We start from the raw sequence: 72,089 nt of genomic DNA, 5'->3' as shown, positions 1-72,089 counted from the left end.
ATATGTGAGTCTGATACTCAGCTGCAGCTTATTTTAACTTGGGAGTTCTGACAGAGCAACACCATCTGCCAGCCATTTTATCTGCACACAAATTAAATTTCTTTAATGCCTTGGGTGCTCTGACTTTATACACTTTAGGGAAAGATACCAGGTTCTTAGTCCACCACCTGGCTTAGCGTAGGTCCTCTAAAGTTTAGTTTTGAGATAAGGCATGGGTTCAGTTATGTTATTAGTGAGTCCACAGAAAGAACTGCTTCAAGGGAGTGGGAAAGTGAGGCAATCACAAGACATGTGATTGTAAAAATAGTTCTATTTACTTTTGGGGTGTTGGGTATTGAATTCAAGAGCACACACATGTTTGAACATCTGCTCTACCACAAATCCACACCCTTAGCAAAGACACTCAATAAAATGAGCAAACAAGCCGGTTGCTGCCGTTACAAGGTTTCTCTGAGTGTGTCCCGTGGAGTCACAGAGAAGCTGGGGTGTGTGTTCACTGCAGTCAGTCACTGGTTGCAGGCTGGTAGTGGCACTATTAAAGACTTTCACATTTGCAGGTGGCCATGCTGGTGGCAGAATGAGCTCACTGTGGAAAAAGCCTCCAGGTGGAGTCACAGCAGAAAAGAGATGAGCAGGCCTGGGAGTACCTTCAGCTGCAGTGGATCCGGAAACTGGCTAAGATGACCATCAGGGCATCAAGAGCATTTCCGGTCTACTCTGAGATAGTCTTTCAAATGATGAACCTCTTCAAGCATACAGATGGCAACAACTTTCTCCTGGCATCTAACTGAGATTTTTTTTGATGTTGTTGTTGCTGTTGTTGTTAAACTTTATAGACAGAAACTTCATGCTGACATTCCATCTTCTTGATGAAAATTCCCTTACTGCTGTTAGAGAACAAACCTGGAAGGACACCAACAGGCTCATTGCTCTGGCAACTGAAGGATGTAAAGTAACAACTGTTTGGCTTGGTTCCCGTAATGAACACATGGAAATAGTTGGATTTTTTTTATTATTTTTTGCACTAATCATTGTTCTGGCCCATTACCAATTTGGAAACCGTCAAAGATGAATTTGTTCTGATGAAAAAGCCAGATGCCAAGGTCTGAAAATGTAAATTTGGCCAAGGACAAAGCCTGGGAAGGCCACAGAAAGACAGAACTTCTTCCACAGTATGGCAAATACAACATGGCCACACCTGAACATTTTCCTTTATCAGAATTATGGGAGCATATCTCCTGACATGGACTGGGTGCACGGGCCCATTCCTTCACCTAGGGAACTTGTCTTAAATAGGCTATGCCATATTTGCATGTGAGACTCTTGGCAACAGGTCATCATTGGGATGGATGCTGACATTCCTCTGAGTCCTTGAATGAACCGGGACAGCCTTTAATGAAGAAGTAAGGAAATAACTTTCTGCTGTACATTTCTGAAGGTTACTATATCATTTTTTTTCCAATAGAAAAGGAACTTTAAGTGTGTCACTGTGTATAGAAATATGAGTATGCAAAACTACGTAAATATTATTGCAATTATCTTAAAGCGCGCAATCCTAACGACGGCCATGAATAGAATGAAAGAGTATGCTCTTCTAAAATAAAACAGATATGGACATGGAAAAATTGGAATGTGAAGGTGTTAATCTTTTAACAAACAACATGGAGAAAATTTACATATGATGTTTGTTGTTGTGTGTATTTTATGTATCGGTGTACACACGTTTGTAAATCCACTTCTAAACGCACTAAGTTCTCAATTATGCTACTCTTCTTTTCATTTGTATATACAATGTATATAGTATTTCTAAGTATTTATTATCCTGAGGAGAATGATTTAAAAGGGTTATGAATAATCCGAAGACATTTTACTTTACTTCATGTATTCTTGCAACTATTGAAATTTATAGCTATATATCACTTGCATAACATAGTAAAAGAGTAACTTTAATAAAAATCATTTGTAAAAATAAAAAGTCATGAATCATATCCACTGTATTCGGTCATCACTCACTTACTAAGGGAACATTTTCTCATAGTTACTATAATTAAAGTCCCATAACTTAAAATGTCAAAAGGCATCAGCCAGCAACTGCTGCATTGCGGACCACAAGCCCCCACCTGAGACCAGCAGAACTGTACAGTCAGCAACATGATCTTCAAGTGACTCTTGGGCTTGATAAAGATACATTCCTCTACAGCAGAAAGAATGCTTTGTGTTTTATGCTTCAATTACTGAAAAATAAACTGTTGAAAAGTAAAATGTTTGACTTAAAAGTTTCTTAATGCTTGAAAAACAAACACTTAAATGTTTTTCAAATATGAAAGGTAATTGTAGAGAGAGAAAAACTTCCCACAATACTAATTTTTAAAATGTGAAACACAAAACCAAAATATTTCAGTATCTAAAGAAATAAAGGCAGGGCAGTGGTAGCACACGCCTTTAATCCCAGCACTCAGGAGGCAGAGGGAGGCAGATCTCTGTGAGTTTGAGGCCAGCCTGGTCTACAACCAGGGCTGTTATACAGAGAAATCCTGTCTCAGTTAAAAAAACCAACCAACCAACAAAAAAAAAAAAGCAACAGGAAGAAAGAAAGAAAGAAAGAAAGAAAGAAAGAAAGAAAGAAAGAAAGAAAGAAAGAAAGAAAGAAAGAAAGGTCATTTATCTACTTTACGGTTGAAGCCATCTTGTAAATTTTGGTGTTTTTCTTCTGTTACACTTCCCATGTAGAGAAGTCTGAGACCTCATTTCCAGGGAGCTTACTCAGTCAAGAACAATGTGGAGAAGAGGCCACATAAGACATGAGCTGACACTCCACAAAAGGCAGAACTCCCTGCTTCCACACCAGTCGAGTCCTTCCCCATCGCCGCTTCACAGTGCTCAGATACACCTCACTGAGCCCTGGCGGCATTCCTCAGAGGACACTCCTGGCCCAGGTGTGATTCTAGCTCTCATAATTCCTCCCTGCCTGTGGTTCTCTTCCTCACACAGTTATTAGCATAAGGAAGTACTCCTGTTGTCCTGGCAACCAGAAGTAGCACACTGCTGGGCCTGTTGCCAGTGATCCTGTTTTAGTTTGTGTTATTGCTTTTAGATCTGCAAATTTTGTGGTCACAGGAATGCCATACTGTCACTCCTAGTCTCTTCCTGTCTCTCTCTTTCGAATTCATTTTTGAGTTTACTATATACACTTATTGCATATCACACTGTATTGCACAAGGACATTTTCATACAGGTATGTGTTGCACGTTGACCATATTCCCCCTCCCCCATTAGTCCTCTCTGTTTCCCTGATTTTACCTCCATTTTCATGATATATCTATATCTATATCTATATCTATATCTATATCTATATCTATATCTATATCTATATCTATATCTATATCTATATCTATATCTATATCTATATGGTTTTATATGTATGTATAAAATATAGGCACCAAACTTGAAAGAAAACTTACTTCCTGAAATTGGCTTAATTTTTGCGTCTGTCCCTACATGTCTAGACGATTCGTCTAAAAATGCTCTTGACTTCATTACCTAAACTTCCCATGTTTCTATGAACTCCACTGATGTTGTTCCTTCCTCTAGCAAACTCTCTAAGTTATCTCTTTGCTCAAGACAGCTGCTTGGCATCTTTGCTTGCTCTTTGATGTGCCTTCCCACGATATTCTGTTCACAAGACAGTCTCATTTTTCAAGTTTCCTCATCTGCCTTTCCTTCTTTTGTTCCCAGCTAATATAACAACAATGCCCTCTATTATTATTGCTACCAGTCGTAAGATAGATAGGCCGCAAATGTTTTCATGGATGGAGACAGGGCCAGAGCCCATTTTTGAGATATGTTTACCAGTAATTCACTCAAGCTCTGCTGTTTGGAGTGACCTCTTTTACACTGAAGCTAGAAGTGGGGTCGTCCTTCAAGCAGTACGTAACTGCAGATGGGTGATGCATTCTGAAATGGACCTTGAGGTGAGTTTTCCAGATATTTGCTCTCCTAAGTGTAGGTTGTGGAACAAAGCCTCAACATCACCTGGGAGCTTTGAGAAAACCAAAGCTCTGGGATTCTCTCCAGTTTATATTTCAAAATCTTGAGATGTCATTGTAGGAGGTTTCCTGGGACTGCCAGCCCCCACGTGACACAGAGACTTAATATTATGGATACTTGGTCTTATCTTATACTTGTTGTGCTAGTTTTTCTAACTTATTTTAAACCTGTTTCTCTTCATCTATGTTTTCCCTTGGGGCTTTTTTACCTTACTTTCATTCTGTATGTCCTACTTTTTCTGCTTCTTCTGTGTCTGTCTGACTGTTCTCAGACATCTCTCTTTCTTTCTCCCTCATTCTCTCTCCCTTACTTTTGAGCCTACTTATTCTCTTTGTCTGACAGCCCAGCCTATCCCTCTACTTTCTAGCTACTGGATGCTCAGCTTTTTTTTTTATTATTATATCAGTCAGGTACCTTAGGCAGGCTAAGCAATGCATCTTTACACCATAAAACATATGCAGCATAAACAAATGTAACATACCTCTACATAGTTAAAAATGGAGCATACACAAATGCAATACACCTTTATATAGTTAAAGTAATATTATACAACATGTGTCATTCCATAAAATTTATCCTTTCCAGGGATGTGCTTCATTGGCGTTTTCAACATGGTAGAATATCACCACCATTTAATTCCAGAACATTGTCAGTGTTCCAAAAAAGAAATCCTGGATCCATAGAGTCACTTCACACTTCCCTGTTTCCTAGGCAACCGCTAATCTATTGTTTATTCTAGATATGTCATATAAATTTATATAAATTTCATATGAGAGAAATCTTAAACATTATTTCTAATACTTATTCATGTAATGCAACATTATTGGTACTTTATTTTTAACAACTGGATAATATTCTCTTACGAATCCACCACATTCGCTTTGTCCACTTCTTAGTTGATGGTCATTTCAGTTGTATTAACATATTTGCCCATTATTAATGATGATATTATGAATGTAGGAGATTTTGTGCACACAATTAAAAATGATTGGGCACATTCCTAGTACTGAAACTGCTTAGTAATATTTTGAACCTATGTTTAAGTTCTGTGACAGTATTCTGAGTGGCTGTACCACTGTCAATTGTTTCAAAAGTGAATGTGGCTCTGTTTTCCCCTTTGTCTCCATGATTTTTAGCCTCAGCATTCTAGTTTCTTTTCTATTGCTGTGATAAAACACCATGACCAAGGCAACTAATAAAATGAAACATCAAACAAGCCTTACAACTTCAGATAGTTACACTCCATAACAGCAAAGCAAGGCATGGTGGCAGGAACAACTGAAAGCTTATGTCTTGGTCCCTAAACAGGAGACAGGAAACACACAGAGAACACATCGGGAATGCCCTGGAGCCTTTTGAATCCTCAAAGCTGGTCCCCATTGACACACCTCCTCCAACAAGGGCACACCTTTTAATCTTTCCCCAACAGTTCCATTAACTGGGGACCAAGTATTCAAATATATGAGCCTATGGAGTATATTTTCATTCAAAACACCAGACAAGTTGATTGGAAATGTGACCTCATTATAATGCAGACTGTCATTTCCAGGTAACAAATGATTTAATTTTTTTTTCATGTTTATTGTTCATTTTATATGTTCTTTTCAAAAATTTTTATATAAATCATTTTTCATTTAGTTGTTTTATATTGTTGTGTTATATATCACTATATGTTCTAAATACTATAATATTACCAGACATATGATTTGCAAATATTTTTCAGTCTATAGGTTGACTTTTGACTTTCCTGCTAGCACCACTAGCAGTTTCATGATATCTGGTATGTTTATTTTTTTCTCTTGGTTACTTACATGCCAGGTGTCACAACTGAGAAACTATATCTAAAAGAAAGGTTATGAAGTTTTACTTCTATTCTCTTTGCTAAACATACATTTTAAAATTTTCATACACCCTATGAAATGATTATGTTTTTTCCTTCTCACAGCTCCTCTCAGATCACCTTTGCCTTCCTACCCACCCTTCTCTCTCTTCCTCTTTCTCTCTCTCTCTAAAAAATAAAAAAATGAAAATCAGAACAGACGAAAACCGAAGTTTAATAATTATATTCCAATACATAATTTTAATACAATGAGTTCCATTTAAAATAAGGTGTGTAAAAAAATAAAATAAAATAAGGTGTGTAGATTCCAACTTTGCCTTTTCATCCTTTTGCGAGAGCATCAGTTTTTGGACAGGGTGATTTACCTAATTAAAATGTCGGTCATCAATCTAAGTATGTAAACTTATTTTTGAATTGTCAGTTTTATTTCATTGATTGATTTGTCCATTTTTTTCCAGTGCCACACTGCTTTCTTTGCTATAACTTTACAGGAAAGTTCGAAATCAGAGGCATCAGATCTCTAGTTTTGTTCTTTTGCAAAATTGGTTTGATTTTAACTGGTAGATAGAAGCAAATATTTGCATATTAATGAAGTGGTATGTGAATTTTCTGTACATGCATGCATTATATAATGGTAACATAATCAAATTAAGCATCTCTCCTCCAGCATTTATCACATTTTGTAGTGAAAACATATAGTATGAAGGAGCAAGCCGTGTCCTGCCACCTGGCTAGCTTAACCCCTGAAATAACCACACAGAAATTGTTTTAATTAAATTACTGCTTGGCCCATAAGCTCTAGCCTCTTATTGGCTAACTCTCACATCTTGATTCAACCCATTTCTAATAATCTGTATGTCACCGTGTTGTGGCTTACCGGGAAAGATTCAACATGTCTGACCTTGCAGCTTCATGGTGGCTCGGCTCTATCTGCTGCTTTCTTCCTCCCAGAACAGTTCTGTCTTCTCCACCTAAGTTCTGCCCTATCAGGTCAAGCAGTTTCTTTATTGATTAACCAATGAAAGCAACACAAATACTGAAAGACCTCCTACACCAAAAACATTCAAAATACAATACTTCTGTATTGTATGGTACAGCCCTCATGACACCCTGGATGGGCTGCTCTTGATAGCTGAATTGCACAGTACATTGGTTGTTATGTATAATCAGCACACAGCCGCACCATCTAAGGCTCTTCACTCACATCCAACACTGCTGTCCAAGATGACAGGAAGTCTTTGTTTCCATGGTTCCATGGCTGAATTTTGTTCTGTTTTATATATGTACTACAGTTCTCTCTCTTTTGAAAAAATGATTTTACATGTTAGTGTTTGTATGTGCGTGAGCGCAAGGAGCAGGAGAAGGAGCAGGAAGAAGGAACAAGAGGGGGATGAAGAGGAAAGGAGAGAGGGAGAGGGAGAAAGGGAGAAATGGGGGTTGGCCATGTGTCACAGTGCATGTGTAGAGGTCAGAGGACAACTTACAGGAGTTGATTCTCTCCTTGTACCATGAGTTTTTGAATCAAACTCAGGCCACAAGGCTTGCAGGGAATGTGTTTTTATTGCTGGGCCATTTCAGTGGCCCTTATGTAATTTTTTTTTGTCCATTCACATGATGGATACTAGATCGTTCCTATTTCTCAACTATTATAAATAATGCTCTAGTGACGAAGGCAGTGCCACATTCTCTTATGCTCAGCTGCCTCCTTTGGATGGGTAACCAGAAAGGGGACTATTGGGGGATATGGCATCTCTATTACATACTACTTTGTACTTTAGTACTTTAAGTCCCATGGATAGTGGGGAAATATTCTTTTCTCCATAGTCCTACCAGTCTTGCTCTGCTTGGTCATTTTTAATAACAACCAATTTTATTTCTTCCAAGTCCCCTATATATCCATAAATATTTTATTGGCTTGTTAATTTCTCTAAAAACACATCCAGGATTTTGGTGAGCACTCTGTTGAATACAGAGCTCAGTGTGTCAACAAAACTGAGCCTATAAACATGGACTTTCTTACTATTGATCTAATCTTTGATTTATTCCAGCAATGATTTAGAGTGTCTATTTATAAGTCTGTGATCATTTTATTTTTATTACTGCTCAAACACAGCTTAAATGTGGAAACCATTTAATGACTCCCAGGAGTCTGCAATCTCAACACTAGGGAGACAGACGCAGGAGGATCAAGAGTTCAAAACTAGCCTAGGCTACAAAACAAAACCCTGACTCAAAAACACATTCGAAGTTTACCACAATACAAATTACTTGATGATCTTCCTAAATTATCTGAGAAACATTTTAAAATAATAAAAGTGAGAAATTGGCAAGGATTTTTTTAAAGTAGTAATTTCTTCTCAAGTACTTCTGTCTATAAAATGTGGTCACTGTTTTGAAAATGAGTTACTTTAAATTTGCAAAAACTTAGCACAAGAAAATAAATTTTCTGCACAACGATCATTTTGCTGCTTGGCCTTATGTAATAGAAACGATGTCATGAATGTTACTGGTAAAACTGGAAAGTGACTGAGAATATTTTCTATCTCAAGCTTAGTCTTTTACTAACTTAGCAGCATTGGGTAAAATGTCACTTGTGAGAAAAGAAACAAAAAAAATCAATAAGTTCCTAGTCCATGGCTCTATCTACATGCAGCCTCAGACCCCAAAACACTGTTTTAAATAATAGAAAATTAAAGAAAAATCAAATATTGTTACAGGATAAGAAGGAACAGTCATTACTCTAAAAGGGGCAAAGAGTTATGAAGTATGAAAATATAGTGCTTGAATTTTATTTACTTAAATATCTTCACTGAATTGAGAATGTTCTTCAGAAGCTTCTAATTACTGATTGGAAGATTTAATATACTTTAATTATTTGAAACCAGAGAGAAGCACTAGCTATAAATACATTGAGAGTAAATATCTAATCATCTTGAGATTGGGCAAATATTTAATTTGTTTTGTTTTGAGAGGATATAATTATCTAAACAACATTAATTTTATACTTTTTGTAGATATATTCTTAAATTCTAGGATGTGTAGTATATAAATGATTTTGAAATTATAGCAATTTATTTTGCTTTTTTTCCAGGGAATTCAAATAAGAGAAATTACTTTCTATAATTGCAATAAGTTAACAACTAATATTAATTCCACCACTGAGCTTAAACCTAATCAAAACATTGTATATTTACTCTACAGACATATAGAATAGTAAAAAAAAAGTTGGGAGAGCATAGCTATCAGTTAATATAGACCCTTCATATTTCAGGTAAACTATAATCTCTGGGTGGCTATTCAAACCATATTTCCATTATACATAGTAGATATATAAGTCAAAGGGCCAAATGAAGATGACTATTGGATATGATAAAAGACAGATTTTTTTTCATAGGTAAGAGACTTATCTTAAAATCCTTAAAATATGGGAAGTTCAGTTAACTCAAGTTCACTGAAGTTCAAGTTCTTTGGATTTGCTCTTCTTAGGTTGGGCTGGCAGGCTCTTGTGCTAAGATGTTTCATCTCAGGGTCAGAAGACGCTTGCAGGCTTCCTAATGGGGTGTGAACTCCATTATTCCAGTTAAATCATGGATGAACCACGGTCATCTTTTCAATAACTAATCCCCGTTTTTGTACAGCTCTATTCCCCTTGGTTTTTTTTTTAAAGAATTCAAAGTTTTCATATTCAATATCTATGCTAACATTTTTCTCTGTGTGTTATTAAAATAGTAGTTATATTAGTTAGTCAATTATGTTAGTTGGTTTTAATGTCAATTTAGCACCTGAGTCGGGAATACACCAGAAAAATTATTCCAAGTGAAGATGTATGCCACTGTGAGCAGCAACTTCTGATGGCAGTTTAAGGAAAGGGAGCATGGTAGAAGGAAGATCATCACAACTTTGTCTTGCCTTGCCTTTCTTCTTACAACTCTTAATTTGTTCTGCTGCTGCTGCTTCTCCTGCTACTGATAATGAAGACATTTCCTTCGAAGATACCAGTAAAAACATTTCCAAGATTTCATCCTGGACTTAGGACCAGTAGTTCTCCAGGAACCTTCTGAATTTTTGTCACCAGTTTGAGGCTGGTGGACTGAGCAACTACCAGCTATTGATAGCCTGCCCTCAGAAAGAATTACTGTGGGACTACTCCCCTTGCTGAAGCACTGAGTTTCAAGGACTCAGTTCTCAGCTCTCAGTGTGATTTTGTTGTTACAGTTAAATTCTTATTACCAGACATTGTATTTTGTATTACATTTTGACTCATGAAATTCTTTGTATGTTAATCCCTTTGATTCTGCTCCCCTAAAGTATCCTAACTAATAGATCAATAAAATCCAAGCACTATCAGTACTAGCATGCAACCCATCCACGGGTCTGATGGATGCTCACTGAGCACATCTTGTGGAATACTTGGACCATAGCGACCTCTCTATGAAGTCAACAGTTGGTTCTACTATGGAGCTGAGCAGGCAGGGAGAGTCAGAAATTTAAATAATTACTTACACGCAAGTTTCAACATAGCTAATGCACATGCTTTTCTGGATTTTAGCCTGAGCTCTGAAGCACCAAAGCCTACAAACTATAGATTTGGTGTTTGTTGTTGTGTAAGTTGTTTTGCTTTTGTCTTTGCTCTATGGGCTCCTGTTGTTCCACTGCTCCTTTTCCAGACTGGCTCTCTATTTCAACTCACTAGTCTCAGAGATTCCCTTTGGACTTCAGGAAATTCTTAGGATCCTATTTGCTTCCCTCTGAAAGGTTAAAAGAATAAACTGGAAGTGGATTACTGCTGGCTTAAATCTACATGGAGCCTCTTCTTTGGGGAAGTCTCTAGATGAGATGTGGTAACCATCTCTGTGTTCTGGAACAAGTGACCTATAGATAGATAGCTATTGTCTCTCATCTGGAGGTGCATGCGCAGACTTCTGTTCTCCTTGTGTGATTGTATTTCGGAAGAGTGCAAGAGCCAAAGTGTAACTTCCCCAAACTCAGTCTTCTCCACTCCCCCCCCCTCCAACCACATTCCTTGTTTATATTTCCTGCAGCATAGGAAGTGGGGGGGAGACAAAGCAAGTATTTCAAATTCCCGTCTTCATGGAGTCTCCCTATGATCGACTGGGCTGGGGGATGATCTTAGAAAGGCCTGACAGCTCTAGCATCACTTGTACCTATACACACCGGTATCTCATTGGCCTTCCAGGTCCTCAGAAACAGAATCTACATTTTAACTCTGATCCCCAAGCAATTCCTCAGTACGTCAAAGCGCCATCTTGCCACCTTTTTGAGCTACCAGTGTTCACAGAAACCAATGAAAATTAAAAATAAAACAAATGATTAAAAGCAAATGAAAACCCAAGTCTGTACATGAAAAGAGGCCCCTGGTCTCTAGGCAAAATTAATAAAGTGCCAACCTAAATACATCCTGGTTATTTTCCAAAATAAAAATAACGAAGGGAAAATGTTTCAAATTTTAAGGAAGAAGCAAAGTTTACAAAGTAGAAAGGAAATTTCACCGGATGTTCAAGAAGAGTAAAATACCTATTACAAATAATACTGCTCTGAACATAGTTGAACAAATCCCCTTGTCATATGATAGGGCATCTCTTGGGTATATTCCCAAGAGTGGTATTGCTGGGTCCAGGGGTAGGTTGATCCCGAATTTCCTGAGAAACTGAAACACTGATTTCCAAAGTGGTTGCACAAGATTGCATTCCCACCAGCAATGGATGAGTGTACCCCTTCCTCCACAGCCTCTCCAGCAAAGGCTATCATCGGTGCTTTTGAGATTTTAGCCATTCTGACAGGTGTAAGATGATATCTCAAAGTTGTTTTGATTTGCATTTCCCTGATTGCTAATGAGGTTGAGCATGACCTTAGGTGTCTTTTGGCCATTTGAACTTCTTCTTTTGAGAATTCTTTGTTCAGTTCAGTGGATGTTCACCTTCCTAGACATGGACGGAGGGGGGAGGACCTTGGACTTTCCACAGAACAGGGAACCATGACTGCTCTTCGGTTTGGAGAGGGAGNATGGGAGGCTGGGAGGAGGCGGAAACTTTTTTTTCTTATTCTCAATAAAAAAATATATAATAAAAAAAATAAATAAAAGAGTAAAATACCTACTCACTGGAGGGAAGTAGGAGTTGTTGGTGGGCAGTAGGAAACATTCAGGGTGCTCAGGCAAAGGACCTGACCACAGAAATTCAACACATGATAAAATACTCATCAGAGTACTGTAAGCGTATCTACAGATTACAAGAATTCAGAGAAGTTTAGCCAATTCTAGCTGAGGCAAATCCTGGAGATACAGTTCAAGTCACAAACAAATGATCCAGAAAGAAATGTTCAGGGCTTAAGAAAAGTATGGCAGAACATGATGATACATACTTGCAATCTCACTTACTCTGGGGGCCAAGTCATGAGGCTCATTGAACTTTGGGTTTAAGGGAACCTGGACAAGACGGGGTTTTTTTGTTGTTGTTGTTGTTGTTTTAAAGCAGAGAAGTTCTCAGTATGAGTTGTTGAATCACAATGCAAGAACAACAGCACGGTTTCACACATGATCTATAAACAATTCATCATCCTCAGGAAAAGTGAATATATTATCATTTGTTCTCTAAAAAATCATCACCAAAACTTCCTGGCTTAAAACAGAAGAAACCTGGTCTCTGTGGACTCCACTTGTCTACAGGTGGGGCTAGTTCTGAACTTCTGCTGGGATTAAAGATGGTGATTCCAGACGGAGACAAGGAACATTGAGACCTTCTAGGTGTCTAGGCCATAGCTGTTGGCTGGAGGCTTCGGTTCCTCTCTGCTCTCAGATCAAAATTCTAAGAGTCAGAAGCTATCGTGTTTTTTGTGACCTCATCTCTGATGTCCGACTGTCCTTCCCACTACATTGCACTTATAGGAAACAAGATGCATTGAGTGTGAAATGGAAGGAACTCAAGCTGTGTGGTTCTCAGTGGATAATATAAATAATCCGCATTACCTCGAGATGACCAGTATTTTCACAGGAGCACAGATTCTTACCTTTCCTCACATTCACAAAGAATAGCCAGACTTGAGCACTGAAGTCCATCACCATGACTCTACCTGAGAACAAAGAGATGATAGACCAAAGTCCAAATTGAGATGGATCAAGAAACAGCAGCAGATAAAGTACAAACTGCTAACAATGTAAGAACAGTATGATAAAACATTCTTATTACTGAAGATTTAATATATTATGAATTGAACAGATTTTAAAAATAGTCAAACACAGAGGAAATGGAATAATACAATAAAGTTGATTAAATATATTCATTTCATTTCCCAGATAATACACTTTTTATGTCCTTTTATGAATTATTTCTTAAAGTCAGTTAATAGTCCCACTATCTGATCATAACATAGCAAATTAATTATTTCCAAATGATCAACAGTTTAATTAATTGAAAGTAAAGCAACATACTCCATCCTGGCATCAAAGAGTGCACAAGTAATATTTCTGCTCTTTATGAAGCAATTAAAAGACTACTTATTATTAAGACCAGGAGACACGAATGAAAATGTGTTCAAGGAAAAATATATATCCTTTAGGGCCTACATTAATAAAGTCTATTAGAGATAAAACAGTTTTAACCTAAATTTAGTGAATAAAAACATGTAAAATGAATAGTGCTATTAAGGGATATTAAAGGAAAACAGCTGAATTCAATAAAATTAAAAATATATTAGAAAGGATATATCATAAAAGTGCCTTCTTTGTAACGATCTAGAAAACAGAAAATCCTTCGTGGTTCTGATTAAAGAGAAAAGCTGCACCTAAAATAAGAGAGTAAAGGATACAACCACATTATGTGAGAAGTTACAAGAATTATACCAGTCACACATGAGGCCATTTGAAAACTTGCATAAACTATTTTGAATTACTAGCACTGATCTTTTTCATAAGTGAAAATCCCAAAAGCTTAGTGCAAGAAGTGGACATGATAATAAACAGTGCACTATTACAAAAGCAGACCATAATATTCCCTAGTTAGAAATTCTGTCTTTGAGTGATAAGTAATCCACTTGATGTAAGCATTTCAAAATTCAGTAAAAGAAAAAAAAATCTTAGAAATAGATGAGACTATTCAGAAGAATCAAGACTCAAGCTAAGAAAATGTACGCAGCAAGAGCTTCCAAGATATTTATTCCCACCGTGAGATCAGAAAATAGCTTCTTTAAGCTGGAGAAAGTGTAGATTCTGACCTGAATATAATTATCCACAAATTGCTCATATTCAACCCTCACTCAAGGCGTGGCCAGAAGCGCTGCAGTGCAGCAGCGAGGGAAGCTGCAGCTGCAACTGCATGGGCTGAGTGGTGTGTCAGGTCGGTGGCCAACGTAAGTCTCAGTTCAAGATCCTGGGACGTGTTTTATTTATCATTTGAAAGGACACAAAGTATCTGTTGTTGATATGTGATTTACTTGTACAACACACAGCTTTACATCCCTGTGCAGGATGGCCCGACAGCAGCCTTTCCCAGTACACAATGGCACACCCAGAAACAGGGGAAGAGTTAAAGCAAGGATGGGCTTTAGAAGAGAGAGAGTTTTATAAAGAATTGTGCGAAGAAGACAGTAACAGTAAAACAACTTTGACAGCTTTATCTCAACCCTATGTTGACACGTATTTAGGACTCAGCTCATTTTATTTCTAATTAAATACACCTCACCCACTGGCAGTCTTTATGAGTTACCAACAATATAATTTGGATTAATCAACAGACTATAGATAACTACCAGTTAGCAAACAAAAATTTCAAAGTTCCCGATAACAAAAGTAACTTATCTATGGAGATTTAGTGACAATTTTTATAAACACGAGTGACGTAATTAATTTTATTTACCAAGTGTTTGGGAAAATGTCTAGGACTACATCCTAAATGTTTATTTTAATTTAAATTAAAGATAGCTTTAATTTAAAGATGAAATACTAGGCTCATGAACAGAGTAAATTAGAACATGTTAGGCAAATGCACAGTTTAGCCAGTGTCCTGTTTTACATTCACACTTTATGTTGGTGTAAGCTAAGTGCTACATTCTGTCAGCTTCCCGTCAATAGTTCTGAAGGACTTACTTGTCGGTTCCCTTCCATTTTCTAAATGTGGATCCTCCAAAATGTGCCATATTTATGATTTCACAGATCTCAGAATTAAACCACTGACATCAACTGCATCACCAAAATAAGGCAAACACGTTATCATTATCTTGATAGTATATGTAATCTATGTCCCGGGAGTTTCACTGCTAGCTTACAACCTAGAGAAATTCTTGTACTTACTTTTCTAAAGAATATGAGCAAACATGGTCCTAGAAGCTATGCTTTAATAACAAATATTGGAAATCCACCAACAGTACTGCTGGCTTAAAAGGTGCAGGGAATAAGAATGCAATGGAATAGCGTGCAACTGTTAAATAAAGTGTGTGTGTATGTATGTATGTATGTGTATAGTGTATGCAGTGGTTATTGTTGGGACAGGGCCTCACAAATTTCAGACTGGCCTCAAACTTACTATAGACTTAGCCTCCCTCCCACCTCAGCCTCTCAAAGTACAGGAATCACAAAAATGAGCTACCACGACCAGCTATTTTCTCCATTTTAATAAAATTTATAAACATGTGATTTTATACCAAACACCTATTACAGGAAGCAATGTATTTCTGTAAACTAGGGGACATTAAATACAAAGTACAGACAAAGGTCAGGAAGGGGAGAGTTCAGTATTGGGAAGAAATACAGTGTCCACTGATAAAACCTGGCATTAGCTTCCTGCCTTTGTCTCTCTACTTCTTTCTCTCTTCCTTTCTTTTTCATTTTTTCCCAGTTTTCTTTTTCTTCAGTCACGTTGCTTTTTATGTCCTTCATACTATCTATATATCATCTAGTATTTTTCTGTGTAATAGTCCTTAAAATATTTTAAAGCATTATCTCTGTGGTAGATAAGATGGCTTGGGTGACACAGACCATTAAACTTTTATTTAGAAACTTTTTCAAATTATTTATTTTTAACCATGAAAGTGTAGGTTAAAGTTATGAGTCAGTGGTTAAGAGCATTGTTGTTCTTGCAGAGGGCCGGTGGGTTTGTTTCCGGCACCCACGTGGCGACTCACAGCCTTCAGTAACTCCAATTTCAGTGGAAAGCTTCACCCTCTTCTGACCTCTGTGAGCACTGTGTGCAAATAGTGACTCAGAGGCCTGCAGGAAAACACTTGTGTTCATAAAATAAACATTTAAATAATACAGGTTATTCGTTCACATAAACAGTTTCAAAATTTGCCTCCAAAATGGTGTGTGTGTGTATGGAGGGAAGGCGTTGCCATGAAATGAAATTTTTCCATATTTATTCCTATTTTTGTTTAAATAATTTTAGGAATGTATACACAAAAAATCATTTTTGTTTGCACAATTTGTTGCATCTTTCACTTTTACTTACTATTACACAGTAAACTATTGTGTATTTAATTATTACTATTTACCCCAAGCAGCTTTACTTTTCTGCGGTTTTTTTTTTTGTTGTTGTTGTTGTTGTTGTTGTTGTTGTTTTTGGTTTTGATTGAGGGCAGGCGAAGGTGGGTGAACAGAAACAAAGGGTGGCTTCCTGGTGGCTCACTCCTAACTTTCCCTTCTAGAAGCATTCCGACTGGAGCGACAAGCGGTGGGCGGGGCCTAGGGCAAGCTCCGCCCAGCCGCGCACCTGCGTGGTTGCCCTGGCAGCAGGCCGTGCGTGGGTGAAGCTCACAGTGGGCCCAGCCTGGCGGCGGCATCTAACCTCCTATGATCACCTGGCCGCACCCTGGCAGACACACACACACACACACACACACACACCCTTCGCTGCTCGCGCAGACTGGCCTGCTCTGCCGGAAGGGACACCATTCAATACTGGGGCCGAAGGCTTTGGCTGGGGCCAGTCCCAGCCCACAGAGAACAGGGGCCCTCACAAGACCAGGGACTCAGTTACTCTGAGATATCCGGCTCCTGATCGCCTCTAGGACTAAAAGGTGAGATTGGTACCCTACCCGTTGCTGTGAAAAGACATCTCCCTTCTCATCTCTGAAGTTTTTCTGGGACTCAAAACTGAAGATACCATAGAAAAGCCCACAAATGTACGTTCGCCGTTGGGTAGACTGAAATGAAATCCATAGAGGTAGTGATTATTCACAGCCAGCGTGTCCTGAAGGACTTGTCTAAATATTTTTGCAACAATTCTCGTTTCCTTTTCATCCCGCCCCACAAAGTGACAACCGTTGTGTAATCCCCAGTTCACAGATTAAATCACCAAAAACAGGCTATTGTAGTTTATGTGGATGCAACCCGTGGGTGAAATGGATGCAGAGGAGGGGTGATCACAGTAGACTTCCCTCTACTATACCCCTCTGTCAAGTGCAGCTCCATCCAGTTTCCTAATGGGTCACCCCTCTTATGGGCCATGTGGAGAATTGAAAGGTCTCTGTATCTCCCCGTGAATTGAAAACGCCCCTGGAAAATCATCAGAAAGCATACAGAAGGGAAGAGCAGAAAGGGGTGGGTATTTAAAATATAATTTAAGAATATTCAGACTTCAAATAAAAGACTCAAGACAAAACACTGTAATTACATGCCACTGTCTTCCAACCCAAAGACTGACTCAGGACCTGCTGAACCCATGATCAAAGCTTGATTGGACCATGATGTCAGTTTTTGTTGTTTGTGTTTGGGGGAAGTATTTTTGTTTTAGTAAATGGACTCAGGCAACATCAAAGTGTCTGATTGCGAAGCTCCTGCCCTCACAAATAAGGCAGGCTTGCTTCAGTAGAGTCATTTAACAGTACCTTGTTCTATATTCCATATCTATGTGTATATATGTGGAGTATGAAACCATACCGCAAGTGAGTTATGGATGTATCTGAAATGAGAGTCAGTAAGCCATGCTGCAAAGGCAGATGGGTGATAGACCCAGGGTTTACTTGGAGACTGTTTATTCAAAGGTTTGAGCAAACTCCATTCTCTGGTTTCCTCGTCCACCGTATCGGGGCCTACTGGAAGGAAAGAGGACACCAGTTTCTCAGCTATACGGGTCCTGAAATCTCAGCAGCAAAAGGGGAAAGGGAAGAAGGAGGAGGACAGGGAATGGCTTGGTGTTATAGCTTTGATATTGATGGCTGCTCTCCTTGACCCCATTTCAGATGCCCTGTTACTGCTGAAGACCTCATCACCCACCACGGACCTGGATCAGACATCTCTCCTGACGTCTCAAAACTGGCTATCAGCTTGTGTATCCTTTCAGCATGTCAAAGGGCTGTCTACTTTTCCTGACCAATGTGGAGCCCACTGTGAGCAGCCCATTTCAGAGACAGGTATCTAGTGGTTCAACCCAGAAACCCTGGAACATTCTTTCATGCTTCTTCTTCAATTCTTTTAGCTTGAATCTATTAAGTATTGAGAAAGTACTCATTAAATGCATCCTTATAATTCAGGTTCTAGGGCATAGAGAAATAACAGTATTATAAATCTTATGTTCCATGATGACCATATTCTAATGGGAAAGACAAAAAAAGCACAGTTTAAATATATTTTTTTTTTTCAAGATAGACTTTCTCTATGTAGAACTGACTCTCTTGGAATTCACTCTGTAGATCAGGCTGGAATTTTCATATTATAGTCAAAATGTGAAAAGGACTCCAAATACCTAATAGATTCGAGTTCATGCTCAGCCTAGATACGGGGTGGGGGAGGGTCTTGGTCCTGCCTCAAAGTGATGTGCCAGACTTTGTTGACTCCCCATGGGAGGCCTCATCCTCTCTGAGGAGTGGATGGGGGGAGGTGGGTAGGGTGGAGGAGGAGAGGGAGTAGGAACTGGGATTGGTATGGAAAATGAAAAAGATTGTTTAAAAAAATTTAAAAATATGAAAAAATAGATTCAAGTTCAGGGTATGTATATTAAAATGTGTCGGTACTTGGAATTGCATGAAGAATTGAGCTTAATCAGAGGATAAAGGGATGGATAGATATGAAATCATGCAAGTGTTGGTAGCCTTATTGGTAACCCCTAAGTGGTGAATGTATGGACATTGAACACACACTTTGCAATTTAAAAGAAAATCGTCCAAAAAATTTGGAGTCAAAAGTGTGAATGCCTCTATCTGATCTACATTTTTAAGACTTTTTTCCTTGAAGTTGTCTGAAGAATGGAATAAGTAGAGAGACAAACAGGAAGTCTGGCAAAGATTTGGCCTAGGGCAATAGTACAAGGTTGATATCGAGATATATACCAGCAGCAGAGCTCATGAGATTTGCTGATGATTTTTGAGTGGAGGTGTCTGTGAAGAAGAAAAAAGAATGAAACGTAACTCTAGTGATGTGATCGGAGTAAGTGGATGGCTTTTGATACCATTATTAGAAACGGGAAGAAATGGGGGTCAAGGTAATTTTATATATTCTGCAATGATGATGTTACTTTTTAAAAGTAAACTATTCTTTGTGAATTTCGTACATATATGGAATATATTATGACTGTATCCACCCTCCATTCCCCCCCCCCTTCAGCTATCCCTGGATATTTCCCAACATGTCACCCTTCCTGTCATCATTTTTATTTTATTGTTTTGTATTCCACTTTGTCCAAATAAGGTTGCCTGTATAGGCACGATCTATGTTCCATCTGCTGGAACATAGACAACTTACCAGTGGTCACAACCTGAAAAAGAAATGCTCATTCTCCCCCAGCATGTGTCAACTGGCCCTTGGCTATGACACGTTAGTGAAGCCCATCAGCTACAGATGACAAATAGTCCTTTTCCGTCTGGGGAGAGCTCATGAGGAGGCTACACAAACCTGAGAGTAAAAGACTCAGATGCTGAAAATTAGGATAAACGTAAGGAGATGGCACTAGTCACAGAGCTCCCAAGGATAAAATAGAGGCCTGTGCTCTATCTACCAAGACACTCCAAAAAGGAGATGTCAGTCATAAGAAAAGAAGTGTCAGCTAAGATTACAGTAGAGGAATAGGCAGTGATAAAGGAAGAAATAGGCAATGGAGCCTAGCCTGGTTGCCTATGGAGACAGGAAGAAGGAACAAAGAACAATGGTGTACTTCACTGCCCTATAACATGTTGGTGAAGGAGCCAGATTGAGGTGGGGGAAAAGAATGTGTCTACTTGATAATTTTGTAATAAAATAGAATCTCTCCATTGCACATGTTAGCTCGAGAATAGAATTCACAGATTGTTGTGGAAGTAATAGGACATAAGGCTAGCTACTTGGTGCCAACATAAGGCATACCAAAGAAGGAAGTTAGATTTGATAAAAGGTGGGGGCAAATAAAACCTGGGTCACCATGACTTAGCCAATGCTGAGTCAAAACTTCTGGAGTTTGACACCAGATTAGTTTGTTTTAGACATATATGAATCCAGTACAATTTGGTGGGGGGGGGGGGAATTTTCCTGGTTATAACAATTATCCCGATCACCTGTACACAATAAAATTAAGGCAATATTACATTGAGACTCTTTTGCAAAGAACATATGATCTCCACCATGAAGATGAGTTCTATAGCTTAAGGGCCTAGGATCTGTTGTAGTCTCTGAAGGATACAGCATTGAAGTCAGCAGGCTATAAAGTCCCTGTGACATCTCCCCTAAGGGTGGGTTCTGTTGACTCAGAAAAAAATGCTACAGATAATGTCTATGGAAAGATGAGTCTGTGATAAGCATTCCGGAGGATTTGGGTGATGCCTGGCTCTATAGATAGCAAAGGTCACCGGTAATTAGCAATATCCACTCCCAGCCTTCTGGGTGGAAAACAGGTATTAATGTCCTTTGAGAAGACAACCCTGTATGATTAACATTCCTGGTTTCTCCAACGCTGTCTGCGACCACTCATTCCTTATATATGCTCCTACCTTGTGGGCCTCACACAGCCCAATGGACTCATGTTCTTAGTGAACCTCACTAAATGAGATTTACACTTCAATGAAGGGAAAATAACTGGTGCTGGCCACAGATGGGAACTCATATCCTCATGCTTACGATATAGTTAACTTCACTTCCTTCACAGCACATGTAAACACCATGGCAATGAGGAGAGGTTAAGTGTAAGCTAGAATTAGTCTGGGAAAATTGAAATAGTTTAATGTTATACCAGTTGCATATTTTTAAGTTACGTATAATTTTTTCTAGAAGTGATTAAACTAAATCCTATCTGTTTCAAAACCTCTTTTCTGAGCTTTAACGTACTGTAACTTAATAACAATGACAGTTAACCTTTCTTTGTTTTCCCTTTTGCTCTGCAGTTTTCGTCTTAGTTCAGAAAGAATTATTAAGAAGTGACTAACATGGCTTTAGCAGACAAGAGACTTGAGAACTTACAGATCTACAGAGTTCTTCAGTGTGTTCGCAACAAAGACAAGAAGCAGATAGAGAAGTTGACCAAACTTGGATACCCCGAGCTAATCAACTTCACTGAACCTGTTGATGGTCTGAGTGCTCTCCACTTAGCCTCAGTTTCCAATGACATTGACATGGTTAGCTTTCTCCTTGGACTCGGCGCTCACCCTGATGTGCAAGACCGCATGGGCTGTACCCCTACCATGAGGGCTGCGGAGCTGGGCCATGAGTTGTCCATGGAAATTTTAGCCAAAGCCAAAGCTGATATGACGATCGTTGATAATGAAGGCAAAGGTAAAACTTCAGCATTCTAATCAGCAGGTGCACTCACTTTGTAGCCAGAAAGCAAGAAAGAGGCTTTTCCCATTTCTTGGCTTTAGAAGGGAAATAAGATCTAAAGGAAAAGGCTCAGTACCCATTGCTGTGCTGAAAGATATCGCTTCCTCAGAACCTGCAGCACTTTGGGAATATCATAGGGAAACAAGTTCTGAAGGTCACTCATTTAAGAGCGACTAGCTAGAACTATATTTGATGGTTTCTTTTGTTATTCTTTTTTGTTTAACTTTTGAGACTGGATCTCAGCTCAGGCTAACCTTGAATTTTTTCATCTTGTATGAAGCTCTCAGAATAATGAGATTAAAAGTAGGGACCTCACGACTGGCTCAGTAGATTCTTTCAGCATTACGTGTGCAGCTAGTATTTTAATCACCTTTAGTGAAGGGTAAAATCTTGTTTAGATGGACACATTCCTTACATTTTAGACCATGATTTGTTAGAATTAGGACTTAGGTAGACTTTTGTCTGGTTCCCAGGTTAGTATAAAAAGGACTGCATTTGATATCCTAAAAAACTATAGTAGATTTTGCTTACCTGCCAAAGGTAAGGTCAGTTTTTAACAACTTGGAAATATAACTTGAAATACTATACATGGCAGAATTATTGCATGTGTAATTCCACAGTATCTTTCTCGAAGACATGATCTGGGGATTTTTAGCTAATTGAGATTCAGTTCATAGTTGAACCAGCCTCATGAAAATTAACAAGATAATTACAAACAGACTCAATATAAAATGGTAGATTGAATCAATTGTCCCAGAGGATTGTCACAACTACAAATTCATCGACACTGATCTACACTCAAGAAATGAATCCCATTTTACATTGTTAATATTTTCTGACAGGAGGAAAGCTTATTTCATAACTCACCGCCAACTTGATATTTGATATATGACTTGCACTAGAACCACATAGCAAAATAAACTTCAGATACATTGAGAGGTCAAATACAGTTTAAATTTTTAAAGACTGAAAACACAGCTGTTCAGGCTTCATAGAATAGTTGAACATGGTGGCCCACTGCTTGAAATCCCACCAACTTGGAAGCAGAGGCAAAAGGATCATAACGGTTTGAGGCCAACCTGGTCTATAGAGTGAGCTTCAAGTCAGCCAGGTCTACATAGTGAGCCTCAGTTGAGCCAGGGCTACAGAGTGAGAACCCACTCACCTCAATGTTTCATTGAATACCATTTTCTGAGGGGCCTTCCGTGACCTATGGAATCACTGGTATATTAAAAGTGGTACATGTAAAATTGATCCCACTGCTGAATCCATTAGATAACCATTGAACAAAACAAACTAAGGGAGGCATCCTCCTTTGTTCCTGCTAGACAAAGTCAAAATAATTTTGTGTGTATATTTGACTATGAAGGAGTTGTTCTACGGGACTCAAGCACAGTTTAAGTTGTGTAGAACAAACTCTGAAAAACACTGTAATGAAGAAAAGTTTTTTTCTTAATTTGGAACCTAGATATAGAAATCAAACAGAATATATCAGTATGAGACATATAACATAAAAATCTAAAAATGTGAAGTAAAATTGGGAACAAGGTCAAATAAATATTTACAGCAAATGCAACAGCCATATGGGTAATATTTATGTTCATTCATATTAGTATTAAGTTAATAAAGTACTGGGAAATATGAACATATTGGAAAAATAATAAGTCACAGGGGAAGAAACAAAACATAAATTAAAATAAATGTAATGTGTTTTTTACACATAACCTTGTAAGTTTAACACAAGGCCCCTGTCTTTTCCTTCTGTGGGAACCGTTTTTTGGCTTGCCCAACCTCAGCTGAGAGGGCACCTCTTTGTTTATTCCAGGATAATCTCTGACATTGACATCCTGTTTCCTGGTTCTTGAAGTTTGACTGACTACACTTCTAAATTTCTACTATTTCTACAGATCAAGAAAACAGAATATTTAAATGGGCCATTAAAATGATATGACATAGGCTGTAGGCTTTGAGCTCTGAGTTACAAAACCCATCATTGCAAACTATATATGTTTTTCTTTAGGTTCACCTTGTTACTTAGCTTCTCTAGCATCATGAACTATAGGCTCAATGTCCTTTGTTCACAGCTAGTATCCACTTACAAGTGAGGACATACCATATTCATCTTTTGGGTCTGGGTTACTTCACTCAGGATAGTGTTTTCTAATTCCATCCATTTGCATGCAAAATTTAAGATGTTATTATTTTATTAACTGCTGAGTAGTACTCTAATGTGTGAGTGTGCCACACTTTCTTTATCCATTCTTCAGTTGAGGGGCATCTAGATTGTTTCCAGGTTCTGGCTATTACAAATAATGCTGCTATAAACATAGTTGAACAGATGAAGATCCTTTTCCTGCTTCTAATGTGACTTTCACTCTTTAATATTGTTCCTTGAGTCCTGTTGTCTCCATCCAGTCTTTTCTTTCTATCTGTCTTCTAATCTCTTCAGTCCTTTTTGGTATGTTTGTCTTCGTGTTTTATTTTTGAATGCATTTTATTCAGTTTCTTTGCTAATATAAAAACAGGCTAGCCAATCATTTTCATTAGTATGTTTTTAAATAATGTTCATTTACCTGCTTTTATTATCCATTTCCCTATCTTTCTTTTTTATAGGTGTCTTTTTCATAGGTCATATGCCTTTTTCCTTGGGGCTATTGCTCATTTTTGAATAAAGCTCCTTTTGGAGGTGAGCCCATTACAAAGTCAGTTTGGAGTTTATCATTTATTTACCTACAACTTGCTTAACACCACTCTGTCAGGACTGGAACACTCTCTTGTGTATAGTACACTTTTTGTATGTAGTATGTTGATATAGAGTGTTATTATAGTTCCCAAGTGTGAAAATTTAGCATTTTCCTCTTTTGGGTAGAGCAAAGTGATTACCGTGATGGCAGAGCAGCTTTGGTTTTTCTTCTTATGGCTCTGAAATCAAGAGCTTGCTCCCTCTAAGCATGGGTTCAAATGGAATTCAGAATACCCAAGGAACTTCCAAGCTCACATATGTACATACATGCATTCAAATATATACAGATTTAAATAGATTGATTCATATATAATAAATTTTTAATTTTTCCTTTTTCTTAAGATTTTAGTTTAGTTTAATTATAATGTTTATCCCTTGCTGTTTCTGCCTTGAAACCCCCTCCCATATACCATGCCTCTACTCTGCTTCAAATTTATGGCCTCTTTTTCATTCATTAGTTATTAATGTATGCATATATATGTATATATGTGTGTGTACAAATATGTATTACTAAATATAACCTTTGGAGTCCATGTAATGTTACATGTATGTATATTTCAGAGCTGGCAACTTGGCACTGGACCAGGAGTTCTCACGGTGGAACTGTTTTTCCTCAGGTGTTTTGTTTTACTGCATTTTGCCCACCAAGCGGCATTATCGCTGTGCGCTGATTGCCTTGGATCACGGTGCGGACGTCAACAACCTCACCTTTGAAGGGAAGCCAGTTTTCCTCAAAGCTTGTGAAGAAGCACATGATGTAAAGGATATGTGCCTGACATTCTTGGAGAAAGGAGCCAATCCTAATGCCATCAACTCAGTATGACTATCCCTGTGATTAATATTTCTTTATTCTACTTTATTACACAGTCATGTGGTTGGGTGTATTTGTGGTGGTAGTACTTTTGTTTGTTTTGTTTCATACTTAATCAAGGTAAACTTGGGGCCCAACATAGTGGCACCTGCCTTTAGTTCTAGCACTTGAGAGGCAGAGGCAGACAGAGCTCTGTGAGTTCAAGGCCAGCTTGGTCTACACATACTAAGTCAACCAGGGTTACTGGTATAGTGAGACTCTATTTTCCCACAAATAAATAGGGAAAGGCAGGGGTGGGACGATGGAAAAGAGAGATGATAAAATTTGTCCTGTTAGCTTGTTCATCTCTACTCAAAGTGCTGAAGATGATATACTTTGTCCTTACATCACTGTCATTCTATACTTTCTTTGCTAATTGTATTTGTAAATTGATCCTAATTATTCATAGGCAGAATATCACTATAGAAAACAGAAAGGGTATCATTGGTACCCAATAAAATCTATTTCCATAGAAAGAGAATTTTGTTGCCTCTCATATACTGATTCCTCTCCTGAGCTGGCTAATTTGGGCTTTTCAGGTTTTGTAATTATCATTTCCAGACATTCAGAAAGAGATTTTTTTCTCATTAGAAATAAATGCTGCCAAGTTTTAACATGCTTCCCCCCCTTTTTATACTCTGTTTTCTATGTAGAAATAGGTTTTGATTGCATGACATTCTTATTGGGGTATGCAGAGCAACCTTGACTCTGGCTTTCAGATTCCATTTCAGACAGTCACACACAGTGCTAACTGAATGCTTCCTCCTTTATAGGTGAAACCAATAAAAACATAGACCATTAAACTTCTTCACATAAAGCCAAGACCCAGTGAATTGAACCCAAGTTTGTGTTGAGTATGGATCATGCATAAAAGTATAATCATCATTTGATTTGTTTCATGTCCAGTCTACAGGGCGCACGGCTCTGATGGAAGCATCAAGAGAAGGGGTACTGGAAATAGTTCGAGGCATATTGGAAAGAGGAGGTGAAGTGAATGCATTTGACAATGATAGGCACCACGCTGCACATTTTGCTGCCAAAGGAGGCTTTTTTGATGTAATAATTGCTTTTTGCTTTAAATTTGACTGTTAAAGACTTCTTTCTTTTCTCCCACTCTCTTTTTTCATGTTGCTTACACTAAGGCAGGTATGTTTTCTCAGATTCTTATGTTGTTTTATCTTGATTTTTCCAAATATAAAAATTTACTCTGACTACATATCCCAGGTCTTTATAATTTTATAAATTTGCTAACTTTTCTGCATATATTTGCTCACTTACTCACTGAATAGTGCTAGTATTACTTCTCTATGTAATTGACTATGACACTTAAAATCCCTGCCACCCAGAACAATGCTGCATTATCCCTCTGATAGCCACGGATGCCTGGCTATTTCTGTCATCTGTGACAAGGCTGTTTCACAGAACTTTGGGCAATGATGAAAACCCTCTATAGTTCACCAGCACATTTAGCCCATATATGGCCTTTGAGCACTTTAAATGTGTCTAAGAAGACTAAAGAATTGAACTTTAAAATTTCATTTCAGTTAGAATTTTCAGCAGCCACATGTGGTAATAGACAGTAGATTGGACAGCAGAGGTCTGGCTGCCAATCTTTTCATAGTAAATGAGCATTCCTATGTTTCCACTCCCTTTTTATTGTGTAGATATTGAAGCTCCTCTTTGCCTACAACGGAGACATGGGGCTGATTGGAATGAACGGGAACACACCACTTCATTACGCTGCCATGGGTGGCTTTGCAGACTGCTGTAAATACATAGCCCAGCGAGGTAAAACTGTCTGATAGCTCATAAATGATTAGAGGATCCGGGCCTCTCACTTACTCTCAACTTAATTTTCAGTCCCCAGCAATCCTCACCCTATGCAGGATGAAAGTTGAATTTTTTTTCTCACACAGTTGCCCACTGAATTATGACTCTAATACTAAGAGGAATTAAAACCTAAATCCAAAGGGATTTGATTGTCATGTGTTAACTAAATACTAACATGCTTACAGTTGATTAATATTCATATTTTAAGAGTCTCAACATCAATCTCAAGAAAGAAAAACATTGAAACTAATTTTATTTTATTTGAAATTTTAATCTGTTTTTAAAATGCATGTCAAATTAAAATAACATTTCTGGGTAAATTGTAGTTATAATGGAAATACTTTCTGGGAAAGAAAACAAAATGAAAAGATTTATGGACTATTTTCAGTGTAAACAACACTCAACATTTAGATTGTCTTGAAGCTAGAGAACAGGTTATCCAGTGCACAGTATGCTTGGAAACCCCTTTCAGTGAAATGTTGACTAGTTGGTTAAACATAGATGCACTCCTTGTCAGTTACGCACTGAGTATACATCAAAAGCTTAATTCCAGTACAGACTCATTTGCATTCAGTTGAATTTTGTTTTTTTCTAGTTTATGAAAAATGGAAAAATTTCATACATCTGTATACTAAAACAGTTTTTTTCTGTCCTCCACAAATAAATTTTAGAGCCCTTACCATATATGACTAACAGCATAGTTGACCTGGTTTTGCTTTTGTGAGCCCATATCTCTCCCAGTGATAAGCTGTTTAACGGAGAAAACTCCCCCATGCAATTCTTGCCCAAACCTGTCTAGTTTTATTTTTAAATCTGCCGCCGTCAGGATTTTATTCTGTCATTTCAGTTTTAACCATGCAGATTTCTAAACATTCATGATTTTTCAAGGACGAGTCGATCTTAATCATCTGTAATATGGTGAATGATTTCCTACTGTGACAGATGTCACCGTAATGCACTCCACTGATAATGTAGCCTAGGATGCAATACAGGGATGCAACCCTGAGGAGCAAAGGGCCAGAGCTTGGCTTAAGAATGAAGGCCTGACTCCATGATGAATGTCGAAAATGCTCTGAGGTCTGTGGAGTGTTTGGAAGTTCAGACAAGATCAGAGGGAACGCTGGTCCTTTAGCCACTAAAAGGTTTTCCAAAGAGGAGGGCAAGCTAAGGTGTGTTTAAAATCTCTCCACCCTCATTTCTGGGGTGAATGCGAAGGAAGATAGTCAGGTGAATGCAGGAGCTTGTCTATGGCACCCCCGTGCTGTGGAGTTCCTCCTGGGACTGTCCCAGCCACCCTCCCAGGAAATGCCTGTTCTTAAGTGTCCAGTGTAAAACTGTCTGAACCTTCATTGTCACCTACCTCCTTGAGGTATTATTATATCATGTAGGCAAAATAGCTGCCTAGTCTGCCTCTATAATAATGTACATAGATTTAAAAAAACAGAAACAATATTTTCATGGATTGACTTATTTATGTAATGGATTTTTAATATCTCAATCTTGAGATATTAAAAAAATATTACAGCCTTCTTGGTAGCAATAAACAGATTCCTTGATATAGTTACACATGCTCAGACTTACTAATTTTTATCTTATTATTTTGAGCAAGAAGGTAAAATAACAAATTTTAATATTTATCTTGTGTACAAACACAAGTCTGGAATGCTCAACTTTGATTAAACAATTTAGTTCTTCAGCTGTTAAGGTTGTTTGCATGGTCTTACCAAAAAAACAGCCAATTAGTATAAATTACCTTCAATTAATGGAGAAAATGTGAAATATTGGTTAAGCTTGCAAAATATTTTGTATGAAATAAAGACCCAGGCATTCTGCTGTATTCTGAACTGATGGATTCCTGTGAAAGCTTTTGGATGCAGAGTCTTATTACTGAGCTCCAGGACACCCTCCCTCTGCCTGTTAGCAACACCTCCCCTGCAAATACCCCATCTAATGATATTGGTTACCTAAGTTCTATCTACAGGGATACAGATGAACAGATACATACAGTAATCTTGTCTCTCAGAATTCACTCAAGTGAAGCTCTCAGGAAAATGAATTGCTATTTGTTTTGGTAATTACAGTGGCTAAGTATGTTCTTTATACATCAGTTTTAAGGACAAAACATCTGACTGCATGAACTCAAGAAAATAGTTGGGAGTGTCATTTTGTGGGGGCAAGCAGATAACTTTCGCATATTCTTAACAACGATGCTTCTTTTTTAGGATGTGACCTAAAATGGAAAAATTTGGAACATAAAACACCCCGGGCTGTCGCAAAAGATGGAGGCTTCAAAGCTGCAGGCAAGGAGATACGCAGAGCAGAGAGGACTGCAGCTAAACTCGCGAAGCCTGGAGTCAAAAATCCTAACCCACTCTGGGCCCTCAGGCTACACGACTGGTCTGCGGAGCACGAGGCTTTCCTTCGGGAAGCCTTTTCCTTCGTGGATAGGGGCGATGGCGTGGTCAGCAAAGACGACTTCGTGACGACCCTGGAGGAGAGGCAAGACTTTGCCACCTCTGAGCAGCTGCTTTCCATTGCTCAAATGCACGAAAAAAGCCGGGGAGGCGGGGTCAACCTTAATGAGTTCTTTAAGGGAACCAAATACTTAAGTAAGTCTTACGTCTTGGGATCTTTCGGGCCTAAGAAAAAGAGAAAGGGTTTGGGCAAAAAGCCAAAGAAAGGCAAGTTCGTTCTGCCTCTCCCGATCTGCACCATTCCGGAGAACGCCTTTCCGCGGCGGATAGACGGGGGCCCGCCCTACTACATGATCGAGACTTACCAGAACGTCACCGACGCCAGCAGGTTCAACCGGGACCACCCTCCTGAGCACCCCATCCAGGACGATTCCGAGTGGTACATCGATGGTCCCGGGAAGGTCTTCGCAAATATTAATTTTATCACCAAGGCAGGAGACCTGGCCTCTCTGAAAAAGGCTTTCGAGGCAGGAATACCTGTGGATATGAAGGATAGTTCTTACAAGACGCCACTCATGACAGCGTGTGCCAGTGGCAACATGGATGTGGTCAAGTTTCTTCTTGAAAGGGGGTATGCTTTAGGGCTTGGGGTTTTCTCATTTCCTTCCCTGCAGTGGACAGCCAATGACCTGACAAGGATGCAGGCAAGGCGGTGGGACGCATGGGATTGTGGATACACAAAGACAGTAACCCATCAAGATGATCACAAAGGGAGGGCAAACACACTTCATTCTGGGTTGGAAATGTCCTGTAGCTGCGGTCTCTGGCTTCTTGCTATGGATGGGACAACTCAGCTTTGCATTTAGGGCCATACGCAAGGTGAGATGATGTGAAGCACATCTCAGTCTTCCCCTTCTTTTACGGAGGACCACAGCCAAAACAAGTGGAACGGCTGCCAGTGACAAAAGACAACAGACAGGGTAACAGGATATCCCTACCTCTCCATTTCCCGTCATCCACCTCCAAACAGGAACAGTCGCCTTGCTTAATCTGTAAAGACCTTTAAAACATGGTCTTTTCATTTCTCTCTTAAAACTACAACCATTGTGGGGTTTAATTGCCCCTTCAGCAACAGTTGTGCAACTGGAAGCAAGTTTCTGAACACTTGAATCCCTCCGTTCCCCCAAGTATACAATCAGCTCTAAAAGGACCAGCTCTAAAATCATTGACGATTAAATGAGTTAAAATATGCAACGCTCTTATCCGCACAATTATTGCAAATGCACGAGAAAGACATTTAATGATGCTCTGGTGTTTCATGTTAAAGGTACTCATTTGCATATTATCAAAAGACAGAGTAACTAAAAAATAACTTTGGGGCAGTGAAGTTCTAATGAGGACTATAATTTTAAATAATACATTATAGTGCTTACATTTTTAAAATAATGAACATTTATTTAAACTTCAGATCATGTAGAGACAGCAGAAACAAAGTAGACTACTACAAATTTTATCTCTTTGCTCAGATTTATTTCCAATGCAATGGATTTAGAATTTTCCTTGATTTTAATCTTTGCAAAAACAGCACCTAAGTAACTTTTTAAGCAACACATATGTATGTATGTGTATATATGTATATATACATATGTTTTATATATAAACATATATTAAGGCTGCGAAATAATGCAAAACAAAAGCATTTGGGGGCATATTAAAACATAAAAAAATATTTTACATAGTTTACTTTTCTCAGAGCTCTTCCAACTGATAATTTTTAAAAAGGGAAAAATTGCATGAAATTCTTTACTTTGATTCTGTTTCAATGTTGTTTGAAACAACTGGAATCCTTAATTAGTGCATCTGTCGTATTATACAGGGCGAATGTTAATGCAACAGATAATTTTCTGTGGACTCCACTTCATTTCGCATGCCATGCTGGCCAGCAAGACATTGTTGAACTACTTGTTAAATCTGGGGCTACAATAGATGCTATGTCAATCAACAACTCCACTCCTTTATGTAGAGCCATCGAAAGCTGTAGACTAGACACTGTAAAATACCTGCTTGATATTGGCGCTAAGTTCCAGATTGAAAATAGAAAAGGTATGCTGTGTTCCTGATGTTTGAGGGGAAAGAGGGATTGATTTTAGATTCTGAATCCTGTTGATTTTGTTGTTGTAGAAACAGAAGCCCTTGTTAAATGTTGGGGAAGCATGTCTGTACCCAGCAATTTTTAAATCATTGGTTTAAAGGCTACACCCCTGATGCTTGCAATACTTGTGGGCTTACATTTTTTTAAGTAAAGTTAAATAAACTGGGTAGTAATGTGAAAATAACCATGAACTACAAGCCCAGAGTTCTTTTTATTTCTAAGGGTCAAATAAAAAGTTTTTCTGTTATATTAGAGTAAGTACTTTTTTCTTAATCCTTGGTGTATGCTTCAATTGGATGATTACTGAAGAATACTTTAGTTAAAATGGATATGGACCAAAATTACAGAAATATATTGATAAGTCACATGTTTAAACATACATAATATAAATTATTTGTATATACACTAACTAAACTTAGAATATCATTTTTTATTGATTTTTATTGAGCTCCACATTTTTCTCTGCTCCCCTCCCTACCTCTCCCCTTCTCCCTTCAGCCTTCCCCAAGGTCCCCATGCTCCCAATTTACTCAGGAGATCTTGTCTTTTTTTACTTCCCATGTAGTCTCTCTCAGTGTTCTCCTTGTCTAAGTTCTCTGGGATTGTGGTTTGTAGGCTGGCTTTCTTTGCTTTATGTTTAAAAACCACCTATGAGTGAGTACATGTGATAATTGTCTTTCTGTGTCGGGGTTACCTCACTCAAAATAATGTTTCCTAGCTCCATCCATTTTCCTGAAAAATTCAAGATATCATCATTTTTTTTTTCTGCTGTGTAGTACTCCATTGTGTAAATGTACCACGTTTTCCTTTTTCATTCTTCGGTCAAGGACATTTAGGTTGTTTCCAGGTTTTGGCTATAACAAAAAGTGCTGCTATGAACATAGTTGAGCATATGTCCTTGTGGCACAATTGAGCATCCTTTGGATATATACCCAAAAGTGGTATTACTGGGTCTTGAAGAAAGTTGTTTCCTAATTTTCTGAGAAGTCACCACACTGGCATCCACAACAAACAGGGTTTGTTCCCTTTTCCCCACAACCTCTCCAGCATAAGTTGTCATCAGTGTTTTTTATCTTGGCCATTCTTACAGGTGTAAGATGGAATCTCAGAGTTGTTCTGATTTGCATTTCTCTGATGACTAAAGATGTTGAACATTTCCTTAAGTGTCTTTCAGCCATTTTAGATTCCTCTGTTGAGAGTTCTCTGTTTAGGTCTGTACTCCATTTTTTTTATTGGATTATGTGTGACCAATTTCTTGAGGTCTTTGTATATTTTGGAGATCAGCTCTCTGTCTGATGTGAGTTTGGTGAAGATCTTTTCCCATTCTCTAGGCTGTTGTTTTGTCTTGATGACCATGTCCTTTGCTTTACAGAAGCTTTTCAGTTTCAGTAGGTCCCATTTATTAATTGTTTCTCTCAGTGTCTGTGCTGCTGGGGTTCTATTTAGGAAGTGGTTCCCTGTGCCAATGCATTCAAGTGTACTTCTCACTTTCTTTTCTATAAGGTTCAGTGTGGCTGGTATTATGTTGAGGTTTTTGATCCATTTGGACTTGAGTTTTGTGCATGGTGATAGATATGGGTCTATTTTCATTCTTCTACATGTTGATATCCAGTTATGCCAGCACCACTTGTTAAATATGCTTTCTTTTTTCCATTTGATAATTTTTTTGCTTCTTTGTCAAAAATCAGGATGATTAAAAAAACACAAAAAATATGTGTTGGGGTGGAAGGAACAACAAATTTAATATTAAAAATATTATAACATTTATCATTCACATTTTTACATATGTTGTTAAGAGATTTAAGAAGGAAGTTGTACTAGTAAATGTCTCTTGATATACTTGGATTTTGTAGTGAGGTCCTCTCTGGAGAATAGCTATCATGCTTTGTTAACTCAAACTACCATATGCTAACATACTGATTTGTTCCTATGTGGTTTATCATTAAATCGGTTTATTATTATAACTTTCAATTTATCTTTATGTTTGAAACAGGGCATGCTGCCATGGATGTTGCAAAGGCATACGCTGATTATAGAATAATTGATATGATAAAAGAAAAAATAGATAACCTACCTAAACCAACAGATAATCAAAAACTGAAAGGCAAGCTTCCTAAACTGAAGACCGAAGGCACGGACATCAAGAAAGAGGAGGTAAAACAAAAAGAGGCTGACTACCAAATAGTAATGGGAAATCCTTAAAGTTTTGGGGTGGCAGTGGCACTGTGTTATGCCATTGCACAACAAGGGAAAAGCGCATGCTCTATATATCTTGGGTAATAATTATAAAGATATATCTAGCAAGAAAATCATTACCAAAGACTCTACAAAGTGTCCATTGTAAACAGAATCCATACAACATACAAATGATTTGCTCAAATGATTAGAACACTGAAAAAAACTAGTATTGAATTTGTATCTACGTCGTCCCAAATTCTACAGATTTGGTGATACGACCAAACATAGAGAGGTCAATGAAGACATTGCTGTTAGTAAGGATGTCCTGTGTGCATTTCCAAGCTGGAAGCATTATTGCGGGTACAGACGGTTCACTGAATTCCTTGTCAGGAAGAGAAACATCAATGAAAGTCAAGACATGAAAGCCCTAATGTCATTACATTGGAAAGGCTGGGGAATATAGGCAGTAGATGATGTTGGTAAAGGAACTTGGCAGAGGGGACAGAGTTCTAGTCATGGACTAATCACAGTGATGGCGTCTCCACCAACTCCACCACATACACCATTATCATTTTAGTAGGAGTCCATCCTATTAATAGCCACAGATCAGGGATATATATCTTGAAATTTCTGTTATTTGGCCCTGATATGACTAATTAAGTGAAGCCCAGCAATGCAAGCTATTTTTCTCTCCGCATCTACAGTTATAGTCTTAATAATATTCTATCTTATCTCAAATTTTAGCATTTTCCTTCTTTCCAAACTTCAAAGTAAAATGTAGACAAAAGGATATTAATGAATGCTTGATTTTAGCAATTTATACTCTTAAAAAAAACTTTTTGCAGGAAAGACTGTCATCAATTTATGCTGTTCCAGCAATAACAGAGGAAAAGAAATTACACAAGGATAATGTGGTCTACCTCAATTCCCTGATTACCAGTGGTTACACGAAGAAGGTCGATATCACATTTGTCCCACATAGGGTAAGTATTCTATAACATAGCGGAGTTCATAAGGTCATTTTTCACATGCTGGCTCTACAGATCGTCTGAACAGATGCCCACATTCATTTTCCACAGCTACTATTGAGGAGGTCCATTTGCCAGGTTCTACCACATTCATCTCAATGAGGCCAACTGTTAATTCCCAGTATCTGGTTCCATTTGTTATTATTTCCATAGTAATATTTAATTTTCCTTAAAAGACTCATGTCTATTTTAGTCAATGGCATTTCTTATAGCCGTTCAGTCATATTCCAGAAGCAGTTGGTGTTGTAAATTTTCAGACCTTACTCCCTACCAGTTCTTACTTGGAAATTTCAGACTACCAAGGCTGAAAAAAACTTACTAGTCTCCTAAAATATCTGCCCTTAAACAAGTAGAGACATCTCTGGGGGAATAAATTATCTTTCCAGTGCCCACCCAGCTGCACTGAATAAGTAGCAATTTCTGCCTTTTGCTATGACTTCCACATTAGACATAAAGGGTTCCCAATTCCTTTGACCTTGTATTCTGATATCATGGAACTAAACCATTCCAAAGCAGTTGGCCCAGAGGTGACTAGAGAAGGGACTGAAGAGCATTTCTGATCTCTGTTCCTAGGTGGCCCTCATCAGAAATAGTGATGTTCACATAGGCAGTAAGGTCGTAAGAAAGAGTAAAACGGTAAAGTGCACTTTAGGTGTGTATTTGGTAGTTCCAGGTTGAAACTGTGGGAAGTCTGCCTAGGCTGAGGGTAGGAAATTGATAGAGTGCATGCCTAGCATATGCTTAACCAAAAGTATGTGTAAGTGAAAATCACATGATAACAACTATCTTGGTTTGGCTTGTTTATTTCAGATTTGGAGTCCTGAAGCCACCACAGCAGATCTGATCAGGAAGAGGGAACTGCGAAGGGAGAGATTCACGTATGAGGTGGACTTCGAAGACTTCATGATGCCTTTCCAAAAGAACATCAAGGAGAAAGCTCAAGCACTGGAGGCATCCTTGAAGCTCTAAGTCACAGCAGTTGCCTCCTGGGGTTAGTGCTTTGTGGCCCAGAGTCCACAGTTTGGAGAAAGTACGTATTTCCAGCAAAGTCAAAGCATTCCACCCACTAAGAATTTATTACTAAAGATCAGTTTGTGCTGTAATAGCAATAAATATCCTGAGTTGTATCATACAGCTCTCTCATATTGCAGTGAATGGCAGGTTTTCCATATAAATGCCAAGCCTTCATTGAGAGTGCAATAGGCCACTTTGAAGTTATAAATATTGTCAATAGTTTACCAGATATGATCCATTATGTTTATTACAAATAATTCTAATGTGAGGTCAGAACCACATTAAAAACAAAAACAAAACAAACAATAATGATTTTGAAAGGACCATCCAAATGGTCTTCATGTAATAGCTGATAATTTGAGCAAAATTTCTATATACTATAAAGCTATATGAGAATGACTAGAGATATTCCATTAATATGTTTGGAGAGAATCAAAGAAGAAGGATGTATCTTAAAAATGCAGAATCAAGTACTAATAAAAAAATCATGGAGATAAGGAGCTTAGCATAAAAGTGATGCCCATGAAAGTGTTTAAAGGGATTTAAACACAGAGCCTGACAAGAGCAGTAGAATAGATAGTGGATGGAAGGATGGATGCATGGGTGGAAGGATGGATGCATGGGCGGATGAATAGATGGAATCTAGCTACTTTTTCTCACTGAAACCTAAATACCTGCCCAAACAATTTAAGCAAGAAAAGGTGTATTTTGTCTCATGATTTGAAAGAGAATATTCTGGAAGTTGGTGGGGCTCTTCCTCTGGGAGTGGGAACATGCAGTACAGTGAGGTTTGTCAGGAAGCAAGGACAATTTCAAAAAACTGACCCCCAAGAAAACGATTTCTTTAAGTTAAGCCACAGTTGCAGAGAGTCTATAAGAGCTCCCCAAACAGTGCCCCAAGAACATATTCAAGCACTATGTTTGAGACAGCAGGTCCAAGACTGTGACATGGCACTCTTCAGTACCACATTAAAGCAGAAGTTGGAATTTGGAGCTGCTATCACACATTATCATGAGGCCCTCCAGTTTCCTCTCCGTGCACTTAGAGATGTCTGGGGGAGTATTTTTGAAAGTACCTACATTTTCTTTCATTTCCATTAATTTATTCACCAATATTAATAACCCTACACTGAGAATAACAATAAGATAATATTTTGATGTTGTCATGTTCCATTCCCGAGATGCCTTTTCTCCACTTGTCAAGGTATTCTCTTATCTCAATTTTGGTAATTTAACCAATACTCATGCATGCATGTCTTACTTGATAGGCTGTAACTGTGGAGACAACTCCAAACTCAAATTGGTTACTTATCTGTCATAAATTGCTCTTCTATCTTGAGCTAATACAGCAAGTAAAACATGAGCAAACTTACTCCAGATCTCCTTTCCAGGGAGGTTTACAGCCCCAAAGAAAATGTAGCAACTACTTGTAGCTATGTAGATAAACACTACGGTACACTTACTGTCTCCTGTCTGTCTTTTTGAACTCTCAGATTTTCTAAACACGTTCATTTTTTATCTCTCAAGTGCCATTTCTCCTCCCCTTTACCTGTGAAGTTTGCCTTTCTTTTTTTTACAGTTATGCATAGTATGTAATAGTTAATGTTTTTATTTTATTTTAAAAAACAATATTTTTTACATACCAAGCCCAGTTCCCTCTCCATCCCTCTTCCACCCCCGCTTTGCCCCACCTCACCTCCTATCCACTCCTCAAAAAGACCTCCCATGGCGAGTCAACAAAATCTGTCACATCAATTGAGGCAGGACCAAGGCCCACTCCCCTGTATCTAAGCTGAGCAAGGTATCTTTTCACAGGAAATGGGCTCCAAAAAGCCAGTTCATGCATGGATAAATACTGGTTCCACTGCCAGTGGCCCCACAAACTGCCTAGCCACACAACTGCCACCCACATTCAGAGGACTTATTTTGGTCCTATGCAGGTTCCCCAGCTGTCAGTCTGGAGTCAGTGAGCTTCCAATAGCTTGGGTCAGCTGTTTCTGTGGGTTTCACCATAATGGTCTTGACCCTTTTGCTCATATTATTGTTCCTCCCTTTTTATGGCTGGACTTTAGGAGTTCGACTCAGTGCTTAGTTAGCTATGGATCTCTGCATCTGCTTCCATCAGTTACTGGATGAAAGTTTTATGATGACAATTATAAAATAGTCATCAATCTGATTACAGGGGAGGGACAGTTCAAGCACCCTCTCCACTATTGCTTAGATTCTTAGCTGGGGTCATCTTTGTGGATTCCTGGAAATTTTCTCAGTGCCAGGTTTCTCACTAACTACATAATGGCTCCCTCTATCCAAATATCTCTTTCTTTTCTCTCCCTCTTTGACCTTTCCCCCAACTTGACCTTCCTGATCCCTCATATTTGCCTTCCCCATCTCCTTCCCTCCTTCCTCCCCTTCCACTCACGCCTAATTTACTCTGGAGACCTTGCCTATTTCTGATTTCCAAGATGACCATATATGTCTCTCTTAGGGTTCTCCTTGTTTCATGGACTTTGGGGGGTTTTGGACTGTAGGTTGGTTGTCCTTTATGTTTAATATCCACTTATGAATAAGTACATATCTTGTTTGTCTTTCTGGGTCTGGGTTACCTCACTCAGAATTGATTTTTCTAGTTCCATCTATTTGCTGCAAATTTCAAGATGTCATTGTTTCTTTTACCACTGAGTAGTATTCCACTGTGTAAATGGACCACATTTTCTTTATCCATTCTTTGAGGGCATAGGCTGTTTCCAGGTTCTGGTTATTGCAAATAATGTTGCTATGAACATGGTTGAGTAAATGTCCTTGTGATATGAGTGTGTATCTTTTCAGTCTAAGAGTGTTTATGTCCAAGAGTGGCATTTCTGGGTCTTGAAGTATATTGATTCCAAATTTTCTGAGAAACCTTCATACTGATTTCCAAAGTGACTGCACAAGTTTGCACTCCCACAAGCAATGGAGGAGTGTTCCTCTTACCCTACATCCTCTCCAGCACAAGCTATCATCGTGTTTTTGATCTTAGTCATTCTGACAGGTGTAAGATGGTATCTCAGAGTTGGTTTGATCTGCATTTTCCTAATGGCTAAGGATGTTGAGCAATTTCTTAAGTGCCTTTTGGGCATTTGACAACTTGTAGAGAATTCTGTTTAGATCTATACCCCATCTTTTTTTATTGGGTTATTTGTTTGTTTTTTTGACGTCTAGTTTCTTGAGTTCTTCGTATATTTTGGAGATCAGCCCTCTGTCAGATGTGGGGTTGATGAAGATCTTTTTGTATTCTGCAGACTACTGTTTTGTTTTATTGATTGTGTCCTTTGCTTTACAGAAGCTTCTTAGTTTCAGGAGGTACCATTTACTAATTGTTGATCTCAGTGTCTGTGCTACTGGTGTTATATTTAGGAAGTGGTCTCCTGTGCCCGTGGGTTTCAAGGATACTTCCCACTTTCTCTTCTGTGAGGTTCAGGGTGGCTGCATTTATGTTAAGGTCTTTGATCCATTTGGACTTGAGTTTTATGCATGGGCAGAAATATTCATCTATTTGCATTCTTCTACATGTTAACATCCAGTTATGCCAGCATCATTTGCTGAAGATGCTTTCCTTTGTCCATTGTGTAATTTTAGCTCCTTTGTCAAAAATCAGGTGTTCATAAGCATGTAGATTAATAACAGGGTATCAGGGTATTCTATTTGATTCTATTGGTTCACCTGTCTGTTTTTGTGACAGTACCAAGCTGTTTTTATTACTATAGCTCTATAGTAGAGCTTGAAGTCAGGGATGGCGATGCCTCTGAAAGTTCGTTTATTGTACAAAATATGTTTTGACTATCCTGGGTTTTTTGTTTTTCCATATGTACTTGAATATTCTTTCAAAGTCTGTGAAGAACTGTGCTGGGATTTTGATGGGGATTACATTGAATCTCTAGATTGCTTTTGATAAAATTGTCATTTTTACTATGTTGATCCTACCTATCTAAGAGCATGGAAAATCTTTCCATTCAAAACCTTCAGGAGCTGAACCCAACAGGGCAGAAAAAAACTATTTCCTTCTCTATATCAACCTTTACTAAAATCATTTGCTTTGCTTGATTCTTAAATTGTCCCTTATTCTGCTAGCGGAAACCATTAAATGTCAACTCCTAATAACAAAGGTGTCTACTGAAGTATCTACATAATTCCCTGTGTCTAGAATGTGTAGGGAAATGCTTTTGCATTCAGGAACAAGAGAAATGTATGCATGGTATCAAATCTTCATCTCAGTGATATGGAGAAACAGCCATTTGTAAACATAAACTGAGAATACTGGTCCTATCAGCACTCTTTCCCCATATCCGAAATGTTTATTTTCATTTCAGTGGCGCAGTGCATTTGAAAAAAAAAAAAAACTGCTTTCCAATGATAGTCAAGTGGAGTTTAATGCTAAAACCAAACAGAGCAAAGCCAGAGTTCTACCAATACCCTGAAACAACATTGGTGTTACACCGAATGGTTCATGATCAGAAGCAGTAGGATGGGGAGCTGGGAGCTGTGTCTCACCTTCCAAAGCTAGAGTAGAAAAGTCTGTGTGAGCAAAATGATTATTCCATAGAGGAAAGCTTTACTGGTGTAAAGTCTGTCAATGTTACATGAAAAGATAACTACACAGATTATATCACAACTCAGACTCATAATTATACAATATGTAAATGGAAATTTTCTAGGTTGTTACGGGTTTAAGAGGTTGGGGGTGTAAATTGTGTTTTAGCTTCTATTTAAGTTTGACTTGTATTTTCTCATTTTTAACAATGAAAATGCACTCATTTGTAATAAACATATTCATTATTTTAATAGATAAAAGGTTGGTACCATGGTCTATAATATCAAAGTGTCTAGATCTTTGCCTAGCCAGGAACTCTTGAGTCAAGAACTGAAGAGCAGGTGATCTGAGAAGGGAGCAAGCACCCCAAGACAAGTTGACACTGGATGGGCAAGTGAAAGAGTTCAAGCAGGTGTTGGCTTTTCAGGGGTGGTTAGAACATCGACAAAAATCTGGATGTCTAGATTCCTGAATCAGCCATAAATAGCTACAGACTGAGGGGCTAAAGAAATGATGTTCCATATCCAGGGGTAGTCCCATGAAGGTTGTGATAACTACCATGTAGAAGGCATATAGGAACTGGGAATTGATGTGTAACATGGTGTACGGTACTTATTTGATTTTATACCAGGGAGACATGAGTTAAAATGGTGAGTTTTATCCACAGACTCAGATTTGAATCTCTGTTGTCATTTTCTAACTGTATGTCTATTGGCCATGTACCACTGGTCACTGAGTCTGATTCATCATTCGTAAAGAAGGGATAATAGTTATGTGGCCTTAGACCACCTTGCAGAATCCAGCCAGATGTGTTAATACTTTCAGGGCACTAGTCCTGTGTCAGCTGGTACTCAGTTGTGGTTCACTGGAACCATTAGGCAGGAGGGAAACCAAAGTGGGCAGAGGAAGAGGACCAGACCTGGAACACACAGCCATAAAAAGTTTGCTGATACACACTCATCGCTGGTGAATTTAAAACATAAAATTTTTAGCTTAAGTGACTTAAGCATGTACATATTTATCTAGTTTACTTTATAATAATCAGAGATAGCCAAACAGTACTTGCTATGAGACATCAGTACTAATTCTAGTCATGGCAGTTTTAGTGGATAGTGGACCAAGGATTTAGTTTTTTTATTTTGTCTTCAGAAGTTAGTTTCCTCCAGTATCTGAATGGTTGTGTAGATTAAACTGGAGGATTGCTACTGCAAGTCATCTGTGGAGGGAAACGTTCTCAGATGAGTCTTGTCAGAGAAAGGATAAGATGGAGCAGGAGAAAATATTAAGGATATGAGCTCAAAAAGGAATTGGTTCCCATCTGTTGCATGTGACACTGTGGAGGATGGATTTTACCAGCAGAGGCTAGGCTGTTACCACTGACCTCAGACACAAGCTAGCTCCTGGTCGGGAGAACCTTACAACCATCATCACCTGACTGGGTAGCAGTGGCTCCTAGCAAGCAAGGTGTGAAAATCAGCCTTGATCATCACTTTTTTGGGGTAAGAAGGGACAATGAAGTCTAAGAACTAAGGCACACTTCTGTGTATTTCTGTGAGTCCTTTTTCTGAGACACTCAGGCCATTGGAACTCCAAAAAGTTTAGTTCATTGGCAGATTCAAAATTTGAATAGATTATTGGGAAGTAATTGGAAGGTAGTCACTGAGCTGTGTCCCTGAATCTTATCTCTGGCTCTAACATCCTCCCATTTCTACTTTTCTCTAATTCCATTCTGCACAGAGATAAAGATGCTCATATGCCATATGCTCCCCCATAATCACACATTCAACTTCACAGGAAGCCCTGGACCATGGAGCCAAGTGAGACTTGAGAGAGATTAGTGAGCAAGAGCAATCCTCTAGAGAGGGAGGCAGCTGTGAACCTACACCTTCATCAGCTGAGCACAGTGTGGGTAGCTGGCAAGGGAAACCAGGGTAGGATACCCGTAATTTGTTCTACCAATGATAGGCGTTGGAATGCAAAGTTTGAGGGCAAAGATCTTGAAGGTGATTCTTTGAGGTCATTTTTGCATACCATGCTTTCTGTTTCAAATAAATTTGATTTTACAAATTTGTCGTATACATCCTTAAGGATAAAATAATGAACAAGAATAGCAATGCAAACTCACTTGGCAGCTACGTAGAAGGAGAAAGCAATTCACAAATCCCACTGGTTTCTTAAAACTTGATTATTAGACATTGAAAATTATAAACATCAGAGACAGAAAAATAATTTCTTCCCCATGTTCTGGGATAAGATCATACATCTGCTAGGTACAAATGAATTAGCCCCAGTAAAGTTAGTTTAGCAACTTATATTGAATTTTCAATTTAAGAAATTCGATGTGTAGCCACAAACGATGCCCAAGAGACTCACTGAATTTGCATCTTATATTCAAGGGGTGGTATAAAAAGAGAGAAGGGGGAATCTCAGAAACCTACATAGAGACACTAACTTCAAGTAAGGAGCCAACTGAACTTTATTGTTATCTTTTTAACCATTCCCATGGACTGCATGATTTTGTGGATTTGTGTTTAACTATGGATCCTAAGGGAAATTTACAAAAAAAAAAAAAAAAAAAAAAACACCTCACGATAACATCCTCATAGGCTTCAGTAGTTATTACTACACCAAGCAGTGTCTGGGCAACAAGGAAAAACTAAATATTCTGTTTGCATTCTGGAAGTTGATGGAGATTTTTTTTTTATCCTGAGTTAACCATTAGTGTGTGTGATGCTTGTGGATTTATTTAGGATTACTAATGGTGATGTTTCCCTTTTGTCTTCGTAGGTCAGACTTTGAAGAGGAACTGGTACACAAGGCTGATTCCCTTAGATTATAGTCGCTAACCCAATAATTTGATTCCTCTGTTTCCCGAAAACTGGGATGATATTATGGTCTTTGTTCCTGAGGCTTTGGTATCATTCCCCTAAGGGAATGGGAAGTGAAAAATACAACTTTCCTCATAGGCATTAGTGAAATCAACATATGAAATAAAACAAGCAATACAAAAAGTATTCTGGTTAAGTCTGAATGGATCCCAAGTCAAAGCAATACTGCATAGCTGAAGAAAGAGTCAGCCAGATGGAGGCTTTATCAGCAACAGGGGAAGCCAGGAAGATCAGGCATCCCTAGATAATGCTCTGGGGAAGGACCTCATCTACCTTACATATGCACATATGCATCCTTATGTAAACCTTCCATCTGTCAAAGGCTAGCGTTGCCATAATGGCAGCGACCCTAACTCTGCACACATTTAACTTCATTCATCCCCTCAGCGTAGGCTTATGTAGTGCCGATCATGGAATCCCTAAGCACGCTCCTTGCTCATTCCTGTGGTGCATTACAAGGAGTAACTGATCCAGGCTGTACTTCCCAGGTTTCTGCATCATTTGGTTCCCAGATGGATTCAGAGAGTGGAGATCCTGTATGAGACAGAAGGTAGAGGGAGGTGTAGAGACGCCAGTTCTCTTTCCCTCTTTGCCTCCAGTAGCATCCCAGGCCACAGTTGTGTCTATCTCCATCTCCCTTCTCAGCTTCCATGGAACAGTCCTGCTGCACTTTTACCAGATGGTCCATCCCCTGTGCTCCCTTAGTACCATCCACTCTCCCAGTCCTAGCTCCTAGGGATAGTAACAATGAGCTTTGTTCTTAGAACCTGAGCTACTTGGCAATGCAGGTTGCTTTCTGCATAACCACACCCTGTTCTCCTTCCAGAACCACCCAGTGGTATCCCTTTCCTTCATGGGATCATGATTTACTAAGTTTTAAACACTGGTATGTCAGGAGGCAATGGAATGTAAAATCCGTCTTGGCCACTACCCCAATAATTGAAGAGTATTACGGGGCTTAAATTATTTTGCAATGTGTATTTGCATAGGTTTAAAATAGATGAAAGATTTGGTACAGCGGGACAGAAGATGAACAACCATACAGCAGTATGAGATTTCTAGGCACGGCCCTCTGTAGTCTATCCTTAGTCATTAGGGGTAGGACCCATGATACTTAAATTACACACTAACAAGACAGCTGTCATCCCAGGCAGGTATTTATCGGAGCATCTTTCATATTCACTGACTATGAAGTTCAGCACACACATTAAATTTTTTCAGTACTGTAATGAAATACCTGAGCCAGGTTACTTTATAAAGAAAAGAGGATTGATTATTTGGTTCATGGATGTGCATGGTGAAAGTCCAAACAGCATGGTACAAGGTCATGGTGACAAACATTCGTGACTGGTTTGCCTCATAGAAGATATTAATAGCAGAAGTATGTAGAAGTGGAGGTCAGAAACCAATGAGAGACAAGATGGAGTCAGGCATGGGCTTTTATAATAATATTCTCATGAAAACTGATCAGGGTGTCCATAAGAGATCTCTAATCCCCTTGTGAAGGAACCCTAATGACCTCACTAGGTTCCACTTCTAAAAGGTTTCATCCCTCAATAGCTCTACTCAGGGGACCATATTCTCAGGACCTTCCTATAGGAACACATCCAGTTTAGGAGTCTTTTAAAACAAGCAGAAACTGCCAATCTACACACCTCTGTTCAATTTAGAAAAGTTAATGCTGGAGGCTTACAGGATAGTTTTCAGCTTTAGGTAGAACATTGTCAAATCTTAGGATTTCAGACATGCCAGGAGATAATTATAGGCTTCTCTGATATAGCTACATGAGGCTACCTCACACGACCTGTGAACTTACAGTATACAAGACACAACCAGGGAAGTTAGATAGCGAAGTGTCTCGTGAGCAGAGTACTGTAGGAATTGCCCTCCAGGAAGAGAATTGAAGGGCAGTATCCTGCATGGCAGAGTCATTCAGAAGAGGAAGAGAGGACAACTAAGTTAAAATGAAACCAGGGAATAGGCAAAGCCAGATGGTAACATGTGAGGAGCCAGGCGGGAAAGTGACTTATTTCCAATTTGTTATGATTCCTCCCTCTGCCTAGACTCCTCCTCGATGCCAGTAACACTGTGAATTCTTTGGTACTTCCAAGTATCATTTTAGGTTATCTCCCATAAAAGTATTGGCATTTGCTAATCAATGTGGAATCCGTTAAAGCTAATGTTTTCAAGGGAGGATTTTAGCAACTCCACTGGAAATGGTGTCTCCCCCGGGCTCCCCTACAGCACTGAGCACAGCTGCTGTGTGCTTTTGTGTGCCTTCCTTCTGTGCGAGGTCTGCTCTCAGCCACAAGTTAAAAAAGAAAAAAAAATGATCCAGGCTTCCCTTCCAGAATCATAGGTAAAAATGTAGTTGCCCACAGTAAAAACTAGGGATGCTAGGCATCCCTATGGCCTGAGGATGCAACATTCTTGTTGGTCAGCTGGATTTTGCAATGCAATATCTACAGGATGGAGTAGTTATCTCTAGATAGCTTCTAAGACTGCTATGTGAAAAAGGATGCCTTAGTGAGGAAAAAGTGTGTTTTACCCCCAAAAGGAAAGGTGTAGATACTGGAACATAAAAAACAAACAAACAAAAAACAAACCAACAAACAAAAACATTTCCCCACTGCAAAATCTGTCAGAACATTAAGTTCCATAATTTCTCAAAAACCACCTTCTGAACCTTCATCTCTGCATGTACTACCTAGGCAAGCTCATTATAACTCCACATGGAATGGTTTCAATCTTTGTATCCTACTTAGGCTTCCTTTTTGAGATATGCATACCTACCTTTCATCTGGGAAGGTGCAAGGTCTTAGAAGCCCTTTTCTTGTTTAAGAAAGTTTTGGAAACATTCTAAGATAGAACATGTCTTGCTATCATGCTGAAACATAGTAATTAGATTATTTTTGAATGGATTATGTATATGGCTATTATGTATATGTACATTCAAACATTCTCAATGCCCATTCAGGCATGGAGAAGTTTGTTCTTATGCTAATCCCTCCATGATTGCTGTATTTAGGAATCCTTGCATCTAACTGTGGATCTTGGTTTTCCAAAGGACTCTAGGGTTTTTCTCTTCTGCTACTGGTACATAACAAGTTCAAGTCTTCTTCCAAACAGTTTCTCTACTATTCACTGGGACTGGGTCTCCCTTACTCTAACTCATCTTCTAGTTGAGGCTCATCTCAACTCCAGCCTGATATAAAAAGGGGATGAATTATTCTGAAGGCACGGAAGAACTGCAGACAAGGAAGCAGTCCTTCTAAATATCACTTGCAAATGACTCTGCAGGTCATTTTTGATTGTGAGATGACAGAACTGGGAAAGTACAGACACTGTCTTCCTACACCGCATGCCAGGAGATAAATGTGTCCTACAGAATTAAAATTCATTCCTGAATGTGCCATATGTTTTGTATTCAAACAGGAGAATAGTGCTTGACTCACATGTTCTTCTGTATCACAGACCCAAAGAATTACAATAATATAAATTGATTGGCTACACATTTCCCCAGTGTTCCATAAAACTTTTGACTTTTCTTCATTTGAAATGCATGATTAGGAATACACACGAATAGGAAACAGGGGATGATATTATTCAAACTATTTGGTAGCACGTTTCTGAAAAATGGAAATAAATAATGGAAGGGTAAAAATGAGGTAAGAGAGAAAGGGAGAGAAATAATGAGAGAGGGAACATATTGATTGATCAAGTTGCAGTAATTGGGTTGGTGGCTTTCTATTTCATCCTTCAACTTCAAAACATCATCTAGGTTGGACCAAAATGTACTTAAATCCTTTATACTTTATTCTAAAATCAATAGTTTAGAAACACTTTTCTTTTTTAGGCTTTCAGTTTAAAAACTTACTGGAATAGAGAGGGGAGAAAGGTGTTTTTATTCTTGTCCAAGCAGTCCAGCTGTTTCTAGTTTCTCCCTATTTAATCTCTCATCCCTACCATTGGAGTTGTTGAAACTTTTTAAGTGGAGAGAAATGGAAATAAAAATTTCAGAAGTGTATGTAGAACCTTCACCTAAAGAATAAAAAGTCATTCATTCACGTGTTATTATCTTGTGATAAATTCTAAGGGCTTATTTTCAGCATCCCAGAGTTGGTAGTGGCTCTTGCCACCACAATAAAAAAAAAAGAAACTAAATAAAAGACTTGTTATTATAAATTGGGATGAATATGACAAGAGAAAGCATCATGTGAAGTTTTAAGTAGACACTCAAGGAAGACTTCCCTGAGAAAACACCCAAGCTGAGAGGTGCAGAGTAGTAAAGGAAGTCAGGCTTCATTCAAGAAGAAAATTCATGAAGAAGTAGCCACTTGCAAAAACTCTGAGATGGTGAAGCTGTAGAGCAGGAGGAAGACTTTGATGTACTCAGTCATGAATGAGATTGTTCTGGCTGGTTTTGTGTATAAACTGGACATTAACCAGAGTCATCAGAGGAAGGAGCTTCAGTTGAGAAAATGACTCCACGAGATCCAGCTGTAAGGCATTTTCTCATTTAGTCATCAATGGAAGAGAGCCCAGCCCATGGTGGGTGGTTTCCCTAAGAAGGAGGGCTGAGCAAGCCATAGGGAGAAAGTCAGTAAAAAAGTTCCCCTCCATGGCCTCTGCATCAGCTCCTGCCTTCAGGATCCTGTCCTGTTTGAGTTCCTATCCTGATTTCCTTCAGTGATGAAAAGCAAGGTGAAAGTGTAAGCCAAATAAGCCCTTTCATCCCCCAAGCTGTTTGTGTTTCATCACAGCAATAGAAACCCTAACTAAGACACGGATGTTTTCATCAAAGCCCTTCCCTCAAGCATCTATGTGGAAGAGGCTAGAAGACTATCATAGCCAGAGGTGATGGGGATATCAAGGTAAGAGTGTCTTCCAGACACAACAGAACTAATGTACATGTGAACTCACAGAGCCTATTGCAGCATTCCACAGGAAACCTGCACTGATCAAGAAAAACAACATCCCAGCACTAAAAAAGGGAAGTAGAAACAACGTTCTATGAAGTATTTATGTAATTAGTCTTTATCACTAAAAACGTGGGAGTCACATATCAAGGGAAAAACCCTGAATGATCAGAAAAGCAGTGGAGAAGTGATCAATGACCTCCTCTCACTCATTCCTTGATGATGATGATGATGATGAAGAAGAAAAAGAGGAAGAGGAAGAGGAAGAGGAAGAGGAAGAGGAAGAGGAAGAAGAAGAAGAAGAAGAAGAAGAAGAAGAAGAAGAAGAAGAAGAAGAAGAAGAAGAAGAAGAAGAAGGCTAAGACTCTCTTTAAGCCCCACCCTACTACTTCCTGTGTTTCTATCTATCCTTGGTCCTCCAAAACCTCTATGGATAATTTTGGTCAGCTAATAGTTATCTCTGCCTGCTGATTCAAAGCAAACTTTATTGTCAATTTTGGGAGTATCAGAATACAATCACAATATCACACAACAGTCCTACCCCTAACCAAGAAGTGATTTGCAACTGAGAGTTCCCCTTTCCAGTTCCCTTCAGCACACCCCACGGTGATAGTTTATCACTTGCCTTTATAGAGAATATGGTCTGCACCTTGGTGCCCACATGTAAACCAGGATCATCAAACATTCCTCACATTGTTTCTACCCTGGGACCTGTTGAGCTGATCTGGCATAGAAGGGAGAGGCAATGAACATTTGCACAAAGTATCCCACACGAGTCAAACAGTAACCTGGGATAAGAGCTTCAGAACTTGATCAAGTATAATGTTTGGAGTGACAAGGTTATTAAGCAGTTCCATTTAGTAAATTAGGCATATGAAAGGGCTTCTGATAGTGTCATGCCCCTTCTGCTTTTGAGTCTCTAAGTACCAGGTAAAAGATCAGCTCTAACTGGTAAAGGGGGGGGGGGGTCATTGGAAATGATTCTTACCACACCCAGCCTGGAGTGTTGAATTGCCAGGGTCAGACTCTAAACTTATCCTCTCTGCTGCTGCCTACTTTGCTAGCCCAGGAGATCTAAAGCTAGGTTCAGAGTTGGCAACCATGGACACTGACTTGTCAGCTAAAGTCTTAGTTGGGGTTTTTTATTGCTGTGAAGAGACACCATGACCAGGACAACTCTTATAAAAGAACATTTAATTAGAGGGCTTGCTTACAGTTTCAGAGGTTCAATTCATTATCATCATAGTGGCGAACATGGCAGTGTGCTGGCAAATGTGCTGGAGATAAGAGTTTTACTTCTTGACTAAGAGGTAACAGGAAGTTGACTGAGTGTCACACTGAGGGAAGCTTGAGCAAAAAAAGACCTCAAAGCCTGCCACCTACTCCATCCAAAAAGGGCATACCTCCCAACAGTGTCAATCCATTTGGGAACCATTTTCTTTCAAATCACCACAGCTAATTAGCACATGAAAGTAAACTTAGAATGGTTCCTAGCACAACTTTCAATAATGTTTCTAATAAGTATATGAACATATTGTCTCAGCTCTTCCCAAATGTAGTTACTAAAATTTTAACTATCAATAAATACTGAAACTGTGCGTACTGTTAACTTGTAATAATGAATCCAAAACATTTGGATTTTCCAGAAGAAAATCAAAAAGAAATAATATTCTAAAATCATGCTAGTTTCTTCTTTTCTCTCATTGTCAGTTTTTTTCAAGCATTTTACCTATAACTATAGGACCTGTACAAATTATGACCAAACATATTTTTGCTCTTTCACAGAAGATCTTTTGCTAAATATGTAGGATCTTCATCTCTGCCATATTATTACCAAAGGATAATAAATTTGGCAGCAAAAATAGACAGTTACATTCCATTAAACGCCAACTGTGTGATACAAATCTGGCTTTAGGTTCTGCTCCCAGACTGACAGAACATTTAGCTTCCAATGGTCTGAAACATACTGTCCAATCTAATAATTTCCAGAGTCACATCTTACTGCATTTTAAAAGACAGACATCAATATTATATTACTTTTATATGTTCTCTAAATAATAACAAATGTTTTGCCAGGAAGTAAAATTTGATTAAATTCATTAATCTCTTGATGGGATAGTTTGTTTAATAAAAGACTGAATCATGTTATTTGATTTTTAGGATTTAAATAAAATTTGATTATACATGGAATAGGTTGTATAAAGGGAAAACCCTAAAATTTAGATGGAAAATGAAAAAAATTGCCCATAATTTCAATCCTAGAAAATAATCAGTTACTTCAATCTTTTATTTAACTCCCCATGTATTTTCTTTAAAAGGTCCATTTTAATAAATACAGCATAATCTATACTGGTTTTCAACCTTTGTTTCTGACTATAGATGCCACCTATATGTGGGTCTTTATAGGGATTTTTTTAAAATATGAATTTTTAAGACAAAAATATATGCCATTGAAAAGTAACAGTGCCTTCACTCCATTAGAGTTCATCTCAAGCACATTCTATAGAACAGCCCTTAGAAGTACAACTTTAACATTTTTCAGAGGGCCAAATACTTAGCCATGTCTTAGTTGGGACAATTACATCATCGTGTTTGTAAAATGGGGCAACCTCCATATGTTACAGACAAAAAAGGCAGCCTGTTCATTCCAAGAGCTCTAGGCATGTGGAAGAGATATAGAACAGAAAACAGTTATAATACACAGTTGTTAATCCAGGCTTTGAGTTAAGCAGGGCATGCAAAGCAGCTTCCTAAGAAGCTCAGCCTGTGAAGGGAAATCAACTGACGGGAAACATGTTCTCAGGCTGACTCAAGGATGGGCACAGCCAAAGCCAGGAGGAAGAGAGCCATCACCCAGAAAATCATCCAGACACAAGTGTTATTGCAGGATTGAAGAATATAGAGCAGAGATGTTTAGCAGGCTATAAGGGGAAATTAATGAAAGATAAGCACCTCGATAAGGCTGATTCTACTGAAGAGTCTCAGCTCCAGCCCTCATCCAGTTAGGAATGGAAAGGGTCTAAAAGAAGCAGGGGAAACCTCATGAGTATCAAGCAGATGTAGAACATCCCTTACGCCCCACAAGCCACCTGGATAACCATCTTAAATGATGGTCACAATGGTCAAAGTATCCAGAAGACAATATCAAGATATCCCTCAATACATCTTTTCAGTCTTTTGGCTTGAGATTTTATGAAAACAAATGTAATTATTTTTGGATTATATTTCAAGTGGATTACAAAAAGACCAGAGATAAAGTGTTTGAAGTGAGGAGACAAGGGCCTTGTTATCACAGTAAGAGAGACCCTTACTAACCAACCGCCTGGCACAAAATACCATTGCAATCATTACTCTAGACATGATGGTTTATCTGAAGTACAAACAGAAAAGAGAATAATCTATCATGAGCAACACAGTCAGAAAATTCTAGTCATTTCTAGCCCACCACTAAAGTGATTATCCAGATGGACACTCCTTTGCTAAGTGAGAAGATGTGTCAGACAAAGATCAGAACTTTACAAATGTCAGGGGATGATGAGGCTCAAACCAATTCTTTCATTTGCCGTTAGGTTGCTAACAGGTTTATCTGCATAGACCCTTTTCATTGAGATGCAGGGCAGCATAGGAAGCTATACAAATACTATATAGGACTTAAAATTGGGCCAACTCATCATTTATCCTCCAAGTACTACACACTTAACAAGTAGAACTTTCTCAGACTCTTTTCAACTGCCTCACGAATTTGCTGACACTGAACATATTCAACAAATAAACATATGCACGCTTGTATGGAAGACCATTGAATGAACGGCTTTAGGCAAGAATTGTGCCAAGATGAAAATACTGATTTAAAGCTTTGAGGGTTCCTCTTAAATCTTTCATTTTTTTTCTACTGCAACTATGAATATACACTTGTCTGTAAAGAAATTCAGCTAAGAAGATGTAGAATTTCAAACACGGGTAAGGAAAGTATAGTGCTTATAATTCCTTTAACACCCATTTCAATGTTGCCATGGCTTCACTTGGTTAAATCTTAAAAAGCAATGATTTAAACACATCATTTACTTGATCATTGTTCAGAGCCATACTTTGTTGGTTGGTACACAAGAAATGAATAACATGTAAGGGGTTATTGAAGTGCACTGTTGTGAAAAAAGTACCGGTGTCTATTCACATTGTGAAGGTTTTTTTTTTTTTTTTTTTTTTTTTTTACAAAAGAAAAATAACCTTTCATTTCATGTAAGAGTACAGAATAACAGAGGTTTCCGCCAAGGAATTGGAAATTTTGTGCAAATATCTGAGGTCCGGGAAACACCCAGGGGAAAAGGTGACAGTAACAAAGAATCTGCAGGAGGAAATGGTTCTCTCATAAGTCAGAGTGACTGAACCCTTGAAGAGTGGAGATGCCACTGTTGGAGAGTATGAAAGAGAAAAACATCCATATGGAATGAAGATGGGAGATAAACTGTTTGCATCTGTGTATGATCGTGATTCTCAGAATTGGGATCTGAGTTGGCTTCCTAAATATCTAATGTTTATTATTTTGTTTCTTGACATTGTTCATGAGCAAAGCCACACATCCTTCAAGAGTATGGAAAGAGGAGGCTGCAGAGAGTCTCAGTAAAGTGCTTGCTGTGGAAGAACAAAGGCTCAGGTCCTCTGGAAGCTCATGCAAAAATTCAGGGGCAGCAGCATCTACCACCAACCCCAGAGCTGGGGAAGTGGAGACAGAGGATAACCTTCAGAATTCTCCAGAGTAGTCAAGACCAATGGGTGCATTCTAGGTTCAGTAAAAGACTGTGTCACAAAAATAAGATTAAGAGAGACTGAGGAAGATACCTGATGTCAACCTCTAGCCTCTACATGTATGTACACACTTGTGTCCACACACATGGATATGTAGACCACACACACAGACACACACTGACAAAAAGAGATAGGGAGGGAGGGAGGGAGGAAGGGAGGGAGGGAGGGAGGGAGAGAGAGAGAGAGAGAGAGAGAGAGAGAGAGATGAGTGAGTCAGATGATGAGATTGGCCCCATAGTAAGGGAACCAAATCTGTGACTTGAGTCCTCTGTGGAAGAACCTGCACAGGCTTGTCTACCTTCTTTATGATAATGTGACTTGAAGAGAGTAATATAAAATGTAAAATATTGTTAGCTCAGACTCATCTTAACCTACGCACTTTTATGCTGCTTGATTTCCCTCCATGGAGAAATGCTATTGGATGTAGGATTTCTCTGAGTAAAGACAGGGTTACAAGATGCTTATTAGGAGATGACCTAGGAGGCATGGGAAGGGGGAAACGTCATTTAGAGGGTGTGCTGATGTACGGAATGACCGCCGTGAACAGCTGAGACTCAATCTTGGGAACTCTGAGGACACTTAGCATATTCTCATGCCTCAAGATTATCCCAATCAAGAGGAGGGCACTTTGAGCATCTAGCCAATGTTTTCCATGTGATTTTTATTGTAGGATGCGTTTTTGGCCACTTCTGGTGGGTTATAAGGGGAGAGAATCGGGAGAATGTTAACAGGACTTGGGCAGCATACAGATGGATGTGCTGACAGCAGATGATTCAGGGACTGGAGCTGTCTAATCTGTTAACTTGAAAATATGTGTGCTGCATTTCAGTGCTCCAATAAGTTCAAATTGCTAAGTAGTGGAGAAAATCTTATGGAAGATGCAAAACCTAGACGAAGGGGAGAAGAAAAAGGAAAGGAAAGATGTATATTCAGCCTTAGTGGAACACTCCTTTACCCGCTGAGTCGTTTGATGGACAGTTGTTACATATTTTAAAGCAAATATTATATAGCATATCATTTTCTCATAATAAATGTATCTCAGTATTTTATCACTTTAGAACATGAGATTTTTACAAGCCCTCTGGATGCTGTACTACATTTTCTTCCCAAATAAGACAGAGGTCAGAGGCACTAGGTAAAAACGAACTGCCATGAGCAAATGCACACCTCTTTCTTGGCAGCACAACACTTGGATTTTAAACAGTAAGTCCTTAGTTCCTAAGAAAGCAAATAAGCCGTTGGGAAGAAATGGAAAATACACAATAGTCTCACCAACCTCAGGGGTAATAGGTAATATTTACTTTTCTCTTTCTAGAATAAAAGCTGCTGAGTCTAACTTGGGTTCCTGACAGGTTCTTATCACATTCCTTTAACCGTGTTTTATTATTATTATATTATTATTGTTATTATTATTATTATTATTATTATTTTCTCTAGGGAGTTCTGCCAGACATGAGGAAACAGTATCTGGGGAAGATCAGCCATGTTCGTGCTAGTGTGTCTAGCGGGAAAGGGGCACACAGATGCACTCATTGGTAATCAACTTCCTTTAGTTGGTGTTCTTTTCCCAAAAGTCAGTTTTCCCAAAATGTCTCTGTTTGCAAGCTTGTTTCCTACAGCCAGGTAGTTAAAGGGGTTTCGGGGAAGGATCCCAGCTAACTTGCCTGGGTATTTCTAAAACAGTCTATGTCAATAAGATGGACTATGCATACCTAGCTTGCTTGCTAAGCTTAAAGAAGAACACCTATGAATGACCTCACACAGCAGCAATACGGGCTCCCTGGATTCAGCTTCAGTTTGACGATGCTGGGCTGCCTTCCCTCTCCCGCCCCACTTCTCAGGCTCCTTTATTGTCTAACTTGAGCCCCTCCTCAATAACTGACCGGTCATGATTCTGATCATGGTGATTGCAGATATTGACAGAAATACCTAGAAGTAGCCAGGAGAGCACTGAAAACCAGGGAAACAATATGCAATTAGCAACTGTGTATGGCCTTAGTCAAGGGTCCTTAGCGACTGTGTATTGTCTTAGTCAAGGATCCTTGAGCAGAAAGTTTGCAGAAGAATAAACTGACAGAAACACACCGTGACTGAGGAAATTTGAAGCTACCCTTAACTTACTCAGGCTACATGCTTTTTCTTCTTGAAATTTCTCGCTTGAACCCCTCCTTCTGCTGAAGTCCAGCATTGTGATATGTTCCAGCATTTGCACATGGCTGTGGCTTACAAAGAAAAGAAACCCTTGCCCTGACTTTATACTAAAGCAATTTATTCATCCCCTTAGTGTCCAGTGTCAGTATGATAGAATATTAAAACAAACTAACGTCCACTGAGATTATCTAACATTTGCTATTTGCCTCATTCCAGTCATAGGCAACCCAGAAAAAAAAAAAAAAAAAGACACCTGCCAGAAGTGATCCAGTTCTTCAGCGAATGATAAGGCCCTCAGTTGATTTTTTTAAAAATGATTTGTAGACTCCAGCTAATAACTTGCATCTCTAGGAAAAGAGAGAGTCAAACCCTTTTATTCTGCCTTTTAGTGTCTCAGAGTTAACCCTCCCTCTTCATCACATGTGTGGATCCCCACTCCTCTTGATAGCATCCTACCAACATGATTCTAATAAGTATCCCTGATTACCAACACACCCGGTCTTTTTTCATTCTTCCTCAAACTATATAGATTGTGACTCTGATTCTGTAAATATTATCCTTCCTTCATTTTCTACCTTCTACATGAAGTCTTTCCTAACAATTCCAGATCTCCAGTAACGGATATCACACCATTCTCTTTTATCCCTTTACATACCGCTGCATGGTAGAATGAGGGTCACTTTCTGAAGACTTTGGACTGCCCAGAGCAAGGAGAAGCAATGTCTTTAGCTGCCCTTGTTACCCTGGTAGCTTGTGAGTTAATCCTGAACATATAAAATGTTTCAGTGCTTCTTTCAGTCTCTGATTCTGAATCAGAAACTACTGATCTACAAACTAATGAGAAATTCCTGCATTGCTGGACTCAGGCCTTCCCACTGTAGGACAGGCTTTAGTTCTAGCTTCTTAGAAACCTCCAGTCAGGCAACTTTCTCCCAAGAGCAGAAAATCTTATATTCTCCCCCACTTTGAGCCATATAGTAACTCTGAGTGTTCATCACCGACTCCTAGAATTTTCCAGCAAGGCTAGCGATGACCACAGGAGAAATAATTTCATGATTATCTTGGTAATGCTTCTCCTCTGTCTCACTCTTCCTTCCCTATGTGTCCTGGAATGAACTCACAAATTAATCACTTACATTTGAATCCTTGTCCCAAGTTCTGCTTTGAAATGAAGCTGGACTGAGATAGCATCCAACAAGAGACTTAAAGAATAGATAAAGGGTGATTTTTTTTTTTAGCTCCCTTGACAGAGAAACCTGACAAGAAACACTGTTGGATTTCTAAAGACTCCCATGCTCTTACACCAGTTGACTCTCAAAAGTGAAAGCAATGAAGATCACTGTATTATAAGAGACATTCCTTCAGTAAAGCCTAGAAGGACAAGTGGTGACAGTTGGGCTGCTATCCACAACTCACTTGTTCAAGTTTAAATGAGCCAAGTTGAGAGACCCATACTTGGGCAACCCAAAACTACACTCTTGAGAATGTTGGGGTTCATTAATACAAAAGAAAAGAGGAAATCAGAAAAAAAAATAACCACAAGAAAATTTTGTAATTTTGATTTGAACTTTGAAATTAAGAGAAATGTCTCTTTTTCACTTCTTTCATTTGGGTACAAGTTCTACCCGATAAAACAACTGTTGAGGAATGAAGAAAACAAAAGCCCCCCAAATACCAAGAGAATAGTAAGAATAAACAGTCATTCTCTGATCGCTGGAAGGGCAGTGGAGCTCTTCTGGGAGTTGGTTACATAATTCCCGCTCTTGAACATTCAATATATTCACCGTTGGTTGCTGGAGGAACATAATTGCTCAATGAAATGTGAAGAGATTTGTCAAGGACTGTTTGAATGGTAATGTGCCAAGTCCTTGCTTGCTTAATTAAGTATCTACTTATGGTCTCGTTGGGAGTTTTTGAATTGTGTTACCTCTTTCTTTAAAGAAAAGTTAATATACTTGAGAAAGAAAGCTTATTAATCATAGGACAATGAACACTAGTACTTTCTAAATAAGTAGCTCTAAGACTCACCTTCTAGGCAACTAGCCAGCGTAACAATTCTAGTTCACAAGAAAATTGACCAGTTTTCAACAGAAACACTGGGAGCAAAGGTAAAGTGTGCAGTTCCAGAACAGAGGAAACTTGCTGGAGCCAAAATGATTGGCTAACCCAGCAACAACAGAGCAAATGATGCTTGTCCCTTCATTGATAGGAATCCAAACAAGGCTTTGTCCTAACTTAGTATGTGGTTTGTCTGACATTCTGATGAAAACCATCCTTAAGGAAGTATAAGTTTCTTATTGTCTTCTACTGGAAAAGTGTATGACCCAGCTATGTATAATCAGAAGGCCAGCCTTCAGGGCTCTGAACTTGAATCACAAACTTCATCTTTTCAAAATAGGACATGCTAAATGGAGGAGATTACATGTTCTTTAATTTATAGATGAAGGCAGCCTACCTACTATAAATTGTTTCAATCATCGGAATCAAGGCCTTCTGCTCAGCATGTAGAGCTAATGCCTGGAAACTATGTGTATAATATCTTACATTGTATAATATATAAAATATAATTTTGCATCATAAATGAGCTTTTATAGATGCACTTGAATTAAGGCTCTTGAGATATGCAGGGAAGATCCATAAGCCTAAGAATATGAGTAACTTCAGAGAGCTGGAAAAAAGACAAGAAACTAGATTTTTTTTTCTAGCATCTTCAAAAAAGACACCCGGCCTTTGGATACCTGGCTTGCTGACACCTGGCTTGTGGACTCCTTCATATTAGCTTACTCTACCCCAGTTCTAGGCTCCAAGCTCCAGGATTGCGAGATAAGAAGAAGCTTGCATCATTTTAAGCTCAGTTTGAAGAAATTTATTCCATCAACAATAGATAACTAATACAGTTATGATATTTAAATATTTTCCTAAGGGAAATGTAACAGGAATAAAAAAGTAACTATAGAAAGGTTTGAGGCTAAGAATATTTTTCCCATCTTTTCTGTCATTTAAAATTAGCAGCCACCAACATTTTGCTTTATGATCTTCCATTCTGTTTTGGAAATGAGTATGATATTCATTATATGTGAGCATCAGGTACTTGTTAGATATAAAGTCCCACCTGTAGTCCCTAAGACATTTCAGCATGGGTCCCTATAACTAATTTTAAAATGCTATACGCAGACTAATAACTAATTTTTGCATGACTTTGTGTGCACTTTCCACAATGTAATTTTAAGGCATAGTGTCAGAGGATAAAAGGGGTTTGATATCATCTGAAAAACAGGAGACACAAAGCCACCACCTATGAAGATGCATTCTGAGAAAGAGAGACAGGAACTCTTGTTTCTGCCCTGTCTCTTCTCTCACCTGCTCTCACTTCTGCATTGGATGAGCTCTGTAATAAGCCAAAGGATTGAGGAGTCCGAGAGTGTTTACTGTAGATGAACTGTTTTTAGTGCAGCTGAGTGCAGGGATGGGGAGTGCAGGCAACATCTCAGGGCAACAGGCAAATGATGACTTTGTGCTGTGGATTTATGATTACGTCCTTTTAAAAAGCTTCAAATTTTCAACCTGCTGGGATCATCAAACTTAAGTCTTCTCTGCTCTTCAGTGTGTGTGTGTGTGTGTGTGTGTGTGTGTGTGTGTGTGTGTTTAATCTCTTAGCACCAGCATCCTTGGAATTTCCTAGTTTCCTCAAATGTCTACCAGCTGTTACTGCAGCCTTATGCCCTGTCCTTCGCATTACTACCAGAAAGCATATACTTTGTTCATGACGACCTCAGTCAAAATCCCAGGGCAATGCTTACAAGTCACTGCTTGTGCCATCTGCTGAAATTAAATTCCAAGTATGAGATGGAACATGGAAAAATTTAACTCGATTTTGGTGTTTAGGGGTGGGGTGTTTGGGGAGCTGATTACGTTTCAAAATGGCCATTATTAAATTTTGGTGTCTTTATAGGCAGAGAATGACCATATTAAAAGTCATGTTCTTTATATCTGCCGTATGGTATTTGGAAGGGCCTCTGAGCTCTACCACAGAAAGGCCATCACCAGCTATGGCTCCTTTGATCTTGACATGAGCCAAAATAAATCCCACCATATGGGTCAGACTATCATTCACTGTGCAATTAATCCCTACACTTGACCGATTTGCCATTTTCAGAGAGAGAGGGCTGGATTTTTTCAGTCAAAGCATGTGGAGTTGATGCAAGGGAGTCGCTTTTCCAAAGAAAATCAGGTTTCTATGGCCAAGAGAAAAAAAAATGGATACTGGACCGGAGAAATTCTTGCTATATCAGCCAAGGCTCTTGGCAATGGGAGGCTTGTTGGTTCCACAAGCATGAGTACTTAATTCATACATCTAATAACACATGCCAATTACCTCACCTCCTCTCCCCATTGTTAGCCTTGGGAGAATCCATATCTTTTTAGTCTACCTAACCGTGAGGATCTGGGCTTCAAATTATATACCTGAAAAAGGTACGACCTTCATCACACTTTCATTATAAAGGTTAAATTAAGAGGATATTGATGAAATGCTAGCAGTAGGATCTAGCAGATGACAGTGTTTAAAAAAAACACTAAATAAATATGCAAAATGTGGTATTATAGACTTTGCTCAGAGGATCGGTTGATGTCTCAAATGATTTCACATATGTTTCTTCCTGTCAAGGTGGCCTCCAATGAAAATGTTTACTGAATGAATAAATCTCATTTTCAGGGTTAAAAAAATGCATATGCTTCTTCCCCCCCTGAAACACACTTATGTCCTTAAATATGACTTGCCAATATTGTAGTTCCCCTCTGTGGGCATGTGGCGAAAATCTGATTAAATAAGACCAATTTCCTGCCGAGGAAGCTTCGACTGATGTAATGATGAAGAAAAATCTGGGCGTTGCGACAGCCTTGAGAAATCGCTCCATCTCCGTCTCACACTTAGTGTGGCTGCATTTCAGGTAAGTTACCTGGGGTCATAATTATAGCCTGTGGGATTTAGCTGAGGAAAGGCTCTTTGAGAAAAGAAGGTCACATCTCTGGACGCCTTAGGTAGGGACAGCAGAATTCAGTTCCCATTAGGGACCCAAAGACTCCACACACCGAGGAATATTGATGGCGGCAATTGCCTGCTATAGAAAATATCAAATTGGTGTGTTCTGTGGCTTTTGACTTCTTTTGCTGTTGGATAAGTTCAGTCACGAAAAGGAAATGGCTTACCCATGGAAGGTGATTTCAGGTACTATGTGCTCCGATTTCCCAAAAGAACTAGCCTGAAACTACCATTGTACAGGCACCATGTTATTAGGCACTGCTCAGCTAGGTCCTTCCCTCTTAGGGGCACATTTACTGCCTAAACGTAATCACATTAACGTCCCAGCCCTAAATCCAGGCTAACATAATGTATCTCCACTTACTCAGCTAATCTAGCAATGCTTCCCATTCCTCCCCTAGCACCATACCGCTCTCGCTCAGTAACATTGCTGTCTGTTCCTCTGGAAATCTTGCTTTGGTCCTGTAAGCAGAGGTCACTTGTTTGTTCCCAGCTGCCCATACCCAAATAATTACACAGAAACTGAATTATTTAAAACACTGCTCGGCCTTTTAGCTTAGGCCTCTTATTAACTAATTATTACATCTTAAATTAACCCATTTCTATTACTTTATATTTTACTAGGAGGCTCATGGTTTACTGGTAAGGTTCTAGCTGGCGACTTGCATCTTTCTCCTTTTGTGGCTACATGGCATCTCCCTGACTCCGCCTACTTTTTCCTCTATCTCTGCTTGGAATTCCCTCCTTGCTCTATTCTTCACCGTCATAGGCCCAAACAGCTTCTTTATTAAAAATGGTAATAAAGCATATTCACAGCATACAGAGGGGAATCCCACATCATGGTCCCACATAGTTGCTTTGGCTAGTGACAAAGTTGCAATGTGCCAGCTCTATACATGTACGTAAGACATTTATCTCCTGCATTTGTGTTTGCCACTCCTGCATCTTTACTACATTGTTCTTTTGTTCTGGAAGAATCAAGGTCCCCTTGAACAGTCACTCACTGAACAGCAAACCCATGAGCACAAAAGTAAATGTTTTATTTCATGTCATTGACATTCGGGGTGGTTGTGATGCAGGATTGTTGTGACAGCTGGTTAATAGCACGTCAGCCTGGAAAGATGCCGAGCACTTGGCCACAGGTACTGAAATTCCTTATGAGGGAAGGCAGCGTCTATGATGTAACCAAGCTAACTCTAAAGTATGGTTAGTTGTGAATATTTAGGGAGATCAGGTTGTGCCCTATTCTCAGTAACTCCACGTCATGTAAGCGATGGGTACTATGCTGTGCCTAGACCTGGGAGCATTTAACTCCATTTTAAGTGCAAATGCAGAAGCGGGGTGACTCTGCACCTCCTTGTGCCTCTGGGCACCACGGTCTGCACAGCACGATTCATGAGGCACAGTCTGATGATGAACACCATTCTATATGATTCCCAAAAGTTGATATGGACCATATGAGCATATATGTATTCCAAGCCACATCAGGCGAACCTGCAACTTGTTAAACACACTAAACTAGAAAAACACGTTAACTCCTCCACCTGGGCATCATAAAGAAGAGGATACCAAATACTGCAACGGTGACAATCCCCAGTAACCTATCATTTGATTGTCTGGAGTGCAAGGCCCCAACATGCAGAGAACGCACAACTGTTGCTGGAGCTTCAGTGCAGCTCCAGATCAAATGCTGACAGAACCTTGAGGCTTCATGTAAGGCTGAGCCCCTTAACCCCTGCAGCCTTGTTCTATCCTTCCACCAGCTTCCCAATAGGCCTCCTTAGTATCCATCCCTTGCAGTGGCTGTCTGCATCAACACCAGTGCTCTGCCTATACCGCTAGCATGACCTCTCTGACCTCTGCTGGAGCCTCTTTAGCAATTATATAGCCATCAGAGAGACCACATATATCCATATAGATGGAGCTAATCACTGTGTGTAGTGTGTGATGTGTAGTTTGATCTGAGAGCTAATATTATAACTAAAATTAGAATATAAAGACACGAGTTTACCAAGGATAAGCTATCAAAAAAAATGAAGCCTGGGAACACTTGAAAAATTTCAGCCAACAAATTCTACATAGCTTATTAATTTATTGCTTATAGAATGAATTCCAACATTTTCAAAAGACATATACACATATATCCATGTTTCTGCCATAGCCCACGTGATTATATGTTTCAGTTCCAACTCCCTTCAGGAAAGATGCATGCAGAGGAGATGAAACCTCACCTCCAATATGGCTTCCCCTTGGCACTAAGAGAAGGCTTGTCTAAGAGCCCAGACGGACGGGGACCACAGCTACATCTCTGTGTGACGTTTGCTGGCTTTTGTTCCAAGCTCTCTAGAAACTGAAACAGTGTTATAGGAGGGCAGTGGCAGGTGTGGGCAAAGCTACGAGTAAGTAACAAAGTCTGTTTTTTACATATTATACATCATTTTTCTCTTCATGTATGGGAATGACCAGGTGGGCAAGCCTGGGCCTAGGCCTTTTGGGGTGGAGATTCTGGCATTGCTAAGACTTTCATTGCAACCTTTCCTTATTCTGTCTTTCAATACAGGATCTGAAAAACACCCTACCCAACATCCTTGATGGCTTTTATGGTGAGGGGTGGGCGTCTCGTGATTCATTTCTATCCCATAACATGAGTGCAGCTCTGTAGGGGACTCTCAGGAAAACTCCTGTTGCCTCGGTAAGAAGAAAAGGAACATAGGCTATGGCCCTTCTCCCACCTTCTTCCTTGAAAATCCATCTTGACCTTAGTAAGACTGCAGTCAGCCTGTACCCTGAAGGCAAGGGCATGAGAAAGAGAATTCAAGAGCTTAAGAAGGACTGAGAGGAGAAATACAAAGCCTGAGTCCTGGGGTGTGCCAGCATAGGCAGGCAGTAGCCACCACACCTCAGTCTCTTATATCTGAGATCATCAATGCATATTATCTCCTATTTTTATGAGCATTCCAGTGCTAAAAATTAAATCAACTTGTGTTTAAGTGCTTATTTTGCAGCATGACTTGGATCTAGCCCAGGTTGTTTGCATCAGTATTACAGTGGTTCTCAACTTTCCTGAGACAAAACCAGCCTGGGCTAGACCCAAGACATAATGTAAAATAAGCACATTATAAAATTTTATTTAATGCTGTGACCCTTTAATACAGTTTTTTCATGTTGTGGTGACCCCCCCACCATAAAATTATTTCATTGCTACTTCATAACTGTAATTTTGCTAATGTTACAAATCACAATGTAAATAGCTGATATACAGGTTATCTGAGATGTGACCCCAAAAGGGTTACAAACCACAGGTTGAGAACTACTGAGTTGGAAGATAGGCTTTTCTACTGGACATTGGAAGGACTGAAATAGAAGGGAACACAATGGTGTCTTACCCTGGGGACTACGGGAGTAGATAAAGCTGCAGTCTCAACAGCAAGTAAAAATTTCTTAGGCCTTGAGATTGGGGAAGCTTACATTAACTCTCTTCTCTCTGTGTTGATTTAATTGACATAAAGAAATCCACCCATCGTCTTTAGCCTTTCTCAGCAAACTTTCTGAGGCTTCTTCAAAAATGAACCACTACTTTGAGTGTGTGTGTGTGTGTGTGTGTGTGTGTGTGTGTGTGTGTGTAAACATAATGAAGGGCTGGGTGACAAAAACATCTCTGACAGGAATGTCTTCTACTGCGAAGCAAAAAAAAAAAAAAAAATGGCGACAAATGACAGAGAACAGAGAGAACAAATCAAAGTCACCTCCAAAAGCACCTGGAAGTGTATAATTCATTCCCTCTTGGGAGTACGTCTATCAGAAGTTCTGATTTTTAAAAAGCAGCAGGCAATCTTACTCGGCCTTGCCTTTTTACCCTGTTCTTCACAGTAAGTAGGATCATGGACTTTTCATCTTCTACTTCAGGCAAAAACAAAAGAAGAGGGGCTCTCTCAGTCAGAAGATATTAGATATGTAACAAGGGCCAGCGGGAGAGGCTCCCTTACTTTGGTCTCCAGAAGAAGGCACTGAAGCAAAGATTTGAGTCCAAATACCTTATCTGGGAGGTGACCTCAAGGAACAAGTAGGAGAATGTAAAACAAGAGAGAGAAGGAAAAGCTACAGATATAATGAGCAAGCCGTGCCTATGGGTGACAGGGACTCAGCAGAGTGAGATGCTCTGCTATAGAATATGCTTCTGGATTGTTCCTTCTGTGCGATTAGGAGCTGGGACACTTTCCACTAACTCCTTTATCATCAGCTGACACCTGTTCCTTGGGACATATACACTTTGACTATTTCAGTCTGCCCAACACATGATCAAATACATTCTTACAGTCAGAAAATGTCTTTGGGCCAAGAAAATCCGAGGTTATCTGATGTAAGAAGCCATTAGCACACACAAGAATTTGAGAGTCTATAGGCAGGACGTCAATAGTGTCTGCTACAGTGGAAAGAGAAGAGGGTGGAGGAAATGGGGTCTGAAGTGAGGCAGCAAGCTATAGAGAGCTTCTACTCAGCTATAGCGAGTACTTGGGTAGGCCAGGTCGATGAAAGGATGAAGCAGGCATCCCATTAAAATAGCTTTGAAACTCTATAGCATACCTCACATTTATTTTTGTTTTCCTTAGACTTTAGGATGTCCTCAAAATTCAAGATTAAAATTCATAGCAACCTTCATGCTCTATACTGGAAAAAGATGAAATTCTAACTATACCAGAGAATAATCTGAATGTATTTAAAATTATGATGAATAAAGAGTTTAATAAAAGTAAGCAGTGTTTAGCATCCAAAGTTAAATGTTTTTATAAAAGGCAAACTCTAAAACTGGCACCACAGCAGGGTTTCCACATATAAAAACTGCACCGAGCCAATATCAGAAGAAATTGAGTCTGAAGGTTCTGAGCAGGGTGCTTCTGCTTATTTTTCTCTGCTTCTTTTACTTCTTAAAACTTTGCAGATTTCCCCCCATGGACATATATTGCTCGTATAATTTGTCTACAATATCTTTGAGAAAAAGCTATCTCTTTCTACTAATGACCCTAAAATGATTTGCTACTCTGGCCCATTTGGACCTCAGCTGTTAGGCTCTCTCTCTGGGCTCCAGATTAATGTCTTTGACTCTCCTCTACTCATTTCTCCCAAACTCCCAGCTAACATTTGAGTTCAGCCAATCAACCAGCCAACATGCAATTAATATTTATAGTGTGTCTACTGTGTGCCAGGCATAGCCCTAGGCTGTAGACAGTGATTTTAAACCTTCCTAATGCTGTGAGCCCTTAATACATCATGTCATGGTGACCCCCAACCATAAAATTTTCATTTCCACTTCATAACTGTTATTTTGCTGCTGTTATGAATCATAATGTAAACATCTGATATGCATATGGCCTTAAGAGAACCCTGTGAAGGATTATTTGACACCCCCTCTCCCAATGGGGTTGTGACACATAGGTAGAGAATCATTGCTCTTGACAAAACCAAGCATGTTTCAATGTTACTGGAGGGAACAAAGAAATAAAATAAAAACAACAAAAAATGCCCATCTTTCAGCAAGACTAAAGAGCAGAAATTCATGATTCTGCAAGATTCTGCAGTTGGCAACTTAGTGGGCTGCCTTCAGGATGTGAGCTTTAACCTAATATCGAAAATATGCAAAAGAATTAACCAGACAATAAGTGCATGGGGTCAGCAGGTTAGGGGCCTAGGGTATAAATCCTTGTACAAAAGGATATAGTGATTAGATTGTCAAGCCACAATCAAGTGTACTAAAATAATGAAGGGTTGCAGTATTGGATTAAGGCCCACTGGAAGACAAATGAGTTCAAGGAACTAGCCACCAACAAGACTCCAGCAATAGGAAAAGAGTCTTTGGGAGAACTATAGGTCGGATCTACTTTTATGCCAGGAAATGTTTGATTGGCAAAGAGAATGGTACAAAAATCCTAGATGTTCTTAGAAAAGAGATGACCACTGGGAAGAAAGCAGGTAGGGGTGTGTGCGTGTGTGCATGTGTGCATGTATGCATGTGTGTGTGTGCACGTGTGCGTGTAGATGTGCTACCCATGGAAACCATATAAGCATGGTAGGATTTGAAATGGCAGGAACTAGGAAACAAGGACACGCAAGACAAAGATACTGTGGGGTTGATGTTGCTGGTCATATCACCCAGAAAGGGAGAAGCCAGAGACAGAAACCACAGCAAACTGGACAGCAAACAAGAGACTGGCAACAATGAGCCTACTTCCCCTATTATCCTAGCAAACAGGGCAGAATAGGTTAGCTAGGCTTTCAATCTCTGTAATGGAAATTCTTACAAGAAAGGAGAAGATCAGTGTATTGCTTGATAGTATCTTTTCATCTCACTTACTATATCTACCTCTCTCTCATAACTAAAGAAAGAAGCTGAAATGCAGCCAGTTGCCTTTTCCCAACACTCTACCTACAAAGAACACTATACCTGCAAGTCATCTTAGGGCTTAGCTGTGCTTGAACAACCAGTGGACTGTATAGTCTTTCTCCACTTTAAGGATCCCTTTTCTTCCCCCAAACCACCTGTCTCACAAAGGCTTCTGCCAGACATGGGGTGTGATTGTGATATTGAGAGGTATAGGTCATGTTGGCTAAAAGACCTGTGCATTAATATAGAAGAATGGCAGAAACTAGGGACCAGAGAAGCATCACTGTCTGTGGTGCTCTGTCCTGGTGGCTCCTGTGACCAGCCACAATTCCCAAGCTGATGCATAGCTTCACAGGCCATTTTAGCATAGGTCTATACCTAGGTAGCCCCTCCTGTTTCATCTCTAGAAAAAGTGAGATTCTAAGCATCTTTGGCATTCTGCCTTATTGGTGTATCTTTTTATTGTTTTTATTGCACTATACATTTTTCTCCACTCCCCTCCCTTCCTTCTTTCTCCCCTTCACCCCTCTCCCTTAACCCCCATGCTACCAATTTATGCAAAAGATCTTGTCTCTTTCTCCTTACTACTTGGATCCATGTATGTCTCTCTTAGGGTATCTTTAGAGCCTTTCAAGAAACAATAGAAAAGCCAAGATAATCTCTGCTTCAACTGTAAATAATAATCACACAGAAACTATGTTAATTACAACACTGCTTGGCCAATGGCTCAAGCGTATTCCTAGCTAGCTCTTATATCTTTTTTTTAATTAATTAATTTATTAAAGATTTCTGTCTCCTCCCTGCCACCGCCTCCCATTTCCCTCCCCCTCCCCCAATCAACTCCCCCTCTCTCNGGGTTCCCTGCCCTGTGGGGAGTCCAAGGACCTCCCACCTCCTTCCAGGTCTAGTAAGGTGAACATCCAAACAGCCTAGGCTCCCACAAAGCCAGTACATGCAGTAGGATCAAAACCCAGTGCCATTGTTCTTGACTTCTCAGCAGTCCTCATTGTCTGCTATGTTCAGCGAGACCGGTTTTATCCCATGCTTTTTCAGACCCAGTCCAGCTGGTCTTGGTGAGTTCCCAATAGAACATCCCCATTGTCTCAGTGTGTGGGTGCACCCCTCGCAGTCCTGAGTTCCTTGTTTGTGCTCTCTCTCCTTCTGCTCCTGATTTGGACCTTGGGGTTTCAGTTCGGTGCATCAATGTGGAACTCTGTCTCTGTCTCCTTTCATCACCTGGTAAAGGTTAATATCCAGGAGGATGACTATATTAATCCATTTATATTATTTTATATTTTACCACAAGGCTTGTGGTTTGTTACCTCTTGCTTCTTGGCAGCTACATGGCATTTCCCTGACTCCACCTTCTATCTCCCTGTGTTCAGTTTAGTTTTACCGCCTACCTATATTCTGCTTTGCGTTAGGCCAAAGTAGCTTCTTTATTAACCCATGTTAATAAGACATATTCATAGCATACAGAGAGCAATCTCACATCATCTCCCTTTTTCTGTCTAAATAAAAAGATTTTAATTTTAACATAGTAAAATTACATATAACAAAACAGTTATTAAGAAATAATTATAGTTACAAGATTTAGTCAATTTGCATTCAACACTGTCCAAACAGACCCAAGCCCAACAGTTCTAGAGTCTCTACAGAGAAGGGATTAAAATATGGCGATCCACTTACCTAATACCACTGTTACCAGAGTCTTAGGGGAAAACCTGGCAGGCCCAGTAGATTTGATTCAAAAACCTAAGGGAGGAGCAATGATGAAAAGCAGAGAACAGAGCTTTAATCACTGTGGCCTGAGAAGAGAAACCATTAAAGGGGTATAATGACCTCAAGGTCATCTTCAAGATACTGGCATAAGCCTTAGATTTAAATAGAGTGATGGGAATCATACATAATTAAGCAGTTCTAATCAAGGACTTCTCTGGTTGGCCAGTATCTCAGTTTGGGCTCTGCAAGATTGCCTGAAGAAGCCCTCACTGGTTTAGCGAACAGATTGGTTTTCAAGAGAGGATTACTCCTTCTCCAGTATCATGGGTAACAGCTGTCATCTGGGGAGTGGTCTGGCCAATGAGGCTCTTGCTCTTCCTAGAACCCAAGACAATGACTGAAGACACTTAGGTACCTTGTGGGAGTCAGGAAAAGAATATTGTAAAGAGATGACATTGAAATATTTTAGCAATTCTTTGTGCCTTTAGACTAAAAAGGGACTAAGACAGGTTAGACCGCACCAGTTTTTAGATAAACAGCTCTGGAGTGATTAACAAGTGCACGTACAGAGACAGGCAGGTGACCTAGAGACAGATGCAAAATGAAGGCAGAGATGGCAGGCTTTCAGTTGCTTTATGAACACAAGCAGGGAGTCAAGACCTTCCAGCAAATATAATTTCTAAGTGCATTTCATACAATTTCCTCTGAAACTGTACTTCCTCAGCAGCTATGCTCTCTTTATTGTCTTGAATTAAGTTTCCATACATGTATCGTACATTGGCATATTCCCCATCACATACCCGTTTTCCCTTTTCTCTGCCTTCTTTCCCATTAGTACCCTGGGTTCCCATAGATTTTCATTTACTCTCACGCCATACATACATATGGGGATTTTGTACATCTGTATAAAACGAGAATTATGCACAGTGTTTGTCTTCTTGAGACTGGCTTAAATTATGATTATCTCCAGTTGCATCCGCTTTTCTGCAGAAAGCATGACTTCATTCTTCTTATGCAAACATGATACTCTCTGGATTTTGATTATTGGGGCAGCTTGGGGGAAATAAGGGGTGTAAAGGCCACATCTTTCAATCCTCATATGACCAGTGTTCCCTAAAATTGAGTTTCTGTTCAGTTAGTCTCTCACAATTGGCCTACATCCTCACTTCAGCTTTGGCTCCAATGATCAGACAGTGCCTTGCATGCAGAAAAAGGTTACCGGTGAATAAACTGATAAACTACTTATCTCCCTCTGCTAATAGAGAGGTCTCCTTCTTCCTTGCGTGAAGATAAGAGTCTACTGAGTATGTTGTCAAGAATGGAAATCCCCCTAATCCTCAGACTCACCCAGATGACTGGGCTCCTCCCCCTGCACACTGGGAGCACATTTTTCTGGGTCACTGGGGCCCTCTAGTGGCTATCTTCGACTGAAACCCTCTAGAACTCTGGCTTTTCCTAACCTATTAAAATTTCAACTATCCCTTGGATTTTAAAAGAAAAATAAACAAATAGTTCATTTGCATTCTCCCCAAATATAGTTTGGAGCTACCTGGATTCTCAGATTGTGAAGTTCAGCCGGCCTTTTAGCTCTTCCCCGGGTGTTTTGTGTTTTAATGAGCTTGCAAGAGCTTGCCTGCATTCGCCTTACAGGGCTGTCTTTTCAAAGCCTCTGACTGGTTTGTTTCCGCAGGTGACACACGGGAACCCAGGCCTGCAGGCCAAGACAGTTTTCCTATGACTCCAGTCTGCAGAGGCCTCAGGGAGCAGTGATACGACTGAGCTATAGCTGCCTCTCGTGGCTTTGGTAAATAGGGGAGCTCAGGGTGCACCCTGAAACTGGGGCTGTCAGCCCTTTCATGAATCGATTGCTCCAACCCCATGGGAAGCTTTCCTAATATAATTAGCCAGCATTGTGGTTGCATCACCTTCATGTGACCCCTGGGAGCCATAAAGAAAAGTCCATCATAGTCACCTGGCTTTCTTCCCAAGCAGACAATTAGCCACTGGCCAGGAGGAGACTGGGGGAGGGGAAGAACCTCCATTTCCATATCTTATGACATCTGCTATGTCCTGGACAAGAGAGAGAGAGAAAGAGAGAGAGAGAGAGACAGAGACAGAGACAGACAGACAGAGACAGAGAGAGAGAGAAACAGAGAATAGCTCTTTACTGGGCATTGAGTACAATTATACAAGCATTATCTTTTCCATTGCACAAACAAGAAAATTAAGACTCAAAATTAAACATATTTATCAAGATCACACATCAGTGAAAACAACAGGATTAAGTTTAAAACGCAACTGTACCTCTTCAGGCTGGGCCCCACCTGCTGAAGTTAGCATTCTGAAGGCTTGGGTGGCTGACACAAGCTTTTATCTAACAAGTTTCCAGGGGGTGGGGTATGGTGTAGCAGGTTTGGCCACAACACTGAGAACCATGGTTCTAAACAATCTGCATTGCTTTCAATAGGCCATTACCTTGTTTTTATTATAGGGCTTTTCATTTGTAGGAAGCTTTCCTTAACCCTTGAATCCTGGCATCTGAGGGTTAAAGAGATATCACAAACCAAGATAGGGAAATCTAGGTAAAGGATCTCACCTAAGACCATGCAATCAGCCAGGAGGCAAAGCCAGGATTGAGCCTGCCACCTCACTCACTCTAAGCTACGTTGTTTACTCTGCTTTCTGCTGACTCGAAGGCTCCCTAGATTCTCTGGCTGCAGTAGCTGCAGTATTTTTGGTGAGCTCTCCATCTCGGACCAGCTTTGCCTTGTGGTCCCTACCGAACACATACATCACAAGTGCATCCGTGAGAATGTACTGGTCTCCTCCCTAACAACTCTGAGAAAAGGGGCTTTGGAAAAAGCCAGCAGCTGCGCTGGCCCCCTGGTAGAGAAATAGCGCAGAGGCCAGCGAGCAGCCCAGACAGGTGATTCAGCCCCGAGGCCCTGAACACAAGAATAAACCAAGATACTGCAAGAGCCAGCGCCCTGGCTCTGCTGACAGCGAAAAGGAGGTCATTTCATCTTTCTGTGTCTAAAAAGGTTATTGTGTTCAGGGAAAACAATGCTCACATGGAAGAGAATAAACACAAAAGAACTATGGATTTAGGGTAGGGTTTAGTCAATTTCCTTTGCCTGACAAATAATCCAATGCCTTAAAAGACTATTTATCAACAACGTTTGAGGAAAAGGAAATATGTGTGCAAGTTCCCTCCCTAGGGCTAAACCTGCTAGGCCATCACTTTGGTCATATTCTTTAGCCAAAGCAGACCTACCTGTCCATGGGAGGAAACACAATGTAGATGCACACAACTGATAGTTTATGGTCATGTTTGCAGTCTGCCCCAGAGGAGTTTTCTTAGTTCGGGGAACTGAGAAAAAGAGGCTAAAACAAAGAATTTTGCCTAGTTACTTGTAAAATGGAAAAAAGACTGGCAGGAGATGGGAGGTAGGGATGAGGAGATAAATCAGTTAGCAGAGGGCACAGACAAGTCAGCTCTCTGCCTAAACAATTTGATCTTACTGCCTGCAGGGATCACCCAACAGCTGGTGGAGGACCCTGGCTTTCCTATTCATGTTTCCCAAGCCAGGGAGGGAGTGGGGACTTTGCTGCAGCAATTCACTTCTAGATACTTGCCCAAGGTTGCTCTCCAGGGATACTAATGACCTACCATTTCAGCCTCGCACTGTTCAAAGCTACTTGAGTGATGGGAAGTAGCTCCTCGACAAAGAAATGTGACTGCTAGCCGTGCTATCCTGGGCACTGTGGCCTGGCCTGGTTCAGGTAAGGGGAT

At 39.4% G+C, this 72,089-nt stretch overlaps 1 protein-coding gene across 2 annotated transcripts; it reads left to right on the top strand.

Annotated features, from left to right (window-relative positions):
- The first annotated feature begins 18,087 nt into the window (after window positions 1-18,087).
- Ankef1 (ankyrin repeat and EF-hand domain containing 1) lies at window positions 18,088-43,263 on the top strand. Of its 2 annotated transcripts, XM_050134199.1 has the most exons (11): window positions 18,088-18,247; window positions 21,182-21,569; window positions 24,975-25,174; window positions 26,114-26,263; window positions 26,872-26,995; window positions 29,260-30,082; window positions 31,328-31,554; window positions 33,597-33,757; window positions 34,627-34,764; window positions 35,620-35,839; window positions 43,178-43,263. In XM_050134199.1, exons 2-10 carry the CDS (start codon window positions 21,224-21,226, stop codon window positions 35,776-35,778), a joined length of 2,328 nt encoding a protein of 775 aa, XP_049990156.1. In that variant the 5' UTR covers window positions 18,088-18,247; window positions 21,182-21,223; the 3' UTR covers window positions 35,779-35,839; window positions 43,178-43,263. The 2 variants fall into 2 exon arrangements, with proteins under 2 accessions (XP_049990156.1, XP_049990157.1); XM_050134200.1 differs by lacking the exons at window positions 33,597-33,757; window positions 34,627-34,764; window positions 35,620-35,839; window positions 43,178-43,263 and having other exon boundaries at window positions 29,260-30,778; window positions 31,328-31,459.
- Window positions 43,264-72,089: the final 28,826 nt, after the last annotated feature.

The sequence above is a fragment of the Alexandromys fortis genome, unplaced genomic scaffold (assembly GCF_014885135.2).
Source record: "Alexandromys fortis isolate MF-2015 unplaced genomic scaffold, M_Fortis_MF-2015_v1.1 scaffold_6, whole genome shotgun sequence".
NCBI classification, from domain to species: Eukaryota; Metazoa; Chordata; class Mammalia; order Rodentia; family Cricetidae; genus Alexandromys; species Alexandromys fortis.
The sequence above is the reverse complement of the archived record's forward strand: the minus strand, read 5'-3'. Positions and strand labels throughout refer to the sequence as shown.

Coding starts and splice junctions, on each gene's coding strand:
- Ankef1 (XM_050134199.1), top strand. CDS start 21,224: ATGGCTTTAGCAGACAAGAGACTTGAGAACTTACAGATCTACAGAGTT. Junction 25,175..26,113: donor ATCCTAATGCCATCAACTCA/GTATGACTATCC, acceptor TTTCATGTCCAG/TCTACAGGGCGCACGGCTCT. Junction 26,264..26,871: donor CCAAAGGAGGCTTTTTTGAT/GTAATAATTGCT, acceptor TTTATTGTGTAG/ATATTGAAGCTCCTCTTTGC.